Here is a 71,254-nt window from a genome sequence, read left to right as displayed (position 1 = left end):
GGCCCAGGGTGGGAGCATCTTCCAGGCCCCAAACAGGCCCCTGCCAGATCACGGTCAGATGTAGGGTACTGCAGAGGTAGCCCAGCTTCTGGCCCAAAGGATTTTTACAAACCAGGCATGTTCAGGACATGGAAAGCATGTAGAGTAACATCTGACACATGGGGGAGAATGTAACCCACTTATATCCAGTTGGGTCACTGGTCCTAGGGCACCTGCCTATCAGAACATTACTAGCTTCTAGGGCCTCTCCCTTCCTCTTAGCAGCAATCACTATCTTGTGTAGTTTCTTTGTAGTTTTACAGCATTGGCTACAGCTTTGGAACATCATACAACAATTACACTGCGCACACTCTTTCAGATAAAAGTATTCCTCTGCCCGTGTCCTGTCTGTGAAACTTCTGTGTCACACCGCTCCAGTTCACACATTTCCAGGCTAAGTGAGATTCTTCCACGTGAGCCTACCACACTCATTTATCCCCTCCACTCAAGTGGGCTTTGGAACCTTTGGCAGTTGTCAGCGGTGCTGGTGCTGTGAATGACAGGAATGCATGAGTCTGCATTCCGTTGGAGTATTTGTTGACTTAGGAATGGAATTTCTGGGTCATTAGCTTGCATTTCCTTAGCCTGGAGAGATAGTCCAGAACTGTTTTCCAGCCCCCGTTAGGCGTAGGGCGCATGGATGACCTATTATCCACCCTGACGTTGGCTGACTTCCCTGCCTGGTAATCTGGAGTCACACCGGCTGCAGGTTTAATCTGTAGCTGATGATTTTCTTTTCTTTTTTGGTTTTTCGAGACAGGGTTTTTCTGTGGCTTTGGAGCCTGTCCTGGAACTAGCTCTTGTAAACCAGGCTGGCCTCGAACTCTTCGCCTGCCTCTGCCTCCCAAGTGCTGGGATTAAAGGCATGCGCCACCACCTCCTGGTGCTGGTTGATTTTCAAATTGAGCATGATGATAGTGTGGCCCTGTCCTGTGTTCTTTGCTTAGTTAGGTTAGCTGGGTGGGTTGTGAGATGCCCAGGCAGAGCTGCAGCTCACCATGGTTCCTGCCCCTTGTGGTCGACTTGGGGAAGTTCCCTCAGTAGATTCTGGTGTTGCTGCAGCCTTGCTGCAAGTATCCACTCCCATTCCAGAAGAAAGCTCACTCTAATGGCGATTCTCTTGGATGCATACACACCCTTCTCCCTCTGTCTCTCTGTCTCTCTCCACAGTGTAGCAGATTGAGCTCTGAGTCCCACACGTGTGAAGAGCTTTACCTCAACCTAGACATTTTAATACACTTGGTGTTCTCAGCGTTTCCTCCAGTTGTTGGTGTTTCTTGCACTCTCCCCCTTCCTTTCTTCCTTTCTTTTCTTTTTTTTTAAAATATTTTTTATGGTTTATTTAACTTTATTTTATGTGCATTGGTGTGAAGGTGTCAGATCCCCTGAAACTGGATCTTAGACAGTTGTGAGCTGCCATGTGGGTGCTGGGAATTGAACCCGGGTCCTCTGCAAGAGCAGTCAGTGCTCTTAACCACTGAGCCATCTCTCCAGCCCCATCTTTTTTTTTTTTTTTTTTAAGATTTATTTATTTTTGTTTACAGTGTTCTGTCTGCATGTGTGTCTGCAGGCCAGAAGAGGACACCAAATTTCTTTACAGAGGGTTGTGAGCCACCATGCGGTTGCTGGGAATTGAACTCAGGACTTCTGGAAGAACAATCAGTGTTCTTAACCTCTGAGCCATCTCTTCAGCCCCTCTTTTTTTTTTGTTTGTTTTGTTTTGACTTTTTAAGACAGAGTCTCTCTATATAACCCTGGCTGTCCTAAAATCCACTGTGTAAACCAGGCTGGCCTTGAACTCTCAGAGATCCACCTGCCCTTGACTCCTGGGTGCTGCAATTAAATGTGTGGGCCGACACGTCTGCCTCTTGCACCGTTTAGAAATCTCTTCAGACTCAAAGTCATGTTTCTTTTACCTTATAAACTGTGACTCTGAGCCGGGTGGTGGCGCACGCCTTTAATCCCAGCACTTGGGAGGCAGAGGCAGGCAAATCTCTGTGAGTTCGAGGCCAGCCTGGTCTACAAGAGCTAGTTCCAGGACAGGCTCCAAAGCCACAGAGAAACCCTGTCTCGAAAAAACAAAAAAAACAAACAAAAAACAAAACAAAACAAAACAAACTATGGCTCTGCCTTTCATGCCACGACTTACTGAGGACAGAGAACAGCTTCACTTTCTCCTCACATCAGAGGCCTGCTGTCCATAGTCACTCCCTACAGAGTGGCTTTTGGCCAATGTGTGCCTTACTTAGTTGTCATGAGAAGGACTCTTCTTGCAGGCTTCTTCACTCAGTTCTGCATTGTCTTGATTATGAAGGGGTTGTAAATACCTTGATATCCGACAGAGCACGCCCCATCTTAATCACTTCTAGAATGTTTTACTGTTGAGTTTCCTACATGTCACCTTCAATGTGGCCCTCCCTAGTCATCTGTTTATTTTGCCAACTGTCCCACCCTGCCAGGATCTCCAAAGTATTTTTTGCAGTAAAATATCAAGAGAACTAGCTGGGTGATTATGGCGCAGGTCTTTAATCCCAGCACTTGGGAGGCAGAGGCAGGAGGATCTTTGTGAGTCTGAGGCCAGCCTGGGCTACAGAGCAAGTTCCAAGACAGGCTCCAAAGCTACACAAAGAAACTGTTTTGAAAACTAGAAAAAATAAAATAAAATAAAAAATAAAATTAAGAAAGCTACTAGTATTATTTGTCTCCCACTATACATTGTTTCAATTATTTTTTTTCTCATTACAAACGTTTATTTAGTTATTTATTTTACACAGAGTCTCACTGTGCATATCAGGCTGGCCTCAAACTCATAGCTGTCTGCTTGCCTCTGCCTCTGAATGCTGGAATATTTAAATTGTGCTCCAAAAGCCTAGATTAGGGTATTATTCCTTAGGATCCATCCGCTTTGTGTTTCTGAAGGGCCCAGCCCCTCACTCAGTTCCTCACCTCACACCTGCAGCCATGACACGCTGCAGAAAAGACCCAACAAGATGTAGCCCCCTGACTTAGCAGGATGTGCTGAGCCCACACCTTTGCCCAACCTTACTCTAATTACGGGGGCGGGGGGGGGGGGGAACCAATCAGAAGTTAGCTGGCGGGCTCTGGATATGTTTTACTGATAATGCAGTACACAGCGGCAATCACTGAATGGCCTCCAGGTATGGCAACCTTTCTGCAATAAATGTCCTGTCCTTCTGCAGCTAGGGGTCTCTCCTACTCACCTGCTGTGTCAGACGGACAGACGGACCAGAGTTAACTCATAATTAAAATGACTCTTTGCTTTTGCATTAGATCTGGTCTCTTGGTGGTTTTGGGGAGTACACACTCTAGGCGCATTTTAAGACAAGGTCTCTCACTGGCCTGGAACTTATAAAGTAGGGTAACTGGACTAGACAATGGGCTCTGGGTCTGTCTCTGCCTCGTCAGTTCTCCTAGACTCCTACCGCACGGCCCAGCTTTGTAAACTCAGGGTCTTGGGATCAAACTCAAGCCCTCACACACTAGGAGGCAACCATTTTACTGCCGGAGCCATCTCCCCAGATGTTTCTTTCCTAACATTGTTGCTAACACACTAGAAGTAAGTAGAATCAAGCATGTGGATTTTAAATCCAATCAGTTTGCTAAACTCCTAATGAATTTTTGCCCCTCCCCCAACACACACATCTCTTCCCACAATGCAAAGCTTTATTCCTCCCTAGGAGCTGAAGGAGCTAAAGAGCAGGCTCCTGGTGTTTCCCCGCTGCTATGGTGTCACCTCTGGCTTCTGCCTGCGCTCCCTCCATCCATTCAGCTGATTCTGCCTCTTCTTTCCCTGTACCGCACCGTTTCCTTGTCCTCCACCTGGGGCTTTAGGTAACTGCGGTGCTGGACTCCAGGGGTCCTGCAGAGCACCAGGGTGGATTCCCGGCCAGCCAAGTTTGACAAGCAGAGAGAGCCAACTGCTTCACCTTGTCTACAACCTTGGCTCTTAATCTCTCCTTTTAATCTTTCGTGAATTCCTTAGGGTCTTTTGCTCTCCCAGCCACACAGGCTTTGAACAAAGAGTTTTTGTTGCTTTCTTTACAGGCTCTCCCTGACTCCTTCCCTGAGCTGTGTGCCACGTCCAGGCTGACATTGGGCAGCAGGGGACTTATAGGCATCTTTGCTTGTCAGTCTCACCCTATGAGCTTTCAGCATTTTCTCATTAACTGTGATTATTGGCTGTGCCTTTGCTAGGTAGACTTTTTAGAGGGACAGTGAATCTTTGTTCTTTCTAGATGGCTAACACTTCTTCTGAATAAAAACTAAAGTTTATTCAATACTCTCTTGTATCTACTGAGGTGGCCTCATGAGCTGACTGTGAGAGTCCCTATGGCTTTGGTAGAGCACAATCTACCTGGGAAGGGAAGACAAAGACAGAGACAGACCCCCTCTGGCACCTCTCTAAAAGGCAGAGTCCAGAGACCTGCCCCCAAACTCCCTGGACAAGAAGAGAGTAAGCTGGGCCCCTCTTCTCACCATTAGAACCTTCTGGCTGTTTCCACATTCTAGCTGTGTTTCTTTTCATTTTTTTCAAAAATTTTCACGTGTATGGGTGTTCTGGCTACGTGTGTGTCTGTGCATCATTGTGCCCGCAGAGGCCAGAGAGGCTGTTGGATCTACTGGAACTCAATTACAAGATTAGCCACCATATTGTTGCTGGGAATCAAATCCAGGTCTTCTGGAAAAGCAACCAGTGCTCCTAACAAATGCTCCATCTCTCCAGCCCCCAGACCCCTACCTATGTTTCTTTAAGCTTCTGAATCTTGGGCTGGGTGGTAGTTGTGTATGCCTTTAATCCCAGCACTTGGGAGGCAGAGGCAGGAGGATCTTTGTGAGTTCGAGGCCAGCCTAATCTACAAGAGCTAGTTCCAGGACAGGCTCCAAAGCTACAGAGAAACCCTGTCTTGAAAAAAAAAGAAAGCTTCTGAATCTCTCTATTTGGTGTTTATCAATTCCAGGACTGAGTGGAAGCTCAAGAGGCTCCAGCCTTTACTGTGGTCTGAGCCTGTGCTCTGTACTGCCTTCTGACCTAAAGCAAAGGCAGCTGGGTTGGGCATCAGGCCTGTCTCAGGAAATCCTGGTCTGGAATCTGTCCCCCTCTGGGCCTTCTGGTGCTTTGGGACTGCCAGTGCAAGCTGTCCCATCCTGAGCGTCTACTCTGAAAATGAGCTGGGAACGGTTGTCCTTGGAGAGACAGCATGGTGAGCAGCTGGACCCAAGCTACAGCATCTTCCATCCATGGAGTGCAAGTCCACTCTCTGGGCCCTGGTGGGTAGGGGACCAGCCTACTACCCATACCAGTACCCTTTACCCAGAGTCTCAGACCCCAAGCTCCTTGGGCTTTGCAGTGTACCATCACTGGAGAGAAAGTGTTGGCTCTGAGGCCATCCCAGCTGGCAGAGCCAGTCTAGGGGCAGGGATGATGCCTGGTTCTTCTCAGGTCTGTGACTCTAGAGTTGCTGGTGTCCTGAAGGTATAACGGTTCTAGGGTTCTATGCAAGAGAGCCCCCAGTTCTTCAGTTCCCATGGGCCCCTCAACGTTATTTGTCCGAGTATCATATATAGAGAGATGGGAGTCAAAGAGGTTGATAGGGTTGGGGAGGGATGCCATTGGTTAAAACCAGGGTGATGTACCAGCTGCTGGGTCTGAGTCTCTGTTTCCAGGATTTTGTGCTCTTATTTAAAGACTTGAAATAAGAGCTCATAGAGACTACAAAGTATCAAGGAAACTATATTCACAATAAAGCAATACAGATCAGAAAGAAATCATGTACACATTCACTGTGCATGCGTGTGCATGTATACACACACACAAATACACAAACACATGTATGCACACATGCACATATCAACACCCCAAATGAAAATCTGAAAGGAAAAGCTTAGTGAATCCTAGGTAAAGTCTTATGTTGCCAAGTGCATCTCCTACCTTTGCTGTTCCTATCCTACTATTCTTTGGGCAGTTCTGTCCCAGGCTTACCTATCTAGGTCTTGTGTGTGTGTTGATGTGTATTGGTGGGGGTGGGGGGGAGGTTCAATTGCTATGCTCCTTATTCTCAGGCTGGAGAGCTGACTCGGCGATGAAGAGAGCAGAGCATGCCACTCTTGCAGCAGACAGAAGCCTAATTCCCAGCCCCTGTTAACTAACTCCAACTCCCGGGAATCTGACGCCCCCTCTGGTCTCTTCAGGCATTGCACACATGGCACACAACACAGGCAGACACATAGATAAAAATAAATTACAACTTAAAAAAGAATTATTTCTGTCAAGAGGGACAAGGCCACATGTGAGAGAGTACTCGAGGCCACTGATTACTGTTTTGGGGCTTCCTTTTATGGGGTTCAGGAGAGGAGGAATTTGGTTGCTGAGGGGTACAGGGTGGGCAGTTCTCTGATTTTGCTCCCTGCGCATATCCTGTCCTTCAATTCATCTGACTTTAGGCATCCACAAGAAGGTAAACAGGGACTTTTCCTAAAAGTTACTTCGAGGACACAGTTTGTCCTTCTGCTGCATGTGTGCTCAAAACTAGTTCAGGCCAGATTGGCCCTGATACATGTCTACTGGACATGTTGGGAATACGTTTATGGAAACTGCCCAAGTTTACTGGTTATTAGGAAATAGAGAAACTTTTCCCGTTGTTTGCGGTGGTGTTGTTTCCCTGGCTGTCCTGGAACTTGCTCTATAGACCAGGCTGGCCTCAAACTCGCGGAGATTTGCCTGCCTCAACCTCCCGAATGCTGGGACTAAAGGTGTTCACCACCACTGCCCAACACTTTCCCATTGGTTAGAGAGGGATGTGCATGTAGCTTGATGCTGTGCACTGTTAGAAGAGGGGTGTGTGTGTGCTTAGTACTTGTAGGTAAAGTCCTAGGTTGCCAAGCGCATCTCCTACCTTGGCGGTGCACAGCCTACTGTTCATTCTGTCCCAGGCTCACCCCTCTAGGCTTTGTGTCTATGTGTTGATGCGGGTTGGGGGAGGTTCCGTTGTTACTCTTAGCCCCACTTTCTCCTCCATTAGTCACTCCTGTCTGCAGTGCTCGAGCTGTGCTGTAAACTGGCCATCTGCTGTCCTCCATTTGTCCATGTTGTTGTCCTCTGATTGTTGGCAGTCATCAAGGAGCTCCGTTGGCTCAATGTGTCCCGCCTCCTTCTGTGTTTTGCTGTCTTGTTACTGTTTCCCGTATCATTGGGCTGTGCAACATTTTTATTCAACTTCTGTTTTGCTCTTTTATTTCACATTTACTTTTTTATTTCAATCATTTTTTTTTTTTTTCTGGTGCTGGAGCTCAAGCTTGGGGCCTCATGTATGCTGGCCAGGTGTTTTTCACCAGGCTATATCAGCAGCCTACATCCCTACTTTTGATCATTTTTTTTTGGTGTGTAATTAATTACATTTATTGATTGCTGCCAGCCCTTTCTAAACTCTGGGCAGTAGAAGGGCTCCTCTTCAGGAACATGCATGTACACTGGGGCTTGCATCTTTTTTTATAATTTATTTAACTTTATTTTATGTGGATTGGTTTGAAGGTATCAGATCCCCAGAAACTGGAGTTACAGACAGTTGTTAGCAGCTGTCATGTGGGTGCTGGGAATTGAACCCGGGTCCTCTGGAAGAACAGCTAATGCTCCTAACCGCTGAGCCATCTCTCTAGTCCTGGGGCTTGCATTCTTGCATGCCCTCAAACATGAAACCCTCACAACAGACTTTGTGCCTGAAGACAGCCGATCAGGAGCGACGGGCAAAGCCCTTATTGTTTTCCTATGAGGACTGTGCTGAGTTTCGGGGCCTGAAACAACAGAACCCTCTCCCCTCACTCTTCTGGAGGCCACAGCTCCACCACCAAATATCAGCAGGACGACTGTGTTCTCTAGCTGGGGGTGCTGAATGCTGTCTGCGTTCCTTCTGGGTCCTATTGCTTATTAACTCTGACCTACTTTATTGTCACATGCTGTCTCCCTGTATCTGTGGCTCTTCCCCTTTTTTTCATAAGGACAACAGGTGTATAGGACTAGGACTCACAATATGGAGCGTTATTGTGTCTTAATTTGATTATATCTGCAGTGACTCCACTTCTTAATAAGGTCACATTCACAGGGACAGAGGTTAGGACTCAAGCATATTTGGGGGACAGGAAGAAAGCATAATTCTACTCAAGACAAGTGTCATTCAGAGAAAAGAACATCACTTCCTTTCTTCCTGGTACTGACTGCTACTGAACAGGAGTCTGATGCCAACCTGGCTTCCTTTCCTTACTTGATGTTCAGTTTTGCGTGGTGCCCAAAGGATTGTCTTTAGCCTATAAAACCCAGGAGTTGTGCCATGGTGTGTCCTAGATTGATCATTCTATATCAACCCCTCAAATCCTGATGTGTACATCCTGTGCACCCCAGGAAAACAGTGCAGGACTACAGTTTAGACAGTGGGTTCTACCTGCTGCAAGGTAATAAAAAGATTTTATTCACTGGTCAGTGGACTACACAGGGAACTTGCCCAAATCATGTGGTCCCGAGCTTTACTGTTCTTGGATTTTTATGCACAAAAGCCATATGCTGGTTGACACACTCCAATTAGCAAGGACAGTTAGTAATAAGCAAAGCTACGGAAGGCAAAAGATAAGGTTAGTATATTTAAGGACTTTCCCAAAACTGTGGACTATGATGGATTGGGTATTTGTTCTCGTTTTGGCAGGTTTTGGGGTCTACATGCTGGGGTCTTAGGTCAGAATGGCACTTTGGTGCCTCTACCATATGTCAGTTATGCTAAGGTCTTAGGGACCTGCTATATACCTGAAAACTAGAGGGGCTCAATCTTCAGGCCTCATCTCCTGGGTTACAGCTGTGGTGTGTGTTGTGGGATATTTGTACACTGGTGGAGAAGCATTGCTGTGATTGGTGTAGTAAAAAGCTGAACAACCAATAGCTAGGTGGGAGAGGATAGGTGGGACTTCTGGGAAGATGAAAGGCAGAGTCACCAGCCAGATGTGGAGGAAGTAGCAAGCACATGCAGTATGATGGTAATGATCCTTATAGAAGAACATCGATTAAAAAATATGGGTTAATTTAAGTTATAAGAACTAGTTAGGTGATGTGGGATTCCCCTCTGTATGCTGTGATTACCATTAATGAATAAAGAAAGCTGTCTTGAGCCTATAGCAAGGCAGAATATAGGGAGAAAACTAAACTGAATGCTGGGAGAAAGAAGGAGGAGTTAGGGAGAAGTCATGTAGCCCTGCCAGAGACAGACACCCCGGAATCTTGCCGGTAAGCCACAGCCTCATGGCGATATACAGATGAATAGAAATGGGTTAAATTAAGATGTAAGAGTTAGCCAGTAAGAAGCTAAAGCTAATGGGCCAACAAAAGATTTAAATAATACAGTTTCTGTGTGATTATTTTGGGGCTGAGCAACTGGGAACAAACAAGTGGCCACCTTGCAACAGTTAGGAACAAGCCTAAGCTAAGGCCGAGTTTTTGTAATTAATAATAAGTCTCTGTGTCCTTATTTGGGAGCTGGCAGTCCTGACAAGAAAGAACTACTACAGTGTGCCACTGTACAGTGTCAGCTGGCCCCTGAATGCCAGGGCAAGCCAGGTCCATGAGACACTGCATGAAGTTCCAGAAGAGGCCACACTATCTATGGTGTGAAGTCAGGGTGGCTTTCAGCTCTAATGGGGGCAGGAGTGGGGACTGATAGTGGCATGTCTGGGATGATGGGCATGTTGTTCTGTCTGGATGGAGCTCCCCTGGAGCTGGAGTTACAGGAGGCTGTAAACCACCAGATGTGGGTTCTGGGAACTGAATTTGGATCCTTTGGAAGAACAGCAAGTGCTTTTGACTACTTGGGGCTGGAGAGATGGCTCAGAGGTTAAGAGCACTGACTGCTCTTCCAGAGGACCCGGGTTCAATTCCCAGCACCCACATGGCAGCTCACAGCTGTCTGAAGATCCAGTTGCAGGGCATCTGACACCTTCACACCATTGCACATAAAATAAAGTTAAATAAACCATAAAAATATTTAAAAAAAAAAGAGTCTCTTTAAACCCTGAGATCTGAAGTCTTTGTTTGCTTGATTTTGTTTTTGTTTTTCAAGACAGGGTTTCTCTGTATAGCTCTGGAGCCTGTCCTGGAACTTGCTCTGTAGACCAGGTTTATCACAGAGATTTACCTGCCTCTGCCTCCAGAGTGCTGGGATTAAACGCATGCACCACCACTGCCTGACTGAAATCTGAAGTCTTAATAGTTCCCAACAATGTGCAAAAGTTAGTTCAAAGTTTTGTCTCAGAATCAAGGCAGAAAAAGAAAAAAAAAAAGCAGTGTGTGCCCATTAGTTTTTGTCAACTTGATGCAAGCTAGAGTGTGTCATCCAGGAAGAGAGAATGACTCACTCCACCGAGAGATTTCTTCCATCAGATCTGCCTTATAGGCAAGACTGTTGGGGGGGGGGGATTAGTGATTAATGTGGGAGGGCCTGGCCCAGGGGATCCTGGGCGGTATAAGGAAGGTAGTTGAATGTGGGCCCTGGAGTGAACCACTCAGCAGCTTTCCTCCATGGTTGGTGCCTCTGCTCCTGTTTGAGTTCCTGCCCCGACTGCCTTCAGTGGTCAGCTCTGCATGATGTTTCAGACAAATACTCCCTTTCCTTCCCTGGCTGCTTTAGCTCATGCTGTTTATCATGACAGTAGCAGCCAAACCAGGACACTGAAGTCAGATATATAATAATCTCCCACTATACAATAAAGGAAGTTTATAAATATAATCTCCCACAATACAATAAAGTAAATGTCCCTGTTCCAAAAGAGCCAAAGCAATACCAAATCCCAACAGAGTAAACATCACCCATGACCAGGACCTCTGTAATGACCAGGACCTCTGTAATGTAATGCCGATTCTAACAGGTATGGGCAGTCTTGTTCTATGGCCTTGAGATTTGCACCCACACGTCCCCTTGTCCCCTTTCCTAGTCTGGCTCCACCAGCTGCCAAGGCTCTCAACAGGCATCCCACACTCCTTGCATTTCTAATGACCTGGAGCTCCCACTGAAGTTTAGGAATTTACTCTAATGACTTTGTGCAATGCCCCCAGGGGATGCCTGCAGAGACCCTGACCTTGCTACACTTTGCCAACCTTCCCCAGCCTTTGAAATCTAGGTAGATGCAAAAACTTACATTTTGGTTGTCTGAAAATAAAAACAAAACCAAACAAAACAACAGCTTCAAGATATTCTGCCTTGAAATTTTCTCTGCCCGAGCTGGGCAGTAGTGGCACATGCCTTTATTCTCAGCACTCGGGGGCAGAGGCAGGTGGATCTCTGTGAGTACAAGGCCAGCCTGGAGCTAGTTCCAGGACAGGCTCCAAAGCCACAGAGAAACCCTGTCTCGGAAACAAACAAACAAACAAACAAGCAAAAAAAAAAAAAGAAATTTTTTTCTGCCCAAGAGTCCATTATTTTTTAGTTCTGTCTCAAGATCTCAAGACACAGGGAAATGTAAAGTCTTTTCTTAACATTTTATTTTATATGTATAAGTACTTTGCCTGTATTTATATATATATATATATATATATATATATATATATATATATATATATATATATATATATGTGCCTATGCTTGTGGAGGCCAAAAGAGGAAATCAGATCCCCTGGATCTGGAGTTATAGACAGTTGTGAGATGCCATGTAAGTTTTCGGTAAGTACTCCTAACCACTGGGCCATCTCTCTAGCCCCATCTACATTTCTGTCAGTGTTCTTCTGAGCTCCCACTAGAATCACCCACGAGGCTGTCCTTCCAGCCTTGTAGGGCTTCCCCAGCCTGCATCTCCGAATATTTCCATGTTCTTCTAGACGTCAGGCTTATAAATCTTGTCTTCAGGGTCAGTCACAGAAATGATCTCAATTCTTGGGTATCCGTTTTCAGCGCTAGCTTTTGCCATCAGTGTGACACAAATACCTGACAAACCACTTAAAAGAAGGGAAGATTTATTTTGTCTCATGTTCCAGAGGTTTTATTCTGGAGCAGAACATCATGTAGTACGTGAAGAGAAAGCTGTTAATCTCACGGTGGATAGGAAGGAGATCCCACAGACAGACGACACACACACACAGAAAGACCAGAGCAACAGAGAGAGACAAACATACATGGGAAGGTGGGCACCTCCACTAACCTACTTCCTTTGGCTAGGTCCCACCTTGTGAAGTTTCCAGAATTATTCAGAATAGTGACACTAGTTGGGCACCAAGCATTCAGCACATGAGCCATGGGAAGACATTATATATTCAAGTCATAGCCATCTCTTTGGGACGTCTTGTCATGGAGAACCTTCTCACCGGGATCCACAGGTAGAACTCATGCAGCTCTCCTAAGAGCAGGTTTTCCCTCCCAAGACTTGTTAAGGCAAACCTCCTCCTGGAGGGGTCCTTTGGAGGCTGTCCACAGACAAGTTCGCCTCAGCAAGATCGCCTTAGAAAGCCTCTCAGACAGGTCTTCCATGGAGATGGAATTTCCAGATAGGTCTCCTCAGGGGAGACTTCATGGTGATGGTCTTTTTTGGCAGATCATCAAAGGATTTCCTCAGGGAGAATTTTCTCAGGTAGGTCTCCTCAGGGAGACACCCTGTGGTGATAATCTTGCTTGTGCTCTAACAAATAAAACTTGCCTGAAGATAAGAGGGTGGAGCTAGCCACTAGTTAACCATAGAGGTCTGGAGGTCTGTACAGACAGGAAGTAATATGGCTGGACTAAGACAGGAATATAAGGCAGGAGGAGACATGAGGTCCGCCCTTTTTTGGGTGAGGAGTTAGTAAGAGTTGGCTGTGGTGTGCTTTCTCTCTCAGATCTTTCAGCATTTACCCCAATATCCAGTCCCAGGTTTTTATTAAGACCAATTAGGGCTGGGCGGTGGTAGCACACGCCTTTAATCCCAGCACTCAGGAGGCAGAGGTGGGTGGATCTCTGTGAGTTTGAGGCCAGGCTAGTCTACACAATGAGTTCCAGGGCAGGCTCCAAAGCTCCAGAGAAACCCTGTCTTGAAAAACAAAAAACAAACAAACAAACAAAACAAACCCAAACTTGCAAATTACCCAGAAAAATTACCAAGAAAAGAAATAATCTGACCTAATGCGATCTCTGAAGTCTCCAAAAAGATGATGGGATCCCACAATGACGATTCCACCAGGACTATGATAACACCACTAAGTTGAAAACCACTACTTAAGGATACGTTTTGGACTACAAACTGCTCAGAACCATTTCAAGGTGGCTAGCTGAGATGATCCAACCTCACAGACTACTCTAGCCGGGACGTGAGACAAGCCCTGCAGTTTCCTATTGTGCAGAGACTGGACAACAAATGATACAGTTACCTCTCCCAGGTTTTGACAATTAACCCCAATTCTTCTTTTCAGGATTCCCCTAAAGACGTCACCACCCCCCAGACACCCACATTCTCAAGAGGTAGGCTGGGTGGTTTTTGGTCTTTCATTGGGTTATGGATATTTGTCTTTGTTTAGCAGGGGTGGTTACAAGTTGTCATTGGTAATGGTCAGAAAAAAAAATTGAACAGAGAGAATTAGATTCAGCATTCTTGTTTTGAAAAGAAAAACAGAGGATCTATATATGATAGGGTAAAAGGTAGATAATTGACCCTACTACTTGTTTTATTTATTTATTTATCTTTTTAAATTATTTATTTATTATGTATACAATATTCTGTCTGTGTGTCTGCCTGCAGGCCAGAAGAGGGCATCAGATCTCATTTCAGATGGTTGTGAGCCACCATGTGGTTGCTGGGAATTGAACTCAGGACCTTTGGAAGAGCAGGCAATGCTCTTAACCGCTGAGCCATCTCTCCAGCCCCTACTACTTGTTTTAAATAGTTTACATTGATATAGACCTTTATTGACACAAATTTGAGATTAATTTTGTTAGAACATACTGTACACATACTTCTAATCTTCTTCAAAGTATTGAGCCTATGCAGCTCATTTAACAATGTAATATAAATTTCTGACTTTTGAAAGTTATTATTACCAACTAATTAGGATATAAAGGATATAAAGAAATTCCAGTTAGTAATTAGTCATCACAATCAAACTTGTAGTCATATTAGGTATGTTTTCAAGGTAAAACAGATGTATTTTAGATAGGTCATTTTTAAACATTTCATAGATATACAGAAGATGGCATTTAAAATGTTTTAACAACATAACTTCCTCCTCCTCCTCCTGCTCCTCCTCCTGCTCCTCCCCCTCCTCCTCTTTCTCCTCCTCCTCCTCCTCCTCCTCCTCTTCTTCTTCTTCTTCGTCTTCTCCTTCTTCCAACATAACTTCTTTTCTTTCTTTCTTTCCTTTTCTTTTTTTTTAATGACAATGAGACATGTCTGCTCCTGGGAGCACCAATCTACTTCAGAGAAGATGATGGGCATTGAAGAAACTCCACATGGAGTTTACTTTCTGTGTGGCAAAAGTAGCCATGGGACAAGAAAGTGCTTCTTGCCTCAACTGCTGACAGTATGCTGTCCAAATTGGACAAGCAGGACACAAAAGAGAAAACTGCCGAACTTTGCCAAGACAAGAGAGGACAGCCCTTGAGAATAATATCATGCTTCACAGAAAAGTCTGTCAGATATGTTAGGCCTTAGGCCCAAGATGGATGCCCCAATGTTGCAGAGGAACTTGGATGACTGTCCAGGCAGGCAGCTGTTTCTCTAGTTTTTTTTCTTACATTTTTTTGGAATGTGACATAAAACAAATAAAAATCAACCTTCCTTGCTTGCACTTCCTGCTTACTCAGGTAATATTATTTCCTTCTCAGGTCTCTGATAGAGTTTAAGACTTTATAGTTATAGTTTTCCTTGTTACCAGGTTCAGAAAAGAAATTCACTAAAGAGGTGTAAAGTGTATAAGGTTGAGAGACATTAAAAGATAGTTTTGGTAGCACAAGTTAAAATAGAAAGTGAATTAGGTACAACTTTTTGGACTCATCAAGATAGGATAGATAAGGAAAATTTTCTGTGAATTTGTTATTTGCTAATGGACTAGATGTTATTCCTTTGCGGTCCCTTTAAGGACTAACCACGCCCACTCCCAGCCACTTCTGACCTCCTGATCGCCATCTTAACTTTTTCTCTTCTGTCCGTTTCTTGGCATGTGCACATGTGTCTCTGTCTCTCCCTATGTTTCTCTCCATGTCTCTCTGTCTCCCTCTTCTTTAAGTAATAAATGTCTCCCTCTTCAAGTAATAAATGTTTAGCTTTATGTATAGCCTTATGTCCATTTACTCTGCCGTCCACCGCATCCAGCCGCCTGACTCTGCCGCTTGCCCGGGGAACCTGCACTGCTCTGATGGCAGCCTCTGCCTGGTTCGCAGGCCGCTCGGGGCATCCCAACCTATCATATCATTAAAGAACAATATTGGTGCCGCGGACTCGAGAGATTCACCCGCCAAGGGCCAGGGTCCCAGCTTCAGGTTTCGTCCGGGACTCTGAGCTCCAATTTCCGGGACTGAATCGGGACCGAGGGCTTTCTCAACACCGACCCACGTGTTCCAACTACCTGGACTCATTCCTACAAACAACACCGGCTTCTAATCGTGAGTTTTGCCACTTCAGCCATCTTAACTGAGCCTTTTTAACCTGGGATTGACCGGTCCTCCCGGTAATTCTAGGCTCGGGGGGTACTACTTCGCCCCTTCGCTGGCATTCATTACGGCTTGCATCCTGTTAAGCCCGTGCCTGGGACAGCTGGCCTGACCAGCTCCCAGCACTCCTGCACCTGGGGGCTTGGGGCCTCCAGTCTTCTTCCTCTTTATTTCATTCTTTTCTTCCTTCCTATCTTTCTCACGGACGGATTGGCTGATCCGGTTCAGCCGATAGCATCCCACATGGGCACCTCGGATGCCTGGGCACATGTTTCGGATGTTCGCTTGCATCTCACCTAAACCTGTAGGCTCGAGATGCCACGGTTTTTGCGGGGTTTTCACAGTCTTGACCTGGGAAAGCAAGTCGTTCCAGCCTAAATATGCCTTACTTAAAATCCTCCACACCTATCCGTCTTTAAATTGTCTGTTTGCGCGGGTTTTCACGATTCACATTCTAAATAACAACCGCTCATGGCAGGCGGCCCCCGGCTTTTAAAATTCCTGCCAGCCATGACATGGTGCAGTTTTTTCGGTTCCAGCCTTTTGCTCCCCTCTGCGGCTTGTGGTTTGGCATGGCAGCTCAACAACAGGGCAGATCACGCCTTTAGGTCACTCTTTATTAAGCTTAAAATCTTTACAGCTCAAAAATTGTAACCTCCCCCCCCCCCCCCCGCAACACGTGGCCGCCACCATGTTTACTGGGGTCAGGTGACTTTATCGCTGGATTCACTGAGAGCCAGATCACACGACTAAGCTCTCTCATTCTTATGTATGTCCTGCTTTCCCCTCCCCCTCCTCGGTGTTCACTGAAATCCTCTCATTAACTCTGATTACAGGTGTTTTGCATAGTGACATGCTTTTGATAGGGCCCATCAAAAACATGCACTTTGCCTAATTCCTGTTCAATCTTTCTATGTATAATAATTACTCATTACATCTCATTTCAGACTACAAAATCATGTCTCATATTTTAAACTGGTATGTACTTTTACCTCTCTTATATTTAATATTAAGCTGTTCTCTACCATTGTCAGTTCTACCACTAATCTTAATGTTACAGTTTTTTTTCTTTTTTTCTGTCTTTTTACGAGTATAAATCTTATAATTTACCCAACCTTCCAGACAAATTCTATACTGCAGCTATACCTAATAATCAGCCCTCAACTGCTCAGAGATCTGGGAAATGTGATATTTAAGTATTTAATTACTAAAAAACTTTTCATAACCAAAAGAGACAGGTTAGCTCCTAGCAGTAGCACTCTGTTTCCTCCAAGAAGACAAAAGACAAACGGTCAAAGACCAGCGTCCATCTGCAGTTTGCTTTGACTGACAAATGCTGACCATTCTGACAAATGCTGACCATTGGGCAAAAAACTGCCTTTCACCTAAACTGGAGACCTCCAAACATGGACAGAATCACTGGAATCGACAGCCTAGCTGCCCAGGTCAAGGTAGGCCTGTCTTCTTACAGATTTCTTAGCCCACAGGGTCTTCAAAAGCTCTGCACTAAACAGCAAAGGTCAACTGCAACCTTCAGCAACCAGGGAGGACCCAAAAGAGTAGCTCTGAGTGCCAACCAAGTAAGTTCTCTGTCATTTTTTAATCAGTAACTCAAGTAAAATCTTATCCTTCTCAAAGATCTCTGACAGTTTGATAGCTAAGAGGTTTTGCCAGGTTGCCTCACCAAATAAAAAATACTTTTCATTGTACAAAAATACGTCAGCCATTATACAATATATATGTCTAAAACTTCTATTTTTCTTATGAGTTCCAGGGAGCTAAATTAAAGAACCCACCGTAAACAGGTCAGATACATAACCCCTCAATTCCCTGGTCCTAAAATTTTTTTTTCTTAATTTAACTTTGTCTTCTGTTCTGCTAATACCCTAACCAGGTACAAGGGACACCAGACATTTCCATGCCACAGACACCTGTCGGGAGCAGAGGCCAACTATGCCAGGATGTGACCAGCACCCAGCCTTCTCTGGAATCTTTCCCCACCCCCCCAAAGACGATGCCCACAAATCAGCCAGAAGCAGTCTTGAGAATTCGCCACCCCCAATTCCTTCAAACTGTAATGTCTAACCTTCTACTTTTTATTATAAAAAGGATCCAGGAATGTTATTCCTTTGCGGTCCCTTTAAGGACTAACCACGCCCACTCCCAGCTACTTCTGACCTCCTGGTCGCCATCTTAACTTTTTCTCTTCTGTCCGTCTCTTGGCGTGTGCACACGTGTCTCTGTCTCTCCCTATGTTTCTCTCCATGTCTCTCTGTCTCCCTCTTCTTTAAGTAATAAATGTTTAGCTTTATGTATAGCCTTATGTCCATTTACTCTGCCGTCCACTGCATTCAGCCGCCTGACTCTGCCGCTTGCCCGGGGAACCTGCACTGCTCTGGCGGCAGCCTCTGCCTGGCTCGCAGGCCGCTCGGGGCATCCCAATCTATCATATCATTAAAGAACAATACTAGATATTGTTGATATGTCTGTTGTTTGTATATATTGCATATAGTTTTTCTTATAACCTTTATAACATTTTAGACCAAAAAGGGGACTATGGTAATGTCTTGTTTGTACTCTAACAAAGCTTGCCTGATGACCAGAGGGCAGAACTAGCCACTAGTTAACCACAGAGGTCTGGAGGTCTGTACAGACAGAAAGTGATGTGACTGGGCAGAGAGAGAACTATAACGTAGGAGGAGACATGAGGTCGGCCCTTTTTTGGCTGAAGAGTTAGCAAGGCAAGAGTTGGCTGTGGCTTGCTCCTTTCTCTCTCAGATCTTTCAGCATTTGTCCTGATATCTGGCTCTGCGTTCACATTAATAAGATCAGTTAGATGGGGGGTGGAAAGATGGTTCAGAGGTTAAGAGTATTGGATGCTCTTCCAGAGGTCCTGAATTCTGTCCCAGCAACCACATAGTGGCTCACAGCTGTCTGTGACGCTATCTGATGCCATCTCCTGGCCTGCAGGCACACATGCAGACAGAACACTCAGAAGACCAATTAAAACTCAGCAAGTGTTGGACCCCAAAGTCCAATCATCGAGGAGGAGTAGCCCCAAGAGACCATCCTCACACCACAGTTGATGCAAAAGTAAGAGGAATTTTTATTTCTGATGCCAGAGGTCCCTCAGCCACAGGAGGAGAAGGACGTCGAAAAGCTATTACAGGCTTCTTTTAAAGAGAAAAACAGCAGAACCAAGAGGGGGAGTGCAGAATCAAAAGGGGGAAGTGCAGAAGTTGTTTGTCAACTATTGTGACCGGCTCATTTAATGGTCAGCTAACTATGATGGGTCGTTGCTATGACAATTGCTGGGTTGGTTGAACAAGGAGAAACACCTGCAGGTCGTTGTACCCCAGTTCCAGGATCTGAGTCTATTGAGGAAAAACTACAAAGGGGGTGGAAAATTCCAGGGGAAAGTACCCAAAGCTCTAATGCATGTGTGGGTGATTATCAGGTTCCTGGTTCCCAGAGGAGGGGCGGGGGCAGTTTAACTGAGGTGGTATTTTACAAGGATGCCCTGAGGAAGAACTGTTTCAGGCAGGGCTCTGTTGTAGAATATTATTTAAGGTGTGTTGCTTTTTTTTCTGCTCTGGAACACTTGTTTAATGAAACAAAACTGGTTTTGATTAAATAAAATTCACCTGCAGTCAGGAATCTGAGTCAACAACTAGCTTACTGGAAGTTTTAGGGAGAAGCCAGGTGGGGAGCGGTTTTTAAGAAGGGGCAAAAAGAAGCACAAGAACTTTTTGGGTCGGGCGGTGCTGGCACATGGCTTTAATCCCAGCATTTGGGAGGCAGATGCAGGTGGATCTTGTGAGTTCCTTGCTATTCAGCCCCTCTGGGGAGCAGAATTTTTTTGTTTGTTTTTGTTTTTCGAGGCAGGGTTTCTCTCTGTAGCCTTGGTGCCTGTCCTGGAACTGAAACTGTGGCCCAGGCTGGCCTTGAACTCACAGAGATCTGCCTGCCTCTGCCTCCTGAGTGCTCGCGTACCACCACCACCGCTGGGCTTAGAATTCTGTCTCAACCTTTGAACCTTGAGTTCTTTAGAGGGGCAGAGATTTAGGTAAAGTTCATTTTGTAGCTTTGAAAGAGCTTGTGCCTGAGGGAACAGAATTTCTGCAGGCTGCCACTCTTGCGGCTAACCGCTGCTAGTAGTGATGGAGTTACACTTGCTGACTAGGATAGCTGTAACTTAAAAGGCAGCAACCATTAAAAAAGAAAACAACATGGGGCAGGAGAGATGGCTCAGTGGTTAAGAGCATTGGCTGCTCTTCTAGAAGACCTGGATTCAATTCCCAGCACCCACATGGCATCTAACAACTGTCTGTAACCCCAGTCCCAGGGGATCTGGCACAGATATACATGCAGGCAAAACATTAATGCACATAAAATAGAAATAAAGATTTCCACAGATTCAATGGAATGCCCATCAAAATCCCAACAAAATTCTTCGAAGACCTCTAAAGAATGGTACTCAACTTCATATGGAAAAGAAAAAACCCAGGATAGCCAAAACAATCCTGTACAATAAAAGAACTTCTGGAGGCATCACAATCCCTGACTTTAAACTCTACTATAGAGCTACAGTACTGAAAACAGCCTGGTACTGGTGTAAGAACAGACAGGGGAACCAATGGAACCAAATAGAAGACCCGGACGCCAATCCACACATCTTCTAACACCTAATTTTTGACAAAGAAGCAAAAAATATCAAATGGAAAAAAAGAAAGCATATTTAACAAATGGTGCTGCCATAACTGGATATCAGCATGTAGAAAAATGAAAATAGGTCCATATCTATCACCAGGCACAAAACTCAAGTCCAAATGGATCAAAGATCTCAACATAAAGCCAGCCACACTGAAACTTCTAGAAGAGAAAGTGGGAAGTACACTTGAACGCATTTACAGGGAACCACTTCCTAAATAGAACCCCAGCAGCACAGACACTGAGAGAAACAATTAATAAATGGGACCTCCTGAAACTGAAAAGCTTCTGTAAAGCAAAGGACACAGTCAACAAGACGACAGCCTACAGAATGGGAAAAGATCTTAACTAATCCCACATGAGATAGAAATCTGATTTCTAAAATATACAAAGAACTCAAGAAATTGGACACCAAAAGATCACATAATCTGATAAAAAAAATGGAGTACAGACCTAAACAGAGAACTCTCAACAGAGGAATCTAAAATGGCTGAAAGACACTTAAGGAAATGTTTAACATCCTTAGTCATCAGAGAAATACAAATCAAAACAACTCTGAGATTTCATCTAACACCTGTAAGAATGGCCAAGATCAAAAACACTTATGACAACTTATGCTGGAGAGGTTGTGGGGAAAAGGGAACACTCTTGCATTGCTGGTGGGAATGCAAGCTGGTACAACTCCTTTGGATGTCAGTGTGGTGATTTTTCAGAAAATTGGGAAACAACTTTCCTCGACCGAAGGAAAAAAATGGATAAGGAAAATGTGGTACATTTACACAATGGAGTACTACACAGCATAAAAAAATAACGACAGCTTGAATTTTGCAGGAAAATGGATGGAGCTAGAAAACACTATTTTGAGTGAGGTAACCCAGACCCAGAAAGACAATTATCACATGTACTCACTCTTCGGTGGTTTTTAAACATAAAGCAAAGAAAGCCAGCCTACAAACCACAATCCCAGAGACCCTAGACAACAATGAGGACACTAAGAGAGACATACATAGATCTAATCTACATGGGAAGTAGAAAGTATAAAAAGACAAGACAAGATCTCCTGAGTAAACTGGGAGTATGGGGGCTTTGGGGGAGGATTGAAGGGTGGAGGGAAGAGGCAGGGAGGGGAGCAGAGAAAAATGTAGAGCTCAATAAATATCAATTAAAAAGCTTTTTTCCTCTTCCCTATATTTTCCCATCCGAGAAAAAAAAAGAAATAAAGATTTTCATTTCCTTAAAAAGGAAGGAAGCACCAGGTCTCTAAAAGGGTCTCCTTTGGGTGAACTTACCAGGGAATTCTCAGGGGAGGTGTCCCCAGAAAGAATCTCCTCAGGGATGATGTACTGGGGGAGGTCAAACTGGGAATTCTAGTCAGGTCCCTTTAGCCACATCTCTCCAGGGAGGTCTCCTTAGAGAGGGTGTCACTGGGGAGGTCTGGGGGAAGGGTAGTCTTAAGGTGGAGAGAGAGAAAGTTCTCCAGGGGTTTTCCTTGGGAAGGTGTTCTTTGAGGGAGAATCTCCAGGAACTCTCTATAGTTAAAGATTCTATGTGGTTGTGTTTCAAGGAAGGTCCCTTAAGAAAGTGTACCAGGCTTTCTTTGGGGCCACCAATCGGGTCCCAAATCATGAAACAGAGATGGATTAGTTATGAAGACTCAGCCTAGCTTAGGCTTGTTTCTAGGTAGTTCTTTGAACTTAAATCAACATGTTTCTCTTTATCTATGTTTTGTTTGGGGCTTTTACCTCCCTTCTCCTTCTCTCTCCAGAGCCTAAGATTCTCCTCCTACTCATTCTCTCTGCCCACTAACCCTTCCTATTCCTCTCCTGCCTGGCTATTGGCCATTCAGTGTTTTATTAGACCAATCTGGTGCTTCAGGCAGGCAAGGTGAAACAAATGCAATACATCTTTACACAATTAAACAAATGTAGCACAAACAATGTATCACATCTTTACATCATTAACAAAGGCATCAGAAACAAAATAACATATCTTTACACAGTTAAAGTAATATTCCCCACTATAAACAAATGTAATGCATCTTTATCTAGTTAAAGTAATATTCCACAAGGAGGCTTGTCTCATGCTTATTGTTTGGGGATGGGTCTCACTGGGGAGGTTTTTCCAAGGCTCCTCGTGGTGGGTCTTCTCAGAGAAGTTCTCTCTGGGGCCATCTCTCCAAGGAGAGTCTCTTTGGGGAGCTCTCCTAAGGGGAAGCATCCTCAGAGAGTGTCTTGGTTTCTTTTTTTCATTACTTTGGCAAAATGTCTGACAAAAACAACCTAAGAAGGGTTGATTTTGGCTCACAGTTTCTGAAGGGAAAGAGTGAGGAAGAGCTGGTGGCAGGAGAGCGAGGAGGCTGGTAAAACTGTGTTTCCAGTCAGCAAGCAGCCAGACTATGAACCTAAATGAATGCTCCTAGTGACTCACAGTGAGGTCCATCTCCTAAAGGTTCCACGACACCCCGAAACAGCACCTGTAGCTGGGGATCCAGTGTTCAGACAGCTGAGTCCATAGGAGACATTTTACATTCAAATGACCCAGAGGGTCTCCTTACGAGGTCTGTGAACTCAGCCCAGGAAGAACTCCGCAGGGAGAGTCCCCTCAGACCAGTCCTTGGCAGGTCTCTCATTTTTTTCACTCTTCTGCCTTTCTGTTCTGTTCTGAGTGATTTCTTCAGGTCGGTTAACTAGTTTTTGAGTTCTTTCTACAACCAGCTTTTATCTTCCACTTCACCCATTTGAGTTTCTAATTTCAGCTTCTGGTCTCCCTCTGAATCTGCTCGGGAGTTTTGAACAGTCTGTATATTTAATATTTTTTTAAGTTCTTTTTTTTCTTTTTGAGGCTGAGTTTCTCTGTAACTTTGGAGCCTGTCCTGGAACTAGCTCTTGTAGACCAGGCTGGCCTTGAACTCACAGAGATCCACCTGCCTCTGCTTCCCCAGTGCTGGGATTAAAGGCGTTACCCACCACCTGGACATTTTTTTTAGTTCTTTAAGCAAATCAAATAGACTAATTTTCTTATTTTGTGCATACCGTGGGTGTGGTTCTATAGTCTTATGTTGAGCTTTCTCCCTGTGGCCTGTCACAGTGAGCCCACCCCTTGAACTTACATCTGTGGGAATTTTAAGATCAGAGTCTCAAATATTTTTCTCTGAAAACAGTTGTCGAGGCTGCTCTCAGCTAAGATTTGTGACTTGGTGTTTGGGGTCGCTCAGCCAGTATGAAAAGTGTCCCACTCTGCAGACCCAGGCTTGTGGCCAGAACTCTCTAGAGTTCCACTCCTGTGCCTCTGTGAGGGAGTTACTGGTTTTCTGTGGGCTTTGCTGGGATCCACTTTTGCTCCAAGTCACTGTGCAGAAACTATTGACATTGACCTAGAAAACTTAGAGAGCCCACAGTGAGAGTTAAGAGCCAGGCGGTTCGTTCAGCAATGACAGCCAGCAGGCTAGGAAACTGTAGCAGAATCATGAGAAGCATGAGGCCAGAGGGGATCCACACACCCAGAGAAGTCCCTTAGCATCCCTCACACCGGCTACACAGAGGTCAAGTGCTCCTCCTGTGTGATGGGCTGACGTGGACATGCTGACTCTTACAAGTGCCGGCTCCCCAAATGTATAACTTGCTTCCCATGTGAGCCAGAACCCTCCAGAACTGGCTCTCCTGAGGCCATCAGTGTCACTGGAGAAGAGGTGTTCTAGCGTGAGGGGGACCCAGGGGCCCTGGCCACCAGGTGGTATATGTTTCTTGATGGATCAAAACATCTACATACACACTAGTGTATTCTACACACATGCACATGCCGTTTACACCAGCACACACGCATCAATGTGCACACACAGGCACATACACTTGTGTGTAATACATACATACACACATTATGCATACACACTTGTAGCTGGACGGGATGTTTGTAAAGTTTGAATGCCTTTTTGTTTTGTTTTGTTTTTATGTGCATTGATGTTTTGCTTCCATGCATGTCTGAGTAAGGATGTCAGATCCCTTGGAACTGGAGCCACAGACAGTTCTGGGCTGCCATGTGGGCACTGGGAATTGAATCCTGGTCCTTCTGGAGGAGCAGCCACTGCTCTTAACTCCTGAGGCATCTCGGCAGCCCCTTGAATGCCTGTTTTCTATGCTGTTCTTGATCTGTGTCTCACCGACTTGGCAGTTTCGTGTATGAGTCTACACATATGAACAGTCGCTCCTCAGGAGCCCCAAGGTCTAGGACCCTCCACAGTGATTAAGATTCACAAACCTAAGCCCTCTATAGAGATAGCGTCCTGTTTGCATAAACCCACATCCATTTCCCATGACTCTAAGCTGTCTCAGTGGGACCCAACGTGCCACCATCCCTGAGTAAACAGTGGCAGTCTGATTTTTAGAGTGCCTCAAGTGGGGGACAGTCTCAGATGTTTGACTTGGGAGCACATTTTATTTTTATAAAGTTTTAAATCTCAGCTGCCTGAATCCAGATCCGGAACCTGTGTTGGGGAGGTCAGCTGTATTCTGTGTATAAGGCAAGGGTGGGGGCTTGCTCGCAGATCCGCCCTTGGCTCATGTCTTGGCTATAATGTGTGAATCAATGACTGCTTAGGCACCTGAAGCTCTATAGGCCTTTAGGCCTGGTGCTGACCCTGGGGGCTACTCCTCCAGCTCTAAGCTGCTATGGATTTGTGCTGTCCCCAGGGGACTCTCCCTGCTTTCTGGGATTTGCCTTCTCTGTCTGGCCAGGCCCTGGCCCTGAGGAAATAGTTGGCACCCTGAGCCTGGGAGGCCTAGGGACAGAGAAGCATTGCAGTGAGGATTTGGGGGAGGAGCCGGGATGTACATGAGAGCAGTGCATGCTTCTGGGGTGGGGGTCATGCAGGGAGGAGGTTCCCTCCTGTCAAGGGTCTCTATGTGCTCACCCCACCTGTTCAAGGCCTAGGTCACAGCAGTCAGGGTTGGTACCCTGAGTGATGCGTGGTGTGTGTGTGTGGGGGGGGGGCAGGCAGCAGCCCAGGTTTGCCTGGCCCAAGGCTCTGCGCCCACGTGTGTTTCTTGGCTGCAGCTGCCTCCCACCTCTCCGGCATGAGCAGCATGCCAGCATGGCTGAGTGGGGAGCCCTTCCCTCTCCACCTGCTGTTCCCACCGCCTTCCTCTTCAGTGCTTTCACCCAAGAGCGGGGAAATGAAAACTCGCTATACCATCTGTCCTCGGTTGGGAAGACATGGCGGACGTCAAGTGGCAGCATGTTTATGTCGTAGCGTGGGACTCTATGCTGCGTAACCTGGCAACTGAGCTCTCCCAGTGAGGGGATGTGGCAGCAGAGTGTAGGGTGCCCACTTGGTCCTGACGGGGAGGTATGGAGGGGAACCCAGGAGAGGAGGAAAAAATGGGAAAGGGAGGCAAAACAGAAGGTGAGAAGGAAAGGTGCGGAGGGAAAGGGCAGCGAGGAGGGTAGGCTGGCGGTGGGATGAGGAGCAGAGACATGGCGGGGAGGGGGGAGACCAGGAGGGGAGGTGAAGGAGAGGGGAGGAAAACAAGGGAGGGGAGGAGGGCAGTGGTCAGGAGAGTTGAGGAGGGGAGGTGTGGAGAGGAGGTGAGAAGGGAAGGTGTTGAAGGAAGATAAGGAGGGGAGACAAGGAAAGGATGGAGGGAGGTACGGAATGGCTTCTCTGTCCCATAGTCATGGAGGGGAGGCGTGATGGAAAAGTTTGGGGAAGACACAAAGGTCGGGGGAGATGTCTATCCACTACCCTGCATTGTCTATCCCTCCTAGTGGTACGCTTTGCCACTAAGCTCAGCTCCTGTGTGGGCAGTTTGGGAGAAACGACGTCTATGCTAGTCAGTTTTGGATCGGTCGGATGCTTGGGAGCCTGGAAGGCCCCTCGTGATGGTTCAGACCAAGTGGGAAGCTTGTCCGACTGACTGGCGTGCCTAGTCAGCTGGTGGCTCAGCTGGAGATAGTTGTTCTCCACGACTCTCTGTCTTTGGGCCTTGTGTCAGCTGGTGAGAAGAGGACAGCTTGGCTGGAGTCTCTCCCTGCAGGGACCAGCCTTAGCATCTTCACACAGGGAGGTGTCCCAGGCTCAGCAGGAGCAAGGGAGAGCCAACCCTGGGCGCAGGCGCTTCCCATGCATTTGTGGCACCACAGTTGCCATCGTCAGCTAGAGAGGTCACAGGCCGAGCGTCTGCCCCGGGCAGAAGAAGAGGCAACTTTACGCATGCTGCACACTATTGTGGAGCTACACCCAGGCCCAAGACTCCACTTTTTGTTTTTTGATACAGGCCCTTACACGCACCTCAGGACTTCCTGCCTCACACTCCCCAGCACTACCAGTGTGCATCACCACAACCCACGGAGGAGCACTATCACCGAGTGGGGGTGGGGCCTGCCTGGCCACCTTTTCTATTCTGTCCATCAGTAAAGTACCTGCTTGCATGTCGTCTCAGTCCTAGGCTCAGGGGCTGTGTAGTGCTATTGGACAAGTTTCTCCCAGAGGCCACATGACAAAGTCACGCCCCCCCACACCCTAGAGCAGTGCTACTGGGAAGTAGAAGCTGTAAGAGGTAAATCTGCAGGAAGTTAGCTCACTGGATGCCCCTTGAAGAGGGTACTGGAGCCCAGTCCCCTTTCCTGGTTGCGATGGTTTATCTTGGAGTAGCCTTTGAGTGACTTTGTCCTCAGAGTCTACCAGACTGTGAGGGATCTGATTTAATCAATGTATTAATTCCTTGAGGGGAATTCATTGAATGGCAGTATTAGTGGGAGGTGGTGAGAGGGAGGAAGAGGACTTACCAGGAGGATGGAAGACCGTGGTGGCCATATTTTCCCCTGCCCCTGTAAGATGCCTTCTGTATACTTCTGCTGTCCCGATGCTTTGTGAGTTTTAAGTTGGTTATCTCAAGTAATTATTTTCTTTTTAAAATCTCTCTCTCTCTCTCTTTCTCTCTGTGAATGCGTGTGCATGTGTGTGCAGCGTGCATGCACACCACAGCACGTATTGTGTATGTGCAGCATGCTTGCATACTACATATATGCACATGATGCATGCATACTACATACATGCACATGGAGGTCAGAGGACAATCTTCATTGTCAGTCCTTGTCTCCCACCTTGTTTGAGGCGGGGTCTCTTGTTTGAAGCTGTGTATGTTGGACTAGCTGGTCTCTGGGCTCCCAGGAATTCTCCTGTTTGCCTCTCCTCTCATGGTAGGAAGACTGGGACTATAAAAATGTGCTATTGGCCTGGTTTTATGTGTGTTCTAGGGATTCAAACTCATGTCCTCACAGGTGTGCGGCAAGCGCTTTACCTTCTGAGCCACCTTCCTAGCCTAGGTAATTCTTTCTAATGACAGAAAGCTGACCAACACAGAGGCCCAAGATAGGAAGGCCCTGGTGTTCAAAGGGTATGTTTTGGAGGGGAGACGGTCTGCTCCGAGAGCCCCACCTTTTTAGTGTTCTAGCTGCAGAAAGCATGTGGCCAAGTCCCCAATGCTCAGCATGGCAGGCACATTGAAGGGTCTCTTCCCTGAGCTGCTCAGGACCCGTCTGGTAGAGGCTTGACTTGCAGAAACCCAGTAGCCTTGCTGAGCTTTCCTTGGAGCTGGCAGGGTCTAGGATGTTCCCCCACCATAGAAGGCAGGGGTGACAGGCACTTCCAGAATCCTGTCAGCTTGCCCACCTGGACTTGAGAGCTGGGGATCTCCGATGCTGGGGAGAGGGGCTCTTGCTGAATAGACACTAGAGGTGGTTCTGGCTGAGGATACCAAAAGGCTCTGTCGGCATCACTGCTTCTGTGGAGGCCCTGAGCCCTGATTCCTTATTGGCAAAATCAAGGGCCCAGAACATGTAGGCCAAACCCTGCTCCAGGACTGCAGCCTACACCTGCTGAGAGTAACCATGACTGGATTCAGGCAAAGGAGTTGCTGGGCTGGGCTGTGGAATCGCCCCTTTCCTTCTTTCTTTATGGTTCACTCAATTCCCACTTGGGAAGCGCCCCACACCCCTTCCTGTCCTCTGTCCACCCCAGTCCCTGCCTGACTTCAATCTCCTCTGACTTTGGTAAGGCAGCTGGCTAGACATAATGCAGGCTGCTTCTGGTGAGTTCTGACTTCTGTCTCAGTGCTGCCCTCTTCTGGCAGAGGCCTCTGGTGTCCTGTTTGAGACCTTAGGCTCTCTTTTCCCTCAGCAGGCCCAGTTGAAGGCTGTCTGGCAGACGGTGAGCTGGGTCTTTGGGGTTACAGCCTCTTATCTGGATGCTGAAACCACGCTCTGGGAGGAAGACTCAGGCTCCGCTTGGCTTATTCTTCCATCTCTGCCTTTCCCACGACAAATTCCTGATTTACACTGGGAGGGCAGGGAAGGTGCCAAAGTGTGAAATTGGACTATCTGGGATCGTGTCCCTATTTTCTGACCCTTTAAACAAAATCTCAAAAGGGCTATTTTCCTGAGAAATCTCTGGATAAAGCTGCAGGGTTGGGTAGCGTCCCACGGGGCAGTCTCTCTAGTGTCTAGATTCCCCAGCGTCTCTGTCACCCCTTGGGCCTCTCCAGATTTCTGGGCAGCTCTCCTGTTTGTCCTTGGGCTCAGGGATAGCTGTGAATGCTGTACTATCTGCTTCCTTCTGCCGCCTTCGTTAAGAAAGTCCCCAGCGTCTGTTCTTGCTATGACGATGGTGCTGTTGCCGTCTGTGTTGTCCCACCTCAGAGAGCCCACCACCAGGTGCTGCTGTTGGGCCTGGTTTCTAGACCCGATGCAGCCTCTGGGGAAGCAAACTGGGAAGGAAGGATTTATTTCACCTGACAGCTTTCAGGTTATAATCTGTCACTGAGGACGTCAGGGCAGGAACCTTGAGGCAGGAACTGAAGCAGGAGTCGTGAAGGATGCTGCTTACTGGCTTGCTCCTTATAGCTTGCTCAGCTTGTTTTAGCACCCGGGACCACAAGCCCAGGATGGTATCACCCGTAGTGAGCTGGGCCCTTGCACATCAATTGTCAATCAAGAAAACACACCAAAGTCTTGTCCACAGGCCAGTCTGATTCAGGCATTTTCTCAGTTGAGGTTTCCTCTTGCCAAATGACTCCAGCTTATGTCGAGTTGACATACAACTAGCTAACTCAACAGGGCAGTCCTTACTTAACTTGCCTCATACGTGAGAGGGACAGCTTTCTGTCCCCTCACTGAGGCACAGTTATGAAAGACGATGGTTGGAGAAGCTGGGTAGGAGGACATGGCTCTGAGAAGAGGCCCCGCCCTACTCAGCCCTTCCCTCAGTGCCCCAGGAGTAGCTGGATGTGAGCCCTTGTGAAGGAGCCCTTATCCGTGTGTGCGCGACAAAGCAGGCATCAGGTCTCGACAAAGGGTGGGACAGCTCTCCGACCCCAACCCTCAATCAGTGAAACAGAGATAGAGGCAGACATTAGCCTCTGAGGGTCCTTAGGGTTGAGCCAGGAGACGCCATAAAGATGGGGTTGCTCATCAACAGTGTAGCCGAGCAGTGGCCCTGGCCCCACAGGACAGTCTGATTTCTGGCCTGGTTATTATCCTTATGCAGCTCCTTTTTTCTCTGTCCCTTGGGTCCCCAACTCCTCTGAGACAGGACTCTGTCCCTGCTAGACTGCCCTGAGGAGCCCACATCAGTCTATTTGTGGCGGAAAGGTTAGCTGGCTCTTGGGAAATGTCAGGGATAAATCAGAGCTGGCTTGAGACAAGGCTCAGTAACGTGCTGTCATTTTACAAGTCTCCTTCCTTAATCAGTCGGGGACAAACACAAGAGATGAAGGGTTCCCATGGCAACCAGCAACAGGACCCAGGGTTTCTCTCAGTCTGAGCTTGTCCCAAGAGGACAGTGCTGGCCAGAGGCTGGTGACCTTGACATCAAGTGGTAGAAGCCAAGTGTCTCAGAGAGTGACTCCAGATACCTAAGCTTGGGCTGGAGAATGGAAACAGGCTCAGTTAACCAACCCAAGCAATTTGGCATCCTGAGGCAGCAGATGGGGAAACTGAGCACAGAGAGGGAAGAGTTAGAAGGCAACTTCACGGTCCCCAGAGCCTCTGAGATTGTTCTTTGAGGATGATAGTCTTCTAAACCATAAATGTTTATTTTTTCATCAGCCACCTAGCCTCCATCCATCCATCCATCCATTTACCCATCCATCCACCATCCATCCATCCATCCACCATCCATCCATCCACCATCCATCCATCCATCCATTTACCCATCCATCCACCATCCATCCATCCATCCATCCATCCACCATCCATCCATCCATCCACTATCCATCCATCCATCCATCCACTATCCACCCATCCATCCATCCATCCATCCATCCACTATCAATCCATCCATCCATCCATCCACTATCCACCCATCCATCCATCCATCCATCCATTATCCACCCATTTATCCATCCACTATCCATCCATCCATCCATCCATCCATTATCCACCCATTTATCCATCCACTATCCACCCATCCATCCATCCATCCATCCACTATCCACCCATCCACCTATCCATCCATCCACTATCCACCCATCCATCCATCCACCATCCATCCATCCACTATCCATCCATCCATCCATTCATCCATCCACTATCCACCCATCCACCTATCCATCCATCCACTATCCACCCATCCATCCATCCATTCATCCATCCATCCACTATCCACCCATCCATCCATCCATTATCCACCCATTTATCCATCCACTGTCCATCCATCCATCCATCCATCCATCCATCCATCCATCCATTATCCACCCATTTATCCATCCACTATCCACCCATCCATCCATCCATCCACCCATCCATCCATCCACCATCCATCCACCCATCCATCCATCCATCCATCCATCCATCCATCCACCATCCATCCACTATCCAGTCATCCATACACCAATCTGTTCCTCCGTCTACCCACCTATCCATCCATTCATCTTCCACCCACACATCCATCTACCCACCAACCTACCTTCCTACACCAGTGCATATGCCCATCCATCTACTCATCCATTCGTTTCTCCATTCACCCACCCACTAACCTCTTTATACATCCATCCATCCATCCATCCACCCATCCATCCATCCATCCATCCATCCATCCATCCATCCATCCATCCATCCATCCATCCACTACCTCCACCTCCACAACGTCCACCCATCCACCCATCCACTCTCCTGTCTATCTCTCTACACACCCACCATTTGCCTCTCTACTTCCCATCTACCCCCTCCATTCATCTGCCTGAGCACCACACATCCGCAGTATGATCTTAGATGATTCATCCACAGATTCCAACTCAGCCTTAAGATGTGCAGTGTCCAATAAAAGTCATCTTCCCACCGCTGGGCATTCTGGTCATGGAGAACTTTGTTTAATGTGAAGGCCACCTGGACTCCTGGAAGGGCTGGTGGATCCATGTGAAAGGAGCAGGATGCTATTCTGTATGAGGCAGAAGGCACCAGATCCAGTTCTATGACCTGAAGCCCCTATAATGGCACCTAATAGGGCCATGCCAACCCATGTGTAGTGGGTGGGAAAGCTGCCAGCCCCTAGCTGGTGATGCCAGAATTTTGCAACCTCAGAGAACCAACATGAAGCTTCTACCTTTCTTCATTTTATCTTACAATAAAATCAATCTTAAATAATGAAGAGCTTTCGCTTCCACAGCGTTGATAGTTTGGTGTGAAGCCGGGTCCCGTACGATGCTTACAACCCTTTTTATTTCTTTTAGGTGTTGGGAGTTAAACCCACATTGTCACACATGCTGAGCTCTGCCTCTGATCTCTGGCTTCAGGTTTTAACAGTTTGGACCATCTTGCAGCTGCGGATGAGAGCTAGTGTGGTTCTGGCTTGCACATTCTCAAGAACTAATGAGCTTCCACGTCCTCGCTTTTGCTTATTTTCTGTCTGAATTTCTTTTTTTATGAAGCACATGTCCCAGTATTGTGCCCATCAAACTTTTCATGTTCCTTTCCACAGCGAATAGCAAGGAGTAGTGCTTGCTCCTCAGTGCTTCTTGCCGGGGAGCAAAGAGGCACAGGCCAGAGCAGGGGTGGAGTGAGGGGCTCATGGGCTCAGAGCAAAGAGCTTCTGATGAAGGCTGACAGGCTGAAGAATCTAAAAGGGACCAGAAATGACCTTGGGTGAGGTGTGCTGACTTCCGAGTGTGACCACTCTTCCAAGTGAGATTCTCTGGTTTATCCTCTCTCCCGGATTGCCTGATGTACCCATTTTATTACCTGCTGACAATCCCTGGTGCACTTGCACTCCCAGCTGACACTCCTTGGTGCATCTGACCTCTCAGGTGTTATCCCCTGGTGCACCTGCGCTCCCAGCTGACGCTCCCTGGTGTATCTGACCTCTCAGGTGTTATCCCCTGGTGCACCTGCACTCCCAGCTGACACTCCCTGGTGCATCTGACCTCTCAGGTGTTATCCCCTGGTGCACCTGCACTCCCAGCTGACACTCCCTGGTGCATCTGACCTCTCAGGTGTTATTCTCTGGTGCACCTGCACTCCCAGGTAACCTTTTAGGCCAAAGGGACCGGCCATATCAAGTATATCTCTCCCCCTTTCTTACTTTGCCTCTGATGACTGTTTTAGGAGTTGGGCTTTTCCAGGGTCAGTAAGGAACAGTTTCTGAGGTATCATAGCTTATGAACACTGGCTTTGAAGTTTTAGTCAATGTAGAGAAAACTGTTTCAAACATGTCACCTGGGGAGAATCTGCCCACCAGTGCACCCCTCCCTGACAGCTGTAGAGGACAGCACTTTTTTTTTTTTTTTTGAGACAGGGTTTCTCTATACCTTTGGAGCCCATCCTGGAACTAGCTCTTGTAGACCAGGCTGGCCTCAAACTCATAGAGATCCACCTGCCTCTTCCTTCAGAGTGTGGGGATTAAAGGTGTGCACCACCACCACCCGGCCCACAGCACTCTTCTAAAAACAAACAAACATCGCCCTTTCCTGTGCCCTTTTAAGGTTGTCGCGGTACTTTAAGAGGCTAACACAGAAGGGTAAAGGAACTCTCCATAAAACCCATGGAGGAGACTGTACATCTCCTCTTTGGAGCCTGTCTGGAGTCACAGATGAACCGGAAAAAAGAGAGAAAAACAAACAAACAAACAAACAAACAAACCCAAAAAACAACCAACCATATTTTACTTAATTGTTTTGTACTTGTGTATGATGTGTGTGGTGGGGACATGTGATAACATATGTGTGGTGGGGGCATGTGATAACATATGTGTGTGGAGGTTAAAGTACAATTTTGTGGAGATGGGTTGTCTCTCCCTACGCTTTCTTGTTTCCGTGTTTTGAGATAGGGTCTCTCTCACTATGTAGACCAGGCTGGCCTTAGAACTCACAGAGATCATCTCAGCCTTCTGAGTGCTGGGATTAAAGGTGTGTGCCACTCTGCCCAGCTCTCCTTCCACTTTTACATGGGTTCTGGGTGGAATTCAGATCATCAGGTCTGTACTACAAATATCTTTACCCACTGAACCCACCTACGACAGCCTTAAAATTACATTCATTAGCTTGGTTCATTGTGTGTGTGCGTGTGTGTGTGTGTGTGTGTGTGTACATTCCATGACACACAGTTCTTTCCTTCCACCATGGGTTTCAGGAGTTGAACCCAGGTCATCAGGCTTGTGTGACAAGGGCTTTACCTACCCAGACATCTTGTTGGCCCCTGTGCTGGCTCTGACTAGAGCAATAGGTCCATTGTATCCAGTGTAATGGGAGACACAGGTGTGGGGTTAAGCTTCTGCCTTCTTTTGTGTTTTATTCACTGAGTCTGTGAACAACACGTTCCTCTTTTTGGTCTTCTTTTAGATTACTTTCCCACAGCTTCTGTTTGATAATTTTCAAGCGAACAGAAAAATTGGAAGATTAGAACAGCGGTCACTTGCACACCCTTCAAGCAGACACGCAGCTGCTGAAGCTTGGCCACATCTGCACAGAGGCAGATCTATGGATACACATATATGCAAGCCTACGAGTACGCGTACACGCACACATGCCCGTGTCTACTTGTTTACACATACTCCTGATCCACACACATATGCTTTTGTTAATACACACGTGTGTAGACACATCCATATAGACAATGTAAACATTCCTGTGCAAACCCATATTCAGTATGTTTACACAGGTACACATACGTATAGCACATATATAGATTTGCACACCCATGTATAGATACGTGTATAGATCTATAACCCACACGCACATGGATGCATGTGTCCCTACACGTGCATTGTTGTTGTCTTAGTGTATTCCATACACCCCTCCCTACCCCAGCAGCATGGAAGCATTCTGAGTGTTGGATGTCTTTGCCAGCACTTGATATTATCCTAGTTTGGGGGTTCTGCCAGCCTGTGGGCGTAAAGAGGCGTCTTGTTGTGGCTTTAATTTGCATTTCCCCAGTTTTGCATGTGGCTGAGCATCTGGGCTCCCTCCCTCGCCAGGAGTCCATCTGCTCGCGTGCCGCCAGTGCTTGCTGTTGGATGCTGCTGGTGGCGTGCCTGCTTACAGCTGCCCTTTCACCTCTTCATTTTCAGTATTAGCATTCCTGACTCTTAGGAAGTGATTTCAGAGTAGTCATTTGTAAAGTGTGTGTGTGTGTGTGTATGTGTGTGTGTGTGTGTGTGTAGCACGTAACATAGTCTCCTGCTTTGAGCCTGCCAGTGAGGGTTGGCACCTCCGACAGAATCGCAGGACCTCATGTCATCATTTAGTGACTCTGTCAACGTCTGCCACAGACTAATAAGTGGATTGATACTGGTTTTAGGTGAAGTATGCTCAGAGCTTCCAAAGTGCCCCAGAACCAAAGCTTGTACCCTTGGGCTCCACTTTCTTGGGAGTTGGGTTTGTCTTAGGTCCTTGTGTTTCCTGCCCGCTCTGAAATGACTGGGCTGGCTCAGAGTGCACGGTGTCCTTGAGTCTCCGGTCGGGGGACAGAATGTCCCAGTTGGGGTGGAGTCAGCCTCTCTCAAACCACACAGATCCTTTAGTGGAAATCAGAGCAGATGGAAGAGGAGTGGATGCTAGGTTCCATCAATAAGTGCCCATCACGGGCTCACAGCCTGCTAGGCTCTGTGGTGGCCTGGCTGGCTGCTCAGCAGTTCTCTTGCTTGCTTTTGGGCATATGCCTATGCGCCAGATGGCTGCGCCTCCTGGAAATATGATCTGTGGGAAATTAGAGGATTTTTCTTAATTATGAAAATTGTCACGCTGGTAGAACACTATGGAAGAACAATACAGCAGCGCTGACCTTCCCCTCACCCCAGGTTCAGTTAGTGAGAGGGAGCGCCCTTCCCTTCCCCAGGGACTTGTGGAGCATGTCATCATAAGTATCAAGCACTGTGGCACTTGGTGCCCTAACCCGTCAGCTCACCTCTGTCAAAAGCACGATCATGTCCCATGGAAGCCAGAGCCTTTCCACCCTGAGGCAGGTTAACAGTTTTCCAATCTCATACTATCCCTCCAGATTACAAGTGTCTGACAAGTCCCCAAGTCCTTCAAGTCCTCGTGTGACCAAGGCTCAACAAGAGACACACACTGGCCACTGGTGTGTCTCTTTAGTGTCTTTCGGGTGAGAATAGCCCCATTCTTTCCAGGTGGAAAGCTTCGGATGACAATTCGCTCCTTTCCTCCAGGGGTGCTTAGCTAAGATGTCTTTATTAGCATCCATTAATTGTTCACAACAATGGTTTTCATTATGACATTTTCATACATGTTTACAATGTATTTGATGGCTCTCCTGCCCTCCACACATTCGTTTTTCCTTCTTCCTAAGTAGACTGCCTTTTACTTTCATGCGTCTCCCCCATGAGTTAAATTAGAGTTTCTTTCAGGAGCATGGACACCTTGCCAGTAGCTACACCATCATAGAACATGTCTGTCTCCTTCTGCCATTAATTGTTAACTGCCTATAGACCCTTGTGGAGGGGCTGGGTAAAAGGTCTAATTCATGAGGGTCTCCTGCAGACAGTCAAAGGGTATCATGCCTCTCCCTGGGCAGCACTAGGGCTTCCTTCCTGCTGTCCTTTTGCTGTTGCTAGCATAAAGTCTGACCTCTGCTGTAAACACATAGTCAGGACACCACAAAGCAATTAAAATAAAACATGGGTCTGTTTCACTGCCGTGATTCCATCTCTAGGGCCTTCAGTTCCTAGCATTTCCACTCAGCATTCCCCCTGTCTGGATGGTGGAGGCATTTCCCCTCGAGAGGATCTTCCGGTAATGATCACCCCCAGTTTTTGCTGGAGAAAGCTGGTTTCTCTTTCATGTTTGCCTGCACAGTTGGTGTAAAGCCCTGATTTTGTTTCTGTGTAGATAACATGGCCTTTCTGGTGTCTGCCTTGAAGGTTTTCTGTCTCTGGTTTTCGGCGACATGAAAATATGTGCAGGCATGCCACTGTTTTCTTGGTGTCTTATCTTTGTTGGGGTTCCCTCGGTTTCTTGGCTCTGTGATCTGGTGTCTGTCACCAACTTGGCAAATGTTAGTCATGAGTCCTTATATTTCTTCCTATCCCTTCTCTATTTCTTCTTCTTCTGAGACACCAGTGACACGTGTGTCAGCCAAATGATCTGAGTTCAATCCCCTGGGTTCACATGGCGGAAGGAGTTGTCCCCTGACCTCCATATGCCCCCCTCCCAAAAGTTGTCCCTTGACCTCCGCATGTGCACTGGGCTACTTGCAGGAGGCTACAGTACTTAAGAAAAGCCTCCCGCCAGCAATCACTAACTGCTTGTACGTTTTCTGGGCGGAGCAAGGCCTCACACACAGCCTTGTGTGCTAAGCCCTCCATTTCCACGAGGGCATGTGGATAGGTCCAGTCTAGGATAGCCATGCTCAGAGGTCAGTCCCACAACACACTTGGCTTTATTTTCTGAATTTCTAAGATAGGGTCGCTTGCACTTCCCTGTCTCTTTTCCAGTGTTGTGGGACCCGCCCTTGGCTTTGTGGCTTGGTGCACTCTCGACGGGCCCTCTGCTGCTGCTGTGCCCCAGCCATGCTGTCTGCTGTTTGCAGCCCACCCAGTGGTATTTCCATTCTAGACACTGAACTTTGCAGGTTAGAATTCCTGTTTTGTTCTTTGGGGCATTGCGCTTCTCTGCTGACAGCCTCCATCTGCTCTCTCATTGTGACCATCTGGTTTTCGGAATTCTTTGAAAAACCGCTCTGCGTTGAGCCTATCTGGAGAAGTTGCTTCTCACATCTCTGGGCGTCCTTCTTGGGCAGCTCGCCTTTTAGGCATGCTCACGGTTTCTGGGTCTTCACAGTTGGTCTTTCCTCTGGCTGGACTGCTGGATGCTAGCTGTAGTCTGGGGTTGGCTGCAGTGAGTCCCTCTGGTTCCTATTTGCCCTCGGGTCAATGTCGCCCTTTGGATCCTTGTTAACAACTTCTGAGGGGGAGGAACTGGTATGTTTCTTGCTCTGTGGCCAGTGGCCTCTTCCTCATGCCTGGCCTTCCTGATGAGTACCTGGGGCTAACCTGCCAGGGTACAAGTGTCTCTCAGCACTGTGCAGCCTCCAAACTGCCCCCTGCTCTCAGAACACGCTGAGATTCATTCCATATTCACTTGATCAGGCAGCTTTGTGTAAAGGACTTTGGGGGCCCTTGTGCACATATTAGAATCCCCGACCAATTCAGCGCCTTCCTCTTGGGGCTTCTGCACATGGGTTCCCGCTGCATTAGTCTCCCCCATTTTAGTCACTGGTACCACCATGCCTTCCTGGGGCCAGCTCTGTTTCTAATGTGTTAGAAATGTTCTGGGCAGAAAATGGTAGCATATGAGCATAGTCTCTACTACCTGTAATGTACTGTCAGGTTTTCTGGCTGTGTGGGAGGTGCCACCAGTGCCTGCCATAGCAGGAACTGTATGTCAGGTGTGCTCTCCTTCTCAGATGGTGGCATTCTGCACACCTCAGTCTGTGCCTTATGCTTTTCCCTGAACAACGTCCCAGAGAACACAGTGTAAGGACACACGGAGAGCCGATGTCCCCTCTGCTCTATGAGCCTCACTGTGTGACTGGATCTTGGTCACCTGCTGAAGGACAGTGGAGGCATATCCATTGTGCTGCCACCACAAACACGGCTGTGGCTGTCCTTGGTGTGTGCTCTTCCTACTGAAGCCAGGCATCTTCAGGGGAGATTGGAGACGGGTGGCATCAGGAGGCCTCTGTGTTTGTAGTGTTCCCAGGTGAGCGCCACCCTAGAAATCAGGCTCACCCTATTGGCTATGAGGGCCATGGGTGTGTGTACCTGGCCACAGCTCTTTCTCTGACCTGGCTGTTTCTGTCTTTTGTCTCCCACCTCCATCAGGGTCTTTTTGTTTTGTTGCTATGTATGTATCCCAGCTGGCCTCCGACTCCAGCCTCTGCCTCCCAAAGGCATGGTCCCTCATGCTTGGCACATGGGTGGTACTGTTCCCACTTTGGACTGGCCCCACGGCCCTGTCCTGGTCCTGGTCCTGGCTGATCCACCCATGCCACTTAACCTTCAGGGCTCAGCTCAGGAGATGCCCCCTTTGCCCTCTTGTGTCTTCTGTTTCCACTGCTTGCTCTCTTCTTCCCCTTCTCCTTTGCCCTCTGCCCTGCCGTTTTGAGGGCAGAGGCAGGCCTGTTCCCGTTGGCTCTGTGCTGTGGCAGCCACGAGACGGCTGGAACACTTAGTTTTGCTCATAGGTCTCTGTCCATAAACTTCTCCTGGGCCCCTTTGATCTCCTACCTTCTTTTGCACCTAAGAAGCTATTCTCTGAGAAGCCAGTGGAGTAGTGGGTGCTGTGGGTGGGAGTGAGGTGGGCTGGGGGAGGGGGTGGGTTGAAAGAGCCCAGGGTGTCTGATGAAGAAGGCTGTTCAGACACTCAGGCCAAGAAAAGAAGCAGGCCGGAGCTTCTTTATTTTTACACCAATCTTAAAAAGAAAGCAACAGCATCCATATGTTAAAAATAAACTATTTCCACTTTAAAAGGGCAGAAAACAGCCCAAACAAACATAGCTAATGAAAGGGTTTTGGCTGAAGTCTGGGCTTGGAAACTTACAGCCACCCAAAGATGGGAGCTCTTCAGATCAGGACAAATCCAGCAGGGCCACCAGCAGGGTGCCAGCCTGTTGTGCACAGCGGGTGGCCAGGAGGAAGAGGCATGCATGGTACACAGTGTATTCAACGAGTGAGTAGCTCCCCTTGGAATGGCCTTTGCTGGGGTGGGGGCGAGACACAACTGCCCAAGTAAGTCCATGTGGACAAGTAGTCAGGGAAGACTTCCGGGGAGAGGAGGCTCTCTGTGCTGAAGTCTGAGGGAGGGTTCTGTGGAGGAGCCAGAATGTGTGTGTGGATTTATGCATAAGGTCAAGTGATATTTCCAAGGTTGAGACTTCTGGGTCAAATCCTGCTGAGTCCTCTAGACGTTGCACCTTCAATTCTCTGCTGATCTGTACAAAGTTACAGCAGCAAGAGGGACCCAGGGGCAAAGCCCTCAGCTGGCAGCAAATCAGTGATGAAGGCTGGCTGAATGGGTGGAGCATGGTCAGTTCCCTGCCCAGAGCCTAGTGGGTCACTCAGTGCCGGTTCTGAACCTGTGAACAGAATCTGTTATTGCATGTGAACTGACTCTCTCGCTCACTTGCTCACTCCCTCCCTCACTCACTCATTCACTCATTCACTCATTCATTCATTCACCCATTCACTCATTCATTCACTCACTCACGTACTTGTTCATCTTTCATTCACCCAGACCATCCTGACCAAGTCCATTTCCTAGGGTCAGCAGGAGACACTGGGACCCATCATTCTTTTCCCCTGCTTACCTGGTGACATCAGACAAGGACAACTGGATGGAAAGTCCAGGTGTAGCTAAACTCAGAGAAGGGCTCTCCTCTAGGCAGAGGTCACTCTCCTGGGTGTCTAAGGGACACTGGAGATTCTGAGGATACCTGCTTCAAATGCATCCTTCTATGTGTGCCTAGTCTGGCTCCACACCCATGGTGATGGCATTCGGCCCGCCTGCCTGTACCACTAAAGCCCTGACTAGTCAGACAGGTGGGTCCAGCGGAACCTGGCAGACACTCGGTAGATGCCTGAAGGCAGGGTCTGTCTAGGCCAGATTTCAGGCAGGGACTGGGTCAGTCTCACAGCCAAGACAATTGGAAGTGGGAAGGGGCCAGATGACCTGGCCTCTGCCCAACAGAAAAGCAAAGGTGGCCAAGCGGGCCACAGCTAAGTTTGTCTCACCAAGAGGGTTCTAGGCCAGGAGCTGAAGCCGGGGGCAGCCCACCCTGTGGAGGACCGCTCAAGGCGGCAGCGGGAGTGCTTGACAAGGTGTGTCTGGTGCGGTGACTGAACGCTTTGGCTGCCTGAGGATCACTTCCTACTTCCAGCCTCAGATTCACGGCTAGGTTTGCAGGATTCATACACTGAGACTGTAGCTCAGAGTGGCCTATAGTCTCCTACAACATGGCCTCCAAACCCCTCACGGTCCAGCACAAGGGACTATGTGGGGACAAGGGAAATGTGACCACCCACCAAGCGCAATGAAGAATGGGGGGCCAGGAGCCAACTAGTCCAGTATGGCAGACTGGTAGGGTAGCTGAATTTGCCAGGATCCATGGGCCTTCTGGGAGAGCGATGGAGGCATCAGGCCTCTACCAGTCTTCTTCTCTTTACCCACGAAGATCCCGGTCTTCCCAGCCTCTCTGAAACTCTCAGGCCTGGGCCCTATCCCGCACAGCCTGGCCTTAGGTCTTAGGTCCTAGCAGACCCCTCTTGTCTTATCCCCCAGAAGGTTCCCAGGGGTCTTGAACTGGCATCTCACTGAATGGCCGAAGTCACCCTGCTGGTAGTGTGATCCTGGCTGACAATGCTCGACCACACTGCACAGTTCACGATGCTCTTTGGGGGCTTCCGGGTTAGGGAAGGCGGGGTCCACCTGTCCTTCATCCCTGTCCACCTTCAGGGGCCAGCCTCAGTGTTCCTGGGGATGGCAGGAGCTCAGCTCCAGACCAGCCAGGGTATAGATACAAAGCTAACTGTCCCCATTTCCGCCTCTCGAGTCCAGATCCCCTCCTGGAGTGTGTGCTTCTGAGAGACACAGGTGCCCATGGCATGCATAACAGGAGGTCATGTGACATCAGTCCTGTGCTCAGGGGCCCAGGGGTGACGGAAGCTGCAGCTGCTTCAGAGACGCTGCACCCCACCCACAGAACCGTCAGAGATGCTTTCACAGCACATCTAGACCTGTGTTCTCCATGCTCCCACGTCTTTCGTGTCCCCAGGGTTCAGCCTTGTGAGGGACAGCGAAGGGAGCCAGGGTCACAAGGAGCAATCAAGTAGGGGATCGGGTGAGTGAGTGAGGGAGCCAATAAATGAGAGAATGAGTGAGTGAGGGAGTCGGTCAGCCAAAATGTCTGCTGAATGCTCTTAGGCACTCAGCAAGCCTCCCAGCTGTCCATCATCTCCTAAGCATGGCCCCTGTAGACTCGGCCTCACTCACCTTTGACTTTCTGGCTCTTCGGTGATTTCCTTCCAAAAGTTCTGCCTCAGTCCTTTGTTCTTACTGCCTGAGACACTCATCCCCATCCTTTGACTCACTGGCTGTTTCTCCTCTTAGGTCTGTTTCCTTCTGTCTTCCGGATAAGGTCCCCTCCGACTGCAATCTTTTTTTATATATATACTTTTTTATTGATATTTACTGAGCTCTACATTTTTCTCTGCTCCCCTCCCTGCCTCTCCCCTCCACCCTTCAATCATCCCCCAAGGTCCCATGCTCCCAGTTTACTCAGGAGATCTTGTCTTTTTATACTTTCTACTTCCCATGTAGATTATATCTATGTAAGTCTCTCTTAGTGTCCACATTGTTGTCTAAGTTCTCTGGGATTGTGGTTTGCAGGCTGGTTTTCTTTGCTTTATGTTTAAAAACCACCTAAGAGTGAGTACATGTGATAATTGTCTTTCTGTGTCTGGATTACGTCACTCAACATAATGTTTTCTAGCTCCATCCATTTTCCTGCAAAATTCAAGCTGTCATTATTTTTTTCTGCTGTGTAGTACTCCATTGTGTAAATGTACCACATTTTCCTTACCCATTTTTTTGGTCGAGGGGCATTTAGGTTGTTTCCAGGTTCTGGCTCCGACTGCAATCTTGACCCACTCCAGTTGACTTCCACGCCGTCTCCAACTCCCAACTCACAGACTTTCCCCCCTTTTCTCTCCATCCTCTGTGTCCTTGGCCACTGCCAGCCTGAACTCTTCCTTACTTGTGACCTTGCTCCCAGGATGCCTTGTTGTTGGAGCTTGGTCCTTGGCTCCCTCAGTACTTCCTGGATATGCTGAGCTCTTAAAGTATGTGGAGAAGGGGAAAAGAACGACAGCTGCTTTAGCCAGATGAATTTGACCAGGGAGACCCACAGAACAGAAGAGTCAAGTTCTTCAGAGCCTGGGAAGGGAGGGCAGAGTCAGCCTGGGCTTAGGAGGGAAGCTTAGGTCTCCAGGCCTGGAGAGCCGTGGAGAGCTATGGAAAGGTATATAAGGTCACCCCAGTGGAAGAGGTGGCTACTGAAGGTGGGGTGAGTAGGGAGGACAGGATGAAGTTCACCTAGGTAGGCTAAGGCAGCAGAGACGGCAGCCAAGTGATTGAAGATGGTGAGATGCTAGCCCCAAAGAACAGACTGGGCGTGGAGAAGAGAGAGAGCCCTCCTCCATTTGCACCTCATCCACCTTATCCCTGCTGAGAGTGGGCATGTTCCTTATCTGTGTGACCAAGGGACAGAGAGCCCGGGGCCCCTGCTCGCATGTGGATAGGCTGGCTGGAGTCAAGGCTCTCTTTCTGGGTGAGGCTATGCCACTGTTTCTACAGCTCTGTGTCTAACAGAGCAGGCAGGATCCAGGAGGAGGGAAGACTTGGCTTTTGGAATGGGTGAACAAGCGGTGGCACCATGTCGAGACCCTGTTCTCTGCATGTACTTCATGGGAAGTGACGCCGTCTGATAAGAGGTGGGGCAGCAGCTGTCTGTTGTGGGGGTGATGTCTAGGAGACAGTGAGGGAGATGGCCGGGGTGCATGCACAGTCCTTGGAGAGTCCCTGGTCCTTCTGCAGAGCTGCGCCCTCCCCTTGAAGACTCGCCCACACTTCTGAGCCTACTACATGGGACAGGCTGGAAAGAACTATCTAGATTGGTTTTGACTGCACAGTTAGGACAGGGCCGAGGCTACAAGAGGAGCTCTTGGGCAGGAAGCCAATGGAGAATGGGGTGACAGAGGCTTGTCAGACAAGGAACCAAGCCTAGGCCAAAGCACCCTGGAGGCAGGTGGGACCTGCTCTGACCATCAACTCTGCCTTCTGGGTGGAGAGATTAGAGATCCGCGGAGAGTGCAGGGGGTGATTGATTCGTGGAGATCAGCAAACATAAGGCACAGGGCTCCCCAGCTCTTGCTCTGAGAGCCAATTGTCAAACATTTACCAGCCCTGAGCACCAGTAGAAACTGGCGACAAACACAGCAGATATTCCAGCTATGGAGTGTGAAGATAGCAACACAAATAGACACAGACAGACAGACAGATAGACAGATGGATTCATGCAGACACCGAGAGTCACCAAGATGCACAAACTGCCAAAGAGACATCCAGACACAGGTACACACACACACACACACACACACACACACACACACACACCCACCCCTACAGATACAGGCACACACATGGGCAAGGCACACAGACATGCACATGAAGACACACCAGCCCAGCTTAAACATTCACACATTCTCACCTGCATTGTAACACAGAAATCCATGAGCAGGTGAAAGTCAGCTATTCATCCTGACTCCTTTAGCCCCCAGCTGTCCCTTGGGGTGTTTCTGACAGCTGAGCATCCCCACCATAGCTACTTGGACTGGCCCCTGCTCCCTGACCACATTGAGATACCACGGGCAGATGGGATGCAGCTTCAGTTTGGGTCTCTGATGGACTCACTGCCAAGTATTTCCTCATACATCAGTCACTTATTTATGTATGATCCATCATCCTCCCACCCAGCCTCCTGCCCTCCTTTCCGTCCTGGCCACTCATCCACTACCCGAGCATCACCCTGTCTATCTGCTCCTATCCACTCCCCCTCTACCTCCCTTCATCGTACATCTGTCTGTCCATTCTCCACCATCTATGTGAGTATTTCTTTCTCCCTCTCATGGATCCCTATCTAGCCAGCAGTCACTATTCTATGAATTCTCCTACCAGGAATGACCCTGTGTGGGTGTGGAAGGAGTCCACAATGACCTTGCTGAGCTGTATTGGTTCTGAGATGAGTGTGGTGGGCCCCCTCTTGATGACCTCTCCAAATCAGAGCTGAGTGTAAAGCTGCCCGGCAAAGCACTCTTTGCCGTTACTGCACCAAGGGCTGGACAGGTCAGAGGAGGGACATGGCCAACGTCAGAAGCCCTGCAGGGTGTGAGAATGGGAGCATTGAATCTTCTTTTGTGTTGAGGGCATATCCCACAGGAATGGTTCAGGCACCAGATCCAGGGGCTGAAGAGACAGGCAGTCCAGAATGTAGATGGGAGAGCTGGAGGCTGAGACAGAGAGGGGTCCTCAGAGAGCGCTAGGGTGTGCCTGTTAGTTTTGTCAACTTGACACAAACTAGAGTCACCTGGAAAGAGGGGGCCTCTGCTGAGGAAAAGCCTCCTTTAGATTGGCCTGTGGGCATGTCTGTAGGGGGTGTTTTCTTGATTAATGATTGGTGTGGGAAGGCCTGACCCACTAAGGATAATGTCATCTCTGGGTAGATGGTCCTGGTTTGTATAAAAGAAAGCAAGCTGCCGAGAGGAAGCCAGTAAGCAACATTCCTCCCTGGCCTTTGTTTCCGTTCCTGCCTCCAGGTTCCTGTTCAAGTGCCTGCCCTGGCTTCCTTCAGTGATGGATTGTAACAGGGAAATGTAAGACAAACAAACCCTTTCCTCCTCCAGCTTGGCTTTGGCCAGTGCTTTGTCTCAGCAGTAGAAAGCGACCTAAGACAGAGGCCTGGCAAAGAAATCTGGTCACAAACGGACCTTGTAACTCTATAGGAACATCGCATCTATGTGAACTGGGGAGAAAGGGGACCCTCTTTGGTGAAAGGGGTGCTCTGAGAACACTGGGCTTCCTAGTGTCATATTTTGCATGTGGGGAACCCTAGGGTCCCATAGACCTCTCAAGACTTGGGATTATCTTGCCATAAATAGACATTAAAACTATTTTAGTTATTCTAAAGGTGTGTGTGTGTATGCATGCATGCATGTTTGAGTTATTCTAAAGGTGTGTGTGTGTGTGTGTGTACATGCATACAGTGGTTCTGAAGATTGGGAACATGTATGGGAGGCAGTTCCTCGGGTGTATAGAGGTGACCGGGACAGAGGGGTCAGTGCTGCTGCCCCTGACTCTGGACTCTGCTTTCCTGTAAGACTGAAGCGCTGTGGAGATCCTGCTGTTATCATCAGAGCATACATTAGCATACACGCTGTAGTTCCCTAGTGACAGGGACCTGTGTGTGCTATCCCCTGCCCACCTAGGATCCGGCAGCCAGGCTGCTGACTTTCAGGTTGCTGTGGAAACCCACTGCTGGTTTTCTGAGTATTCCTCTGAGGAGGCAGTCAGGGCTGAGGTTCCTTTGAGACTTGGCAGGCCCTGGGATGGTGTCCTGGGCAGGCATCACTACCACTACCACTGCCCCTCCCCTGCACCTAGACCAGGCTCCACTGCAGATACAGATACCCCAGGACACCAGAGAGCAGGGCCGCTCACATCGCATGTTGTTTTGGCCTGTGCTCTCTCTCTAGATTCTTGGCCTTGCTTGTACCGCTTGGCCTCCAGCCATTCTCTAATACAGAGGCCCCTGACTTCTAAGCCGCTCTTCGTATGTCCTTCGCGCAGCCCATCACCCTGATCCAGGCTTCCCATTTGCTCCCCCTGGGGATAATGACTGCGGTTGCTCCCGGTGCCCAACTTTCTGCTCTGCCATCCTTTTCCCATGACACCTGCTAGTGGATTCTTGCTGCCTCTAGGATGGAGTCCAGCTTTATCCAGGCTGGTGTGGCAGGTGGCATATAGACAGAGATTATCTTTCTTGCATCCAGGTCTTTTGCCAGAGAACTCTTCAAAGTCCTGAGGGAAGAGGACACACTCTGGGCCCAGAACTCATTCAATCATGAAGAACACGGGTCAAGGAGCCAATAGGTGTCTCACAGAGAGATAACTCAGAGGAATTGACCTGGCCTCACTCACTGGTATCAGTGGTTCTCCAGGCCACGCCCAGTCCTTGGCTGGTGCTGTGTGACTTGCTGCAGCCACTGGTCATTCAGCAGGACGGACTGGTTAAAGGCCTCGGGCCTCAGTCTCCACCAGGCTTTGGCTCCCTTGGCAGCCTGCACTTTCCCAAGAGTGAAGCCTCAATTTGGGCCTTTCCCGCCTCAGGGGCTTTTCTTCGGTCCTGACTCCAGTAGCAGGCTTTCTTTTTGAGCCGACAACCTTGATTGTCCCAAATCAAGACACAGACACTTAATATTAGTTACGAATGCTTGGCCTTATCTAATGCTTGTCCCTCTAGCTCCTATAATTTAGTTTAACCTGCTTCTCTTCATCTATGTTTTGCTTCGGAGGGGGATTTTCACCTTTCGCTCATTCTGTATGTCCTGCTTTTCCTGCTTCTTCCTTGTCTGTCTTCTGTCTGATGGCTGCCTGGCTGCCAGACCCAGGAGTCTCTCTCTCTCTCTCTCTCTCTTTCTCTCTCTCTCTCTCTCTCCCCCTTGTTCTCTTTTCCTTGAGTTGAGATTCCTCCTCCTGCCTATTCTCTCTGCCCACCAGCCCACCTATCCCTCTGCTGCCTAGCTATTGGCTGTTCAGCTTTTTTTCATGTGTATGTCTGTGTCTGAGTGCCGGTATGAGGTCATGAGCGCAGGTGCTCATGGAGGCCAGAAGAGGGCAGTGGATCCCTGGGAGTTGGAGTGAAAGACAGCTGTCAACTGCCTGATGTGAATGCTGGGAACCGAACTCTGGCCCTTTGCAAGAGCAGCAAGCAAGCTCTCAAGCACCGAGCCCTCTCTCCATTTCCTTAAAAAACACTTAGATTGGTGCCTTCTAAGCTTGTGCAGCATCCCTGGCAAGGTGATTTTTCTCTCTGCCCTTGACTGTGGTACGTGGTCGTAGAGGAAAGGTTTGTTCGATCTCATTGTTTCTTTTCATGTCATTCAGATCCCTGAGGACTGCGAGGTCCATGAAGCTGATCTGTGTCAGAATCTCTTGCCAGGCTCCCTTTAAGACAGAAGTTCCCTGAGTTCTCAAGGTGAATGCCAAGTGTATCCTTTTAAAAAGTGCATTAACTGCTGAAGCTGCGGATGGGGCCTAATTACAGTCTTGGCTCTATTTCTCATGCTTCCCTGAGGGACAACCTTATGTTTATTTTATTATAAATATATCATTTTATATCTGCCGTGCTCTGAAACCCCTGCTTTTCTAGGTGGGTGAATCTTTTAGGGTTTTGTTTTCATGTTTATTATTTGTAGCTTTGTTGTGTTAGGAAAACAGGAGCTGTGTAAAATTTCATTTTAAATATTTATCATGATTTCCTTCGCATCTGAACGGTTGTGTGTGGCGATGCCGCAGCACCCGGGCCTCTTCTCTGCAGCATGGGCACTGTGGTGCATCTCACCTCCTACCTCAAGCCTGGCTTATTTGTCTCAGCCTGTGACTGACTAAGAGTAGAATTGAGAATAGAAAGGGGATAGAGAGGGGCGCTGTGTTTGTAATAATTATTACATACTCTCCCTCTTTCTCTTTCTTTTCCCTATGCTATGTGTGTTTCTGTAAGTTAACTAGCTCACAATTGTTGGTTACCACCTTTATTCGGAAAATGGAGAAGGACCCTCAATTTCGTGACATAAATTCCTTGACCAGTCTTCTTGGTTTTTACCGTCTTTTCATTTGAAACTCTTTGTTTTCTTTTGTTTTCTGGTGTCTCTCACAGGTGGGAGGTCGTGGATTGAGTCTGGATTGAAATTGTCCAGGTGGTGTGCTGTTCCTCTCTGTCCCTCCCTCCTTCCCTCCCTCCCTTCCTTCCTTTCTCCCCCCACTCTTTCTCCTTCCCTCCCACTCCCTTTCTCCTTCCCCGCTTCTCCATCTTGTAGACTTATAGCTTCTGTCATTCTCCTTTCTATCCATGATTCTACTCTTAATTTTAAAATAATCTAAAGTCTTTATTTAGTTAACAATCAAAATCCAAGCAGCTATTTTGGGTTCCATTTTGCAGGAAGCAGGAGTCAGCCCCTTTCTAGGAGCGCTGATTTCCCCAGATCTACAAACCCTCTCGCCTCAGATTTAAACCCACTGCTCTTGTGTAATGAATTCCAGTTTGCTGGCATTGCTGTCATTTTATTTAATGGTGTCAGCTGCAAGCCTTCTCCCAGTGGCTGCTGCATTAGTCTCTGTTTCTAGCTCCAGGATCCCCAATGGCACTGTTTGAGAGACTGCCGCGTGGTTCCTTTAAGTGGGTGCCGTGGCCAAGCAACTCCTATGGAATGGGCATCATTCTGGATCCTTTATAGATGTTGGGAGGCTTTAGGCCTGCTATACCAGGGTCAGTTATCCCACAGTCTCCAGGCACCTTTCAGTGGAGGACATATGAATTAGGCTTAATTTTGCTGATTTTAAAAAAACCTATTTATCTTTGCGTTTGATTTTTCATAGGCCTTTTTCATGAAATGCGAGTGCTGTCCCACACTGCTCTCTACATTATTCTTCCCAGAATCTACGTTTCAAGAGTTGGAAAGTTTTCTTTTATTATGTCTGTGGTCACTCTTTTTGTTCTCTTACTTCACTTTGTCTGCTAAGTGCCTGTTTCACCTGCTTCTCTGCTCCCTCCTTTCTTTCTCCTCCCCTTAATCCTCCCTCCCATGACAAAGTTTGCTCTATAGCCCAGGCTGGACTCAAATTCCTGATCCTCTTCCTTTGGGCTTCCAACTGCTAGGCTGACAGGAATGTACAACCAAGCCCAGAGGCATCTTTTATTTCAGTTGTGGTTAGAAATGTTATCTTTTATTTTTTTCCAGTTTTTCATTTCTGCAGCTAAAGGCAGATATTTACTGCTCCCAAAGACTTCATGAGATCTGTCACATTTTGCCCTGTCTGTGCTGGAGAGAGTTTGCCTTTTGCCACACAGAGAAAAGCAGGTCATTTTGTTCTGATACATAGTTCAGTCGGGGCAGACCTGCTAACCCCCTGGGGGATTTCAAAGCAGGTTCTCAGCTGGGTAAAGGTGGCGCATGCCTTTAATCCCAGCACTTGGGAGGCAGAGGCAGGTGGATCTCTGTGAGTTCAAGACCAGCCTGGTCTACAAAGGGAGTTCTGGGACAACAGAGCGGTGACACAAAGAAACTCTGTGTCAGAAACCAAAACAAGTGAGCAAACGCTCACACAAACAGGCTCTGGAAGGTGGATAAACAGAATGGGCAGGTGAGTGGCCAAGTGTAGGACAGACATGTATTGATGGGTAGAGAAGTAGCTGGTGAAAAGGTGACAGTTGTCTGAATGGGTGTGGGTGGCAGGATGAGTAGTTACCGCCTGGGCTAATGGGGAGGTGCATTAATTGGTATGTCTCTGTGTTCTTCAAGAGATGGCTGTCCTGGTGGTCAGAACTGGGGCACACGAGTCTGTGGGTGCCTGAGAGCAGCAGCGGACTGTTTGGTGGTGGGATGGACATACTGTCACTAGGTGGGTGCTGTGTCCAGTGACTGGCTAGTGAGTTTTTAGGTGGTCATTGTATAGATAGGTTGCATATTCATGGTGTTTGGGGGTGTGGCTGTCTGAACATATGAGGATGGATAGGTTTGTGTGCATATGTGGGTGGGAATGTTCGGAGGAAAATGTGGCCATAATGGGTGGCAGGGGGACTGGGGAGTAGGGCTGGTGGAGGGTGCCTGGCAGCTAAGACTGAGAGTACAGGCTTTAAGTGGATGTGTGGGGAGTGGGTTAGGGGGCCGTAGGGATAGATGTTGGGTGGGAAGATTGATAGTGAGGGAGCTGGTTGTGGAGCTGGCTGGCTATGAGCAGCAGGTCCACCATACAGTCTGCCTGGTTGTCATGCCTCAGGGTTTACAGCACTTGGATGGGACGTTCTGCCTCCCCGCTCCCTTTCCCTAGCTCTGCTTGACTGCTGGCAGGGTCCTGACCCAAGCCATGAGGAATCAGGGAGTGGGCCTGCTCAGACAGCTGCGGTCAGGCCACCTTAGGTGACTGTTGGTTACCCAGAAATAGTGTCCCTCAGTTCTTTGAGCCGGAGATTGAGCTGCCCGGGAAGTAAGGGGTGAAACTGGAGTCATTTTGCTGCACAGTTGCCAAAGGGTCAGGAACCTGCTCTCAGAGGCTGTTAGATGATTCCTCCTGCAGCAGCCAGAGTTGTGGGGCCTTCCTGACCTGTCTACATGTGTGTGACTGTCCCTGAGCTGCCTCTCTTCTAGACTGAAAGCCACCTCCTCTGCATGGAAGGGGCTTTGCTCTGGCAGGGGCAGCTCCTGTCCCACCTCCTTCTGACTAGAGTAGGCTGGCCTGGTCTAGCATAGTGTCCTGTCCTGGGAGCCTCTAAGTCCTAAACATGCTGTTTCCTCCCTGGGGTTCCCCCCCAGGCTGTCCAGGCAAGGCTGGCTCTTATCTGTTAGCTCTAGAGAGCTGGCTAGTGTGTGCATGTGTGAGTATGTGTGCAAGTGCATCAGGTGCCTCTGTGCACGAGTCTCTTAGGACATGTGTGTCTCTTATGTCAATCTTGGGCTCCTTGAGGCCCGAAGTGTCAATGGATAAAGGACTATTGTCCTTATCACGACCCTAGCTTCAGGACAACCTCTCAGCTACCCTGACCCTCTTAGTATCTAGATTATTCTTGAGCTGTTGCCTTTGGATCTTCTCAGCTGGGAAAGGAGCTAGTTATATGGAAGCTGGGGTTCAGTTGGGGCATATGGCTGCCTCCAGGCAGACCACTTAGCTTATAGAAACAGCTGTCTGGATCCAGGTGTCCCTTTCTGGCATCTCCACTTGAGTCTGGCATGTGCTAATACATGAACGATCTCATGACCTCCACACCAGTCCTGTCTTTACCTCAAAGGACACAGGGATTCAGGCAGGCTTATCTCTTGCCTCAGGATGTAAAGGTGTCACAGGAAGAGGCAGGGGATGTGAGGAGGGGCCTTGTGACTTGGGGTGCCACCAGGTAGTGTGTGGGGGAGACAGCCCTCTACCGAGCGCATGCTGCCAGCTATCAGCTGCTACCACAGAGATCTTCAGAACATCACTCAGCAGCTTTTCCAGGAACCAGGGACATAACTGGGCCAGAGCAGAAAGAGAATATTCCCCAGGTGGAGTTTTAACTGTGCAGCCCCAGCAGCTGTGCTGACTCAACCGTGCAACTTTGAGATGAGCCCCACGGCATTCCTCCCTGGGTCCCGCCCTGGCCCAGGCCTTCCTCAGGAGTACAGGGAGAGGCTGATTCCTGACCCCCATTTCTCAAGAGTCTCCAGTCTGCTGCGAGAGAAAACAGACCCAGATGTGGGCATGGTGCCTTGGGCTGTGGCAATTCTGGGAGGCTGGAGCTGTGACAGAGGGTTCATGAGGCTGTAAGAAAATGTTGGGGGACCGGAGAACTTAGGAAAACCAGGGCCTGGGTTCAGTTCTCAGCACCGACATGGTGCTTACAACCTTCTGTAATTCCAGTCCTAGCGGATGTGACTTCCTCTTCTGGCTTCCATGGGCACCAGGCACACAAATGGCACACAGTCGTATACATGCGCAGGCTATATGCCTAGACACATAAAATAAAAATTAGACAAATTTGAAAAGAAAAGAAAAGCCTGAGCCCAGCTTTGAGGGAGGGGTGAGGGAGGGAGTGGAGTATGGGAGGGTCTGTGAGCATTGCCGAGGCAAGCCAAGAGAATCCTAAGTGGGAGACCTCCTGGGGACAGGACAGCAGACTTGAGATTGCCCTCAGAGGTCAGAGCCGTTGATGACCCCATGGAGAAGGACACACTCAGTACATGCTGAGGCACACAGAGCAGGGAGCCTGTCAAAGTACAAGTGACTGGAAATCAGGACAAGAAGAATTGCTACACACCGGCCAAGACCCTACTGAAGACTCGATGCTCCCAGACCTAACATTCTTTGTGACAGGTGGGCTTCTACGGCCTGGTCAGACAAGCCCAAGGAGGGGCCCACCCAGGCGGTGGCTCTTAGCGGCTCCTTGCTTTTCTATCCAGTGCTCATCCTGGCTGTATACACTTGGATTGCCCTCTACTGGGTTGGTAGTCCTGGAGGACAGAGGTGTCCTCTTGGGGGCCTGTGGATTTGTTCGAGGCAGTGGTTCAGAGTGAGATGCTCGTGAGGATGAGCTGAGAGGCAAAGGGGATGGGGTAAGGGTGAAGGTGGGCAGTGGGAAGGGGGCTGGTTTCCTGGCAGGCAGTTCTTGGATCTAGACAGTCCTTGCCCAAGTCAGACTCTCTAAGCAACAGTCATATTTAAAGTCCTCTGGGGGTTGGCAGGGTGGAGCAAAATGGGGTGGGGTCTTATGGCTTCCAGAAGCCTCAGGGGCTTGGGATGGCCTCATGTTGCTTCAGAAAGTCTTGGTTGTGGGAGAAGGAGGGTGGGGTTGAGGGTGGACATATAAATCTGGGTCATAACCTGATTGTGGCCCAAGCCAGTGGTCACTGTTTATTTAGGGCAGAAACCAGTAAGACCAAGAGGTTACAAGCCAGTGACACTGGTGTCCTTTGATGGGGGACGGCAGTCCCACGGTGAAAGAGATCAAAACTTTGCGTGGTGACAGATGAGAATGCCGTCAGTCCTGAGCCACTAAACCTCACAGTAATGTGGAGCCTCTGTACCTTGTCCCATGCGCCTGTAAGGGGAAGCCCCCTATGCTAAGCTGCCATGGGTGTAGCAGCCACCAACGCTGACATTGCCCGTGCTTCAAGGCTCCGTGGTCCAGACAGGAAATAAACATGCCTCCGAGTGCCTGGCATCATCAAGCCGAGTCTGGAACTGGAGGAAAGCGACTGCCTTTTAACAACGGGTCCTTGGAGACTTCTGCATGGTTCGGAGATAGTCTCTTTCTCTTCCCAGACACTCCGCTCCTACTCCTGAGAGACTCCTGAGAGCAGAGAGTGGGCCGCAGGCTCCCTCCCTGCCCTCCACTCCTGGAGCGGCTTCCCCAGGGTGTCCTTACTCACCTGTAAGTGATATCCACCTGGAACTTTCCATTGGCAGGGGAGAGGAGGAAGAGGAAGAAAGGAGGAGAAAGTAGCCTCTGCTTCCTGCCAGGACCTCTGCCCATAGTTTCTGCTTAGCTGGGCATGGTGGGGGCATCCTGTGGCTCTCAGCCGGCACAGGAAGTGCAGAAGGGTGGGAGCCAGTTTGGCCTCAGATTCATTGTGTGTCCCTCAAACTCACTGGACCTTATTTAGAAATAGAATCTTTGCAGATGAAGTGAGTGAAAATGAGGGACTTGTTTGCGCTGGCCCTTGATCCAGTGACAGATGTCCTCACAGGAGGGAGGATTATATAGAGTCACAGAGACGCAGGAGGTCATTTGCAGACAGAGGTAGAGACAGGAGGGATGTGGCCAGGAGCCAGGAACACCTGGAGCTCCCAGAGGCTGGAAAAGGAAGGAGCCTCAGAGCTCCAGAAGGAGGTTGGCAGGTGACTCTGCCAACACCTTGATTTTGAGTTTCTAGCTTTAGAACGTCAGGGGAAGACCTTTGTGTCAAGTTCCGGCAGCTCTAATTATGCGGCTCTAGGCAGGAGCCAACCCTCCTGGCTCTTGGCATCTGCTCTGTCCTTGCCGAGTGGAGTTTGTTTCTTGAAGTTAGAATAGAGAAACAGTCACCCGTGTCACGCGCTCTCCTGGTTAGAGTCAGCTCAGCCTGCTGCTTCCACTGCTGGTCTGCTCAGGTTGAGGAGATGAGAGTGTGCGATCCCCCCAAGGCCATCTTCCTCCTTGCCAGCTCTGAGCAGAGGCAACCCTGATCCGAGACAGGTGTGCTCTTCAGGAACACGGGAAGGGAAAGATCTTTCCTGCTGAATGGGAGCCATGGAGCTTCAGTACAACCCATTAAGGCCAAGATTGCTGATATAAGGAATGGTTGTTTTCTGAAAAACACTACTGGACAAGCAGGTTAAGAACAACAAAACTTGGTGAGCACACAATGGCGGAAATAAAGACACATCTGTGTGTTCCTATAGTGTCATTGATTGAATAACAATTAATTAAATAACAGTGAGTTTACAAGTTTCCAGGTTTCCTCTGTGACAATGTGCCAAGCAGTTTCCATTTTCCTTGCTCACTGGCTGAGGAGAACATTTTTTTTTTAGTCTAATCTTAATTACTAATATAAACTCTGAGATCACACACGAGACATCACATAGCAAATGTGTTTATATATGTATGTATGCATAGGTTACAGAATAGACTGTGGGAGAGTTTCTGGAGACTCAAGGAGCCTCAGAAGCAGAAAACTAATAGATGCAGAGAGCCACAGTCAGGGTCAGACGACACTAACAGCTCAGTCAGAGAGCTGTTGGAGTCAGGAGTGCCGGGCATTGAATAGAGCTGCCAGAGACAGGAGGGTAGAGGTTAGGGGCAAAACCAGGTCCAGAAGTACAGATGGAGAAACTGATGGTGATTCAAGAAGGCTGCCGTGGGGAAGATCTCTGAGACAAGGTGAAGTCTCTGGGACAATTGGAGTTCTCTACCTGTTGGTCCCTTGACGGTCACATGAGCTGGGTGGTCAGATGACAGGTGGGGGAAGTGTCCTTTTCTTTATGGGATCCAGGTGAACATGTTGGCCTGATGTGCTTGCCAGGTTCTCAGCCCTGATTTTCTTGCATGGGTTCAGTATTGCATGTGCATGCCAGCCCCACTCCTCTCCCGAGTTTCTGCTCTGCACCTTGTGGTGCTTGAGTGATAAGTGTTCCCCAAGAACCATGTATTTGAAAGCTTAGTTCTCAGTTAGCGGGAGGTTATGGAACTCTTAGGAGGAAGTATGTCACTGGAGATGGGCTTTGGGGGTTTATAGCCTCACCCCACTTTCTGTTGTTTCTCTGCTTCCTGTGTGCAGATGAGATGTGGCCACCTAGCCCAGCTTCCTGCTGCCAGCCCTTCCCCCAAGTGATGGGCTTGCACCCTCTGAAACTGTGAGGCAAAACATACTCTTTGTTTCTTAAGTTGTTTCTTAATTTGGTCAACGTTTTTTTGCGACAGCAACAGAGAAGTAATGGATACATACTTTCTACTTACAGAAGTAAGTCATCTATCAGTCGGTGTCTCAGGGGCGGTGCTGTACATGTGGTGTCTGCTACACCTGGAATGAGGAGCAGAGTACCCCTGCCTCTGCACCGGCTCTCAAAACAGGGGCAGATGTTTCTTTGTAAGGTGGAGTCACCCAGAGGAGGGCACAGCCTGAAAGCCATTGTTCCATGCGTTGAGGAGTCATCAGAGCAGGGCACAACCTGGTCTCAGCTTGAGCTATGCCTACTTAGGGCCATGTGACTACAGCCTAGCGCTTAACCACATTAGTACCTACCATCCCTAAGTCCAAACACTGCTCCTCATAAACACTTCCTTGCAGTTTCATTAAGAAGAAAATTATTATTTTTAATTGATTTATTGTGTGTATGTGTCCCATGGTACACAGAGAGGTCCCATGGCACATTAGCTGTATCACAAGCGTAGAGACCAGAGGATCACTTGGGGGAGCTGCTTCTCTCCTTCCATCATGTGGATCTTGGGGATTGAACTCAGGTCATTCTCCTTGGTGGAAAGTGCATTTAATGAATAAGCCATCTCGCCAGCCTAGGACTTTTTTTTTTAAGATAAGAAAAAAAAAATAAGCAAACAAGCTTGTGTATTTCCACTTAATTTTTAACCTTTGTATAAATTTTAAGCTCTGCTTGATCTTTAAAACTTGTAAATCATGTACTTTAAGGAATATAACAGAGAAAGCCACAGACCATATATCCAACTCCCACAAAGGCCCCTAAGCACAAATTTCTCTCCAGGAGCCCATGCCTGTGTGGGACTGCGTGGGTTTTTTCTTAGGCAACTCAGAAATGCAGCAAACTCTGCCAGGCTTATCCTGAAGTACTTTTCTGCACAGTCAAGAAGTCAGCTCTAGCTGGCTGGAGGTTCCTGAGGAACAGCCCCATCCCCCAGGTTGCTGGTGTCAGTGCTGGTCTGGTCACCCTGCTGCTGGCACTCTGTCTTGGTCACTGCAGCCTAAGGTAATCCCACCCCTGCCATTTTGCATATTACTTGTGGCTTGCTGGTCACTGTTCATCTGATGGTGTCCCATGCTCTCAGCCCTGGACTATTGCTCTCTGAAGATGGGGGTCCACACTGACCAGTGGGATGGGCTAAGCAGTGCTGCTAATTGGTGTACCCATATGTGTCCCCCCCCCCCCCGTGGTGGAATTTGGTGGTGCCTAGTTCCCCAGAGTGACAATTCTGGTATCTGGGGCTTCTAGGACCTCAGTGTCAAGCATCTCACAGCATTGTCACCCTGTGTCCTGAGCCAGTGTCCTGGGGCTGGGTGATGGACAAGCAGGCACTCAGAGACCATGATTGTGACAGCCTAGAGCAGGTAGGCTGGAGTCTATGCCACAGTCACTGGTTAGGCCTGGAATATTCTTTCTTGATCTCCTGGAATCTCCATGTTTCCCTTAAAACTGAAGACATACACCCCATGACAAAACCCACTGGGTCAGGCTCCTGGACAAGGAGACGCTTGGAGGCTTTCGTGACACAAGGGAAGCTTCCACGCATGTCTCTGGTCACTGTCACTCTGACCCTGTGTGACCCTTTCTTCAGAATTTTCTGGGAGCTTCACCTGCCTCTCAAGTTATGAGAGCTGCACTGGCTAGGGGGACCTAGGCGAACACATCTCGGAGGCTGGGGCTGAAAACAGGATGCTCTGAAGGGCACGCAGAAGCCTGTAGTGCCAGGGCAGTGCCCCTCCGTCAGGGGCACTGTGCCGCTGAGAGCTGTGCACAGATCCTCTGCCTCCTTCCCCTGTCTTCCCACTGAGCACCCCCCTCATCCACATCACACAGTTTCCTGTTCTCTCACACTCAAAGGGACAGGCTTCAGCTCACCAGGTGAGGAGGACAGGGGGCTGGTCTCGGCTTCCTCAGGGCTTCTCCCACTGGCTTCCGAGTTCTGACCGAGACAAGCCTGGGTCTGCCAGGCTACCTGCAGGAAGCCACCTTAGAGGCTGGAGATGGAGTCCAAATAGAGGAGGTCTAAGAGGTAGGGACAGAGCTCGTTGGCCTAGAGCGAAGTGCAGGCTGCTCTCTGTGTCTAAAGATGCCGGCTCCGTGTTATGTAACAAAACAATCATTTCTAGGAACAAGCTGTGAAATTCTAGTCTGCAAACCTGTCTCTATAAATCTGAAAGGCATGTTCAACTCAGGACCAAACAAAACATGCTCAACTCCCAGGATCTGAACCTCACAGTAGAGGCTGAGGCCAAGGGGCTACCTGAGGTGTGGAGGCTGATGGTGGAAGCTGACGTGGTGAACCACAGACCCTTGTAGATATCAAGGAAAAAACCCAAGCCGTTGCTCCCATTTTGCCTGATCACCAAACCACCGTGTCTAGCCCAGAGGTGCCCCACATCTGCTATAGTCCCAGCACCACCCACTGGAGATGATGCCAAGCACCACAGGGTGAGGGTCAGGCCCTCTGCATCCTAAGTGACAAATAGGATTTTCTAGAGCAGGTCTCAAACCCTGGGGAAACGTACTATCTATCGTTACCCACTGGCTGGCTGCTAAGGATCTTGCACAAGAGATGAGCAGAGTAAGGTCACACCCACTCTGGGACCCACCCCAGATACCCCCCAGCTGTTCAGACAGCCTGAAACTCACAGGGAACTGCTTTGGGTTTTCCTGTGATTTTATTTCATAGGTACCAATGATTACATCAGTGACCTGGGAGGTCCACTCATCCTACCCCCCCTCCCCCCGACACTGGTCTGCTCAGCCTCTAGGAGGAAGAGGGGCTCAACATCCAGTCCTCTGATCCTGCCTTGGTCTTTCTCATGACCAACAACATCCTGTAGACACTTTGAGTCCAGTAATCTGTCACGTCACTGGTACTCAAGATACTCTTGCATCTTTGGAGATTGTGAAGACCTTAGGGGTATTGTGTCAAAGGCAAGGAAGAGGGTATATACATATACATCACACACACACACACACACACACACACACACACACACACACACACACACCTCACAGTATCACAACTGTCATGAAAGAAATCTTTGCCTGCAACTAGGTTAGTGGTCATCCCTGTCTGCAGTCTCTCCGGGACAAGTTACTGTCCCCCAGTTATGACCCCAAGTAACCCTCCTCCCCCACCTCATCGTTACAGTTCACGAAGCAGCTTTTCTGACAGGCAGGTATGACCACAGCTACTTCCTAAGAGCCTGTGCCCAAGCCCCTGTGAAGCAAGCTACACAGTCACTCAGATTGGCCCTCCCCATCTTCCCCACAGTGCTTCCTTACTCCATGCCAAAGACCTCCATAACCTGTCACTTCTCGTGCCCAATCACTGACTGCTTGATGGCTTGTGCCAGACACCTGTTCACTGGTCCAGAGCAGGCCTCAGGAGGAGCTGAGTACACTGAAACCAAGGAGAACAGGGAGGGAACCTCAACACACACCAGCTTATTGGGTCTGCAGAGAAACCCATGGAGGTGGCCCCTAGCAATGCCATACAGATGAGAAAGTTTCTTAGGACACTTGACTCATCCTGCACACCTGCACACTGAGCCCTGCACGCTGACCCCTGTACGCTGACCCCTGCACGCTGACCCCTGCACGCTGATCCCTGCCCACTGACCCCCGTGTCAGCATTCATACTGTGTCCTCCCACAAGTGCAGCTGGGCACTTGCGGAACTGGGACTTGCCTATGAGTCACTTAACCCAGGTGCTTTGCTTCCTACTGGACATGTTTTTCCCAGCAGGAAAGGCCCCAGATCACACGGATCAGCTAACTTGTTCACAGCGTTCACTGTATCCTGCACCAGGTGGGGGACATGGCCTCGCTCTTGGTGAAGCCCAGGTCTGGTGTGGTGCAGGAGCAGCGGGTGAGCTGTTTGTGAAGTAAGAACACATCACACTCGTGTGGAGCATGAAGGTGCCCAGGAGGAACTGAGGTCTGAAGGGTGACTGGACGAGGGCGGTGGCTAAGGTGTGTGTGTGTGTGAGTGTGTGTGTGTGTGTGAGTGTGTGAGTGTGTGTGTGTATGTGTGTGGTCCTTAGGGGATGTTGATGGCAGACTGCTCACTTAAGTTCGTATGATCCTATTGTGCTCAGGACACAATTGCCATTGAGCATGGAGAGCCACCATAGAGGACAGGAGCTCGTGAGAACAAGATTACTGGCCAGAGAGGCTACCTAGCCACCAGTCGAGACAAGCTTGCTTATAGACTAGCAGAAGAGGCAGGACAGGACCTAGCCATAGCTCAGCTCACCCCCCAAGAAGGCAGAGATAGAGGCCAGAGCTGGCAAGATCATGGCCGGAAGCAGCCAGTAGTCACTGTTAAGTGTGAGCAGTAGGGAGAGGCTGTCAAAGCAACAGTCACCAAAGCTGCTTCTGGGGAACCGAGGGCAGTGGTGAGGAGTGGGGTTGTGTCCAATGACTGCTGACCGGCGACTGGAGGCCAGGCAGCAAAGGTCTTAGACCACAGAGCACAGCAGGGACGGGGGTCGCCTCCCAATGACACCCACACTGGTTTACTGTCCTGACCCGAAGAGCCTCCAACAGCACGGAGAGCAAGAGATGCAAGAGAGACCCAGAAATGGAGTTCTAGCTGGAGGTTTTTGTAGAAGGCCGCAGCCACATTCTCCATTATCAAGATGGCGCTGACATCCGGCTTCACCGCCAGGTGAACGCACATGTGCTCGGTAATTTCCCACTGAGTCCCCGCCTACTCCCGAGGCATTCACCTGGGATTATGGACAATGGACCAATCCAAGAGTGACACGTCCGAAGCAGGGTCTGTTTCCTTTATAAGGGATGGGTTCCATCTTATCTGGGTCTCCGCCATGTTGGCTGATGCCCGCTCTCCCAAGGGGCATTAAAGCTTTACTGCAGAAGTATCCTATGTGTACCACGTGGTTCTTGCTGGCGAGACGGTAGCGCGGGACATCTGGTGCCAAAACCCGGGAAGAAGAAGAAAAAGAAGAACTTTACACCGCCGGAGACCCCTTGGACACAAGGAGGATTCAGAACTGTAGGCATGCGTGCTCAGAGAGGTACGTTCTAAAGTCCAGAGAGCATATCAGAAACTGAGCAGCAGTGGGAGGTTATGCGCGCACCCAGATAAGTTAAAAATGACCCTCCGGTAAAGAATGGGGGAGACAGAAAAAAAAATAAGTTAAAAAGGACCTCCCGGTGATTTTGGGAGAATGGAGATGGGGGAGAAGGCTGATTTGCAGGGTCGAAGGCTTTGTGTCGTGTTGTTCGTGTTGCTTTTTGTGTACTGGACAGGAGAGGGATATTTGAATTTGGGAGCTGCTAAAAAAGGTAGTTTAGATTTAAGGCATGGGCTTGAGAATGTGATGTTGTGGAGGAGAGGTTCTGTTTTCGCCTCCACGGAGGATGGGAGCCTAAGTACGTGCTTGAGATCCACGTGGTTTGAATCACCGAGACCTCCTGAAATGTTGTAGTGTATACCTCTAAGAATGCAACGGCCCAATAACAGCAGGAAGCAGCCAGAGAGACTAAACGACGCCCAAATTCCCTAAAAGATTAAATGAGGTCCTTGCAGAGCAGCAAGCCTGCTTCTCTGAATTCCGCTTTGCTCCGTACACCGGTTTGGGCGCGGAGTGGGTGCAGCTGGGGCTGGAGGGCGGCTGGAGCGGAGCTTTGCTCTGTGGCTATGGTGGGGAGCACGTTGCGCTGGCTCAATTGGTGCGGCTCGGTTGGTGCCTGGCCTGGAGGATGTCACGATGGTGCCAAGAGTGGGAGCGGTGCCACAGGCAGCCGGGCCAGAAGGCTTACAATGTACCTAAAACTATGCTGGTCTCTGAGGATAAAATGGCTCTGGTTCCATTTGGCTATGCTAAACGATGCTGACTTCAGGCAGGGCTGGTCGTATTTATCATAATAAAAGCGCAATTAAGATTTAAACGCAGTAAATAGGCAATACCGTATTACATCTACATAATGTGACTTAAGTTTTTAAAAACTGCTTAGCATTTTAAAAACTCAAGTCCTCCTAAAAGATTGCTGTGTATACGCTTGGCTTGTCTGGTGTTTCGGGTTCCGCAGGGAGATGGATGCGAAGGGCCCTTGGATTTCGGGGTGATTGGGTCGTTGGCTGGATCTGTGAGAGTTTACAGCCGCTTTTGCTATGGCACAGGTGTTGAGAGTTGGCTAGTAGGGAAGCGGCCCTGGTCGCCGCCTCTCCCATCGGCCCCTTGAGCCGCAACGGCTCTGGCGCGGACCTTGAGATGTTGCCGCCTGTGCCGCCTCGGTCTGAGTGTCGGCTCCCGCCACACTCCGCCACCAACACAGCCTCAGAGAACTAGGCTAGCCCCGCGGGAAAGGCAGGGGCGCCTGGGGGTGGAGCCACCACTTCCTGGCCCGGGACACGGGGATCCGCGCAGCGAGCAGGCCCAGGGCCGCACACAGCCCTTGGATGACTGGGCGGGCTCCGGAGCCCGAGGCCACCGTACCGGCAAGAAATACTGGAGCCAATAAATCTTAAATCTAATATCAACAAACAGGGCCTGCTGTAATGGCACAGACAAACAAGATTGCTCTTTAGAACAGAGACCTATAGGTCTCTAAATTCAAGACCAGCCTACTTCCAGTACTGACTGTGCAAAATTTTTACACTGAGTTTTTTAATACTCTTAAATGTTATTTTGGGAGAAGAGTTTGTTTATGTTTTTTTTCTAGAAATGCTACTATTCATGCTGTGGATTCATCTGTCCAGAGGCCTGAGGACAAAGCCTCTGCTATGGAGCTGTCTGGCCTGATTGCTGCGGAGCTGGCGGGTTCCTGAGGGATGGTCCAGCTCCTGCCCTTGGTCTGTCAGTTATTGCTATGTTGTTGTTGTACATTGCAATGTTGTTGTTGCTGTGCCATTGCTATGCTGCTGGATTTCCCCTTGTTTTGTCAGTTATTGCTTGCTATCAGTTTCCCTTATCCTGTCAGTTATTTCTACTAAACACTATGGGTATCTTCAAGACAGGTTACAAAATGCCATGGTTATTTAAATTAAAAATTGGATAAATATCTATTTAAACAAAAAGGGGGGGAATAATAAAGGAACTGCCCCCGATGCCAAAAATGGCCATCGCCATGACTCTGTTCACCATAAATTTTTTAAATCTGGATGATAATGGCCAAAATGCTGCAACACGACATTGTTCGGATCCGCAGCGGCCCAAAGATTTGGTTAAATGGAAAGATGTGCTTTCTAATGAATGGAAAGGCCCGGATCCCATCTTATTGAGATCCAGGGGAGCTGTTTATGTCTTCCCACAGGATCAAGAAAGCCCATTCTGACTGCCAGAGCGATTGACCCAAACAGTAAAGAGTGATCCACAACACACGGATTCGCCTGAGGACCTGGCTGCTGTTCCTCCTGCCATTTTGAGGATGGATGACAGAGCACCGATGGAGGACACTCTCAGCTTTCCTGAAGCTGTTACCAGTCAGCCATAGGATGGCGATGCTTCCTTGACTTTTTACAACCAATATGACTCTGGGCCCCCTCCCCCTACCGTCCTAGAGATGATTTATAAGCTTGGCCATAGGATTACAGTCCTGGGTCGTGTCTTTCTTCCCCTACTTCAAAGAATGGGTGGGGGTGGAAATGTTTTGAAACAGTCCTATGCTATGGATTAGTGTTTCTCCTCTGGATGGTCTGCTGACTCAAATCCCAAAATCGTAGGGACAAAGTGGTTATTGCACAAGCGCTGGCTGCCCTGGAACAGGGGCCTCTACTGATATGTGGCTATCTATGTTAAAACAGTAAGGTTTAAGCCAACCAGCTCCTACACCCCTAGGACTGTGGTCCATTGCACAGGGTGGAATGCTTGGCTTAGCTAGCCCTAAAGGTTGTTGAGCTGAAGAGCATCGCACAGAGAATGGCCCTCTCTGAGAGATAAGTCGCTTTGCTTAAGGGTTTCCTGCCGTATATTCCCTTTCCCAGAAAATTGGCAAAGGGCAGGCTGGATAGGTTCCAGATGTCATGAGCCTAGGGACAGATTCCGTGTAAGCCCATTTTAATGTTTTCATTTTGGGAAGTGCGACCTCTATCTTTACCTTCCTAGGGAGTTGCCTTTCTGCAAAGAAGTAAAATTAGGGGGAGATGTAGAAGGCCGCAGCCACATTCTCCATTATCAAGATGGCGCTGACATCCGGCTTCACCGCCAGGTGAACGCACATGTGCTCGGTAATTTCCCACTGAGTCCCCGCCTACTCCCGAGGCATTCACCTGGGATTATGGACAATGGACCAATCCAAGAGTGACACGTCCGAAGCAGGGTCTGTTTCCTTTATAAGGGATGGGTTCCATCTTATCTGGGTCTCCGCCATGTTGGCTGATGCCCGCTCTCCCAAGGGGCATTAAAGCTTTACTGCAGAAGTATCCTATGTGTACCACGTGGTTCTTGCTGGCGAGACGGTAGCGCGGGACAGGTTTTAGTGTTTGTTTCCCATAATGGGTATGAGTGACAGGAAGGACAAGAGTCCTGGTGGGTTTTGAAGGCGCTCGGCTCAGCAGCTGTGCTGTACCCTGTCCACGACAGGCCAGGTCCTTAGTCACAAAGCAAGATCCAGGGATCCAAAATGATTCAAGTCATTTCAATCGTCCTCAGTGGGATAAAAGAGAAATCGGTTTTACCAGCACAGGGTATTGGGGAAATCCCTAAATACTTGTTAAACAACCAACGGATTTCCATGCTGGAGTCAGGGAGAAAGTGAGAGGAAAATTAGAATGGGGTTTGAACAGAATAACAGCTAGAAATGTCCAGATTGGAACTTGAGCACCGCTCTCAGGGAATTCTGTGACGTTAAAACCTTCGTACTAGAAAAGGAGAGAGGGCCGGGCAGTAGTGGTGCATGTTTTTAATTCCAGCACTCAAGAGGCAGAGGGGAAAAAATGAGGGAAAGAAGGGAGGGAGGGAGGGAAGGAGGGAGAGAAAGAGAGAGGAAAGGTGGGGACCAGAATGATGACTCAGTGGGCGAGAGCACTTGCTGCTCTTCCAGAGGACCTGAATTTGGTTCTCAGCACCCAAGTCTGGCAATTCACAACTGCCTGCAACTTCTGTTCCAGGAGATACAAGTCCTTCCCCTGGCTGCACACAAGTAAAGGATAAACCAAGTGCCAGCGGAAGGCTCAGTGGGTAAAATCCATTGCCACCAAGCCTGCTGACCTGAGTTAGATCCCCAGGATATACACAGTGGGAGGAGGGAACATATTCATGAAAGTCCTCTGACTTCCACATGTTCTCTCTCTCTCTCTCTCTCTCTCTCTCTCTCTCTCTCTCTCTCACACACACACACACACACACACACATATGAATGAATAAAATAACGTAATTAAAAGAAATAACTTGGTGAGCAGAAGGGCAGATGAAGAGGTTGTGGCCAGTGTTATCAGAAGAGCTAGAACCATGAAGAAGAATAGACAGTAAAGAAAACCATCCAAATCATTGGAAGGCTCTGTGGAAGGGTGACAAAACCCATGTCCTAGGGGGAGGCATGAGAGGCCAAGAGTCAGAATCAGGAACAAGGGGCCTCTGTGGAACCCCACAAATACAGATGTCTTAATGAGGGAAGACTGTGGACAAATTCGGGTGGTGCGGGAGAATTATCTGTATTCTGTCAATCGTGTATTTTAATAAAACGCTGATTGGCCAGGCAGGAAGTATAGGCGGGTCAACCAGACAGGAAGTAGAGGCGGGGCAATGAAAATAGGATAAGGCTAGGGAGGAGGAAACTTCCTCTGCCATTCCTGTGCAGACCACCGAAGAGACAGCATGTAACCTGCCCAGCTGAGAAAGGTACGGAGCCATTATGGCTAACATAGATGAGAATAATGGGTTAATATAAGTTATAAGAGTTAACAAGAAGCCTGACCTAATGGGCCAATCAGTTTATAACCTTATGGAGTCCTGTGTGTAATTTCTCTTTGGGATTTGCCGGTTATGGGGTACTGGGCGGGACGGAAACCCCAACAAGCCGGCCCCCATCATGTTACATATGGCGCCCAGATGATCAACTCGGGGGACATGAACACAGTTCTTGGAAGACACTTCCAGAGCTCCCTGAAGGAGCAGAGCCGCAGAGCAGTCACTCCTGGGTGGTGTTAATTGTCACCCCCCCAGGCCAGGGGCTTCCATAGTGACTTCTAGAAAACACCAAGAGAGAGAGGGTACCATCACATCTTCTCACTGTTTCTAGAACAACAAAGAGGGAGAAACAGTTCCCATGGGGCTCCTTGTAGGTTTCCTGGAATTTTGCCATGTGTCAGGATGCATGATGCCCCGAGAGAGCTGTTCAGGGAGACACGGTGTCCTCTCTCCTGGTGTTTACAAGATGACAGGGAGACAAGACCCCTGCAGAAGTGACAACTGCCCTGCAATGCCTTCATTCATGGCTGGACTGTAAGGTTAGGGAACTCCCTCCAAGACCTCGTTTTGTCCCAACCTCTGCCCCAGGGGACGGGGCTCATGGAACCTTCCTGAATCTTCAGAACCAGTTACCTTTTGATTTATTTTCTTGACTTTAGAGATGAAGAGACCAAGGTTAAGAAAGGTGTAGTAATTTGGACACTGACCCTCAGATGCAGTGAGGCAAGATTTCCATTATACCCATTTAAATCCATTGTGCGGGCTTTCCTTGTGGCAGTGGTTGTTGTGACAGGAGTTTGTTGTCTCTGGGTCCTGGGCCACATTGGCTTAGGAGATAGTGGGAAGGCCAGTGGTTAAGAGTCAGGTGAGGACACAGGAAGTTGTTATGGATATAACTCAGTGGAGCACGGCATGGGAGTGTGCTGTCAGAAGTGCTTCATGGCAGGAGGTGTTGGGTGCAGGCCCAGGGATTAGGAGGTCATACAAGCCGTCTGAGGCCCTGGATCATAGCTGGTGTGGCTAATATGAAGCCCTGGGAGGAGGACCAGTAGCAGCAGGGAGGACTCCTGGGAGTGTGGATTCACCAACACATTTCGGGAGCAGGAGGCTGGGGAATGGAGGGAAGTGGTCAGCGTGGCTCCCAAGGGTCCTGACTGATGCATGGGGTAGGAGAAAGGCACCAGCGAGGCCAGTTGGGCAGGTCATGATGTCAGAGGGGTGTGGGTCTAGGAAGCTGAGGGGTAAAAGCGGAGGCTTTAGGAGAGGACCAGCTTTCCTCTTCAGCCCCAGGGGAGAAGCTGAGAAAAATCTGAGGGTATAGCGAGAAGCCGTGGGACAGGGAAGAAGCTGAGAAGTTGGGGAGAATCTGAGGAGTGGTGAAGAAGTTGAGGGACTGAGAAGCTGAGGGTCTGGAAGGTGACACCAGCCTGGAGGGAACTGACAAAGATGGTGAGACAGAACTGGGAGTCTCAGAAGAGGTCCAGACAATCTTCAGGTCAGGTTGTGTCAGGCATATTTGAAATGCCTTTGCTGCGTTGGGTTGAACCCATTTTTTGAGTGTCAGCCTCCCCAGCAGCTGGGGCCACAGGTCACTGTGTTTAACCTAGGGTTGGTTTTAAAGTCCGCTGGGTGGCTCTAGGGCAGCCTGTGAGAAGGTAAGAGATGAGAACAGGCCAGGCAGGGAGGGTCACCTGACTAAGCTGTAGTCCTGGGTCATCCACAGGAGGAAGTCAACAGGCATGGGGAGGCAGGATGCAGATAAAGGAAGGATGAAGGTCTAACCTCTCTGTGGTCCCAGGAAACTCTGGAGGCATGGATGAACAGTGTTTCAGACCATTCTGGGCTTTATCCAAGAGCAACTCATGCCTCAAAACAAAGAATAAAGATCAAGATGCCAACGGGATTGTTCCTCTGTACCCCATGCCTGCCCCACAGTATCTCCAGAACAGCTACACCCCTTTGTATAGTCTGAATGTAGAATGTCCCCTGCAAGCCTTGCATGCAGACATTGGTCGTCAACTGGCGGTGTTATTTCAGGAGATGGTGAGTAACTTTGAGCACGGAGCCTAGCTGGACCCATGTGCTATAGTTATGGTACTAGCCTCACCTAGGTCCCACTGATCAGTTTCCTGACTGCCATCAGGTAACCTCACACCCCTGCCTTCGCGTCATGCATCGTGATGATGAGGGATCCTTTGCGAACTGAGAGCCAAAAATAAAACCCATCTTCCTCACAGCTGTCTGTGTCAGGTGTCCTGTCACAGCGATGAGGGGAGCAGCTGACCCGCCCTCCTTCCTGCACCGTTCATGTCTGCACGTTTCTAGACCACACAATTATCCTGTCAGCTTTGGAGGGAGGAAATTTTTGCTGTGAGGATTTGACATCCTCCTGTGGTGGGTGAGGATGAGCCTTCAACACACTCCTCTGCTTCCTCTTAAGACGTGCACCTCATGTTTGGAGTCTCTATCAGAGTCAGGCATCACCTCCTTCTAGGACACGCCCCACCCAAATCTGAGCTGGACTCTCAAATCTAGTCCCCATTTCCTTTCCTCATTTGTGACAATCAACCAGCCTAAGAAGATCTGAGTTCTTAAGAGTGTGTGTGTGTGTATGTGTGTGTGTGTGTGTGTGTGTGTGTGCTTCCTCTTTGTGTGTGCTATGTATGCAAGTGTGTCAGTGTGTGCATACTTGCCTGTGTGTGTAAGAGAGTCTGTGTTTTCTCTCTGTGTATGTACTGTGTGTATGTTCTGTGTAAATACTGTGTGTATATATTAATGAGTGTGCTTTCTGTGTGTATGTCTCTGTGTGTGCTATGTATGTGTGTCTGTGTGTCTATGCATGTATGTGTGTTCTCTCTCTCTGTGTATGTGTGTGTACATACATTTGCACACTTGAGCTCACTCCAGTCTACCCTCTCTGTTCCCCCTGACCAACACGTGGACCCCTCCCTGAATCATGGGAAGACAACTTTCTTCTTCCACCTCCCAAGTCTGCTTAGGCATGGCCCTGGCTGTGCCCATCTTCTCAGAGGTGTGTCTAGACCTGGATGTGTTTACCCTGGATGGCAGCCTCTCCCCACTTCAAGCATTTTCTGCCTTTGACCTTATTCAACCGGTTGCCCACCACAGGGGGTTGCATGATGCCATGACCACTTCACAGAGGGGCAGACTGGCTCAGAGAGGGGCAGACACCACCCCAAACTGCACAGCTGGTAAGGAGCCCAATCCTGAACACTTCTTTTGAACGGGTGTTGTGATAACTTGAAGCCCCACAAACCTTAGCAGGCAAGATGTCCACTTTTCAGGAGGCATGTGACTCTCATCAACATGGGAGGCCATTTATGAACACATTCTTTTTGGGGACCCAAAGAAATGTTGGGTAGTGGTTCACAACAGACTTTAAGGGTGTTGAGACTTTAAGGCACTGTCTGAGTATGGTCTATCCATGGCATTAGGGGAATTCAGCTGGCTGAGAAGGTCAAGACTTTGGAAGGTCTGAACTGTAGCCCCAAAGACATGTCCACTTGAGGCCTCAGAGCATCGTTGACCTCAATGGGGAGAAAAGGTCTCTGTAGATGTGACTAGCCTATAAAAATATCAAGATCCTGGGTCACTTGGGTGGATCCTACATCCCATGACAAGCAAGAGGTAGAAGGGGCTACGTCCAGAGACCTTTTCTCCTTGATGAGGTCATGGTCACAGGCTCTGAAGTGACCTGCGTTCAGCCAAGGTCCAGCAGGATTCCAGGAGCTGGAGAGACAGGGTGGTTCTGTCAAACCTTGGAAGGGACATGGTTGGCATCGCCACGTCAATGTGGATTCTCTGACCAGCATGGGGCTGAATTCTTGTCTGAAGCCTCTGTCCATAGAGCTCAGAAACAGGACCCTGGGAGTGACCCATCAAGGACACACTCCGGTCAAGCTGTATGTGGGGTGTAATAGCTTGGGGTTTCCTGAGTCCCTGGGATTTAACCAACATACTGCCAGTTCCTACTGCCTTCCCACAAGTTGGTCCTGTCTGCTGTTGTCTGTCATTCCAGGTCTCAGGAACTAGTCAGCAGCTCCATGACTCCAGGGGTCCCGTGACCTTCCCTGAAGAGCCAGTGAAGCTGATGTCCCTGACGGAGTGTCTGTGACATCGCAGCGGCGGAGACAGCTCCGTCTTGCCTGTACTGTTCTTTGACGATCTCCGTCCTTCCACAGGCAGCCTTGCTTCCATGGTGTACCAAGCTGGTCATGTAAGTATTTTGGGCCCCTTGGTGTCACCTTGGCCCTGCCTGGCCCCTAAGCTCTGACAGAGTCCATACTTCAGCTTTGTCCAGGATATCAGCTCCGGTTCCCACGGCCTTCACTCACTCTGAAGCTAACCTATGTCCACCTTGTTCCCTGGCACTCGGCACAGGCAGCCCCTCATGTGTGTGACTCACAGTCATCCTGGGGGACCGAGCTGCCACCGAGTGATTCACCCTGTCAAGTGTGCAGCATCTGTCAGTCTTCTCACCCACTGCTATTTTTGAAACCCTGTCCTTTCCTCGCTGTAATCATTTGGGTCTGGTTTGCACTAGAACTTTTAACTCTGCGGTGGATTCAGTGTGTGCCGAAAAGGCTGGGACTAAAGGCCTTGTAGCACCCAAAGCCAGATGCAGATGGACCACGCAGAAGGGGCCAGCTGTTGAGAGCTTCATTGCTCTTAGGAGCTCCCGCAGGCTGGAACTGGACTTGTTGGGTGGGCCCAGACACAGATGATGTTTCTCAGGTCCATGGAAACGTGGACATCTTGACTCCAGGTATGACGGGGTGACTTCATTTTTCCAAAGGGACCATGTCTGACAATGACCATGTAAGCATAGGGCTTGTTCTAGGGGAAGATAAATTCTCTCTCTGAGCTTGTGAGCCAAGGCAGTGGCCATGGTGGTAGGTGGCAGTGGGTGGGCACAGTGACCTGTTCTGTTTCTGCAATACTCTGGATAAATTCCCTGTTTCCCAGACCTAGCCTGAACTCCAAGGACACAGAACACTGGGCTCAGAGCTGCCAATCAAGACAACTAGGGAGGGGGTGTCTCTGAGGGAAGGAGGGACTGATTATTCACACACTTTCTGTCCTGGCCTCCAGAATGGCCTGGGGTACAGAAAGCTTGGCCAACTCATTGGCTCCAAGGCCACATTCACAGTTGCCGTTCTGTAAGACCTACACGCTGCTTCCCTGATACTGTTGCCAGCCTGGCAGGAGCTGCGTGCTGGGGTCCACCAGGCCTTCTGTCTCCTGTCACCTGGTACTTGTGTTAAAAACACCACAGCACAGCCTGACTCTCGCCTCTGTTTTACCTCTCTCCCAGCAGTCTGTGATCTCAACACCCTCTTCCCACAAAATCACAGTCTACTCAGGACAAGGGGAGGAGAGGAGTGGGACCCAGCTGTGGGAGAGTCTAGACAGCACCCTGCTTCCTGGCGTCGGGCCCAGCCTGTGTCCACCAGAACTCAGAAGGAGCCACTGCTCAGAAGGGGGTGGGGTACTTTGAAGCCCGTGTTGCACCCTTTCTCCATTCCTTTCTGTAGGAAAGCTATTGATGAGGATCGCGGGGATAGCTAGCCTCCCGTGGGCAGTGGTCTTTCTTAGGCAAAGGCAAGTCTCTGGAGGGCAGCACTGGTGGGAGGTAAGATCCAGCACATCTGGAAGCTGCACCCCAGGTCTCACTA

At 48.9% G+C, this 71,254-nt stretch overlaps 2 long non-coding RNA genes, 1 other non-coding gene and 1 pseudogene across 3 annotated transcripts; 3 read left to right on the top strand and 1 right to left on the bottom strand.

Annotated features, from left to right (window-relative positions):
- The first annotated feature begins 30,812 nt into the window (after window positions 1-30,812).
- Window positions 30,813-32,795, top strand: LOC148121186 (uncharacterized; annotated as a pseudogene).
- A 565-nt stretch (window positions 32,796-33,360) lies between these two features.
- On the top strand, window positions 33,361-33,482 carry LOC125387666 (small nucleolar RNA SNORA26). Its single transcript, XR_007227948.3, has one exon. It is a non-coding gene; the product is annotated as a small nucleolar RNA SNORA26 (small nucleolar RNA).
- Window positions 33,483-56,045: 22,563 nt separating this feature from the next.
- On the bottom strand, window positions 56,046-57,759 carry LOC125387439 (uncharacterized). Its single transcript, XR_007227856.3, has 2 exons — window positions 57,551-57,759; window positions 56,046-56,258 (listed from the first exon to the last, which is right to left on the bottom strand). It is a non-coding gene; the product is annotated as an uncharacterized LOC125387439 (long non-coding RNA).
- A 2,533-nt stretch (window positions 57,760-60,292) lies between these two features.
- Window positions 60,293-64,072, top strand: LOC148121185 (uncharacterized). Its single transcript, XR_015738589.1, has 2 exons — window positions 60,293-60,722; window positions 62,374-64,072. It is a non-coding gene; the product is annotated as an uncharacterized LOC148121185 (long non-coding RNA).
- The last annotated feature ends 7,182 nt before the right edge of the window (window positions 64,073-71,254 follow it).

The sequence above is a fragment of the Myodes glareolus genome, chromosome 8, assembly GCF_982192425.1.
Source record: "Myodes glareolus chromosome 8, mMyoGla1.1, whole genome shotgun sequence".
NCBI lineage: Eukaryota > Metazoa > Chordata > Mammalia > Rodentia > Cricetidae > Myodes > Myodes glareolus.
Note: the sequence above shows the minus strand (reverse complement) of the source record. Positions and strands in the feature narration are given on the sequence as shown.